The sequence below is a fragment of the Diospyros lotus genome, chromosome 15, assembly GCF_014633365.1.
Source record: "Diospyros lotus cultivar Yz01 chromosome 15, ASM1463336v1, whole genome shotgun sequence".
In the NCBI taxonomy this organism is placed as follows: Eukaryota; Viridiplantae; Streptophyta; class Magnoliopsida; order Ericales; family Ebenaceae; genus Diospyros; species Diospyros lotus.
Genome location: NC_068352.1, coordinates 19,880,030 through 19,944,795, shown reverse-complemented (window position 1 = coordinate 19,944,795; position 64,766 = coordinate 19,880,030). Strand labels below are relative to the sequence as shown.

Genomic DNA, 64,766 nt, shown 5'->3' with positions numbered 1-64,766 from the left:
TTTTTTTCCCACATATGATAATGTTTCCCTTAAATTTGGCCTCTTAATCAACACTCAAAATATTTCTAACATTTAATTTATAAAGGCAAAAATTAAAATGCCCTCAAAATATGACATACAAAATAAATTTTTTAATAAATACTCTAAACTCACTAACGGGTCATTACAAGAATAGTGGATCTGATGCACTAATTGGGACGCAGATTGCTTTTGCTTCTTAAAGCATCTGTTATTGTGCTTGCAACACAAAAAATAGATCATATCCTGCAAAATGAAACGATTAGCAATTTGTCATTGCCCATAATATTCTCGTCTCCATTAACACTAATGTCACCCAAATTTCTTCGAACGAAAAAAAAAAAAAAAACAGCACTTGACGGGAATAGGAATAGTCAAAGAAAAGATGATTGTGACACTCCACTGCCTCCATGCAAAGAAAAATTCATTTGAAAAAAGAAAAAAAAGATTAATATGATCAAAAATAGATAATTGATCCCTAACGCTAACCAAAAAGTAAACATATGAGTAGGAATACCATTTGTATGCCATACCAAATGATGCCAGGGGATAAGCGGGCGTTGCATTAGAAGACCCTACAAAGCAAAGTGTACAAAAAACACCCCATTCGAGACTAATAACTATCTCAACTCATCCCAATGCTTAACCCAATGAGGGCCAAGCATCTAGTCTTGAATAATGTCCAAATATGGCATGAAGCCATCTCTGGCCATACCTAAGAACCATCGACAATGATTTCTGAGACATGAGTAATGATAGAGACCCCTGGTAGTGAGACAATTGTTGAGTGAATCTATCTACAAGCATCACAAGAGAATGCCACTGGTCATGCCACATACAAACTTTTATACCATATCCAATTCTCCAGGTAAAATTATGCCTCACCACATTGTGAACTGACAATAATTTCATCTAATACCAAGGACATGAGAAAAACACTGGAAGTAACTAAAAACACATATCTTCCATTCGATAAGTATGGACCCATTTAACCCAAAGAGACTCATTGTCGTCCAAGAGCAATTGCCAAATTAATTTTGCAATGAGGGCTTGGTTCAAAACATATAATAGTTTGATACCCAAGCCCCACGGCTCTTTTGAGGATACCCATCCCTCCAAGCAACATTTACCTTGTGGTAATCAGCCTTATTGCCACTCTAAAGGAGTTGCGCACTATTTGTTTGAGCTCTTTAATTACTTGTTTTGGTAAAATGAAGACCGAGGCCCAATACAAATATATAATGGTAAGAACCAAGTGTGCTAACTGGAGTAGACCTCCAAATGATAACAATCTACAGTGCCACGAGCACATTTTATTCCTCACCTTACCTATAATAGGCTTACAATCCCTATATGATGACTTAGTGGACAAAAGAAGAATCCCCAAGTATCTAATGGGCAATGAACCCCTCTTGAAACTTTCTTCAAGGTCTCATCCCTACATGATACAAAATAGTCACTTTTCGAGGGATTAGTACAAAGACTTGATAAAGAAAAGAATCTCTCCAAGAATGACTTCAAAATAGCAGAGGAAGAGTCCCCATGAGAGAATAATAACAAATCATCTGCAAACATAAGCATCGCCATACGCATTTGCTCATATTTCCAATGAACTAGAAATTAGTAGACTAAGTGTACTACTCACAATGCCTTGCAGGACCTGCATGACAAAAAAAAAAAAAGGTTGGGAAACAAAAAAATAAAGAATCCATGTAACTGCCTGTTAATCTTAACGAAATAACGGGGAGTCATAATGTACTCATTTATCCAATCACAAAACTAATGAGGAAAATTCATTAAACAGAGAACCATAAGAAGAGAATCCCACTCCATAAGAATCATAGGCTTTTACGAGGTCAACCTTTATAGCACAAGGAGGGGGGCCCTTATAAAGGTGATACTGATAGACCAACTCCTAAGCTAGTAAAACATTATCCTCAATAACTCTGCCTGACACAAAAGTGATATTTTACTCTTGTGTTTAGTTTTTGATGACGAAAAATATCAAATGGTTTTATACTCTAAATCAAAGTATATGATTTAAAAACAAGAATCAATTTCAAGTACTTTGTTAAATTGAAAATGAAAACCAAATGAATTTTAATTTTCTTTATTCTTATTCATGAAGATTTGCACAAATAAGTATTAAGATTTGAATGAATATTTAAATAATTTTTACAAAATATTTTTCAAACTGTTGGTAAAATGGAGCAAAAATTTTCTAACCAGATGGAATCTGTCGACTAGTGTGGCACTTTTTATTCTAACTATCAACCCAATATATGTTATTGATAAAATTGATGTTTTTGCCTTTTATTGTGATTTAGATTGTATTTTAAAATTATTTTTGATGATTATCTCAGTGCTTCAAATTATTTTTATATGATGTATTACGTACCAAAATAAAAATTAATTTTATCGTGCAATTAAATGTTAAAATCTTGTTATGAAATTTCTTGATGACATTTGAAGTATTATGTTTCTATTTGATCAAAATTGTTGAATGAAAAGTAAATCCAATGTCAAAATATCTCGTGATAATTTTTTAATAGCATTTGGAATATTATGTTTTTAATTAATTAAAAATATGCTAAATGAAAATTAATTTTAGCAATCTAATCTTATGAAAAATCTTCTATAGCATTTGGAACATCATATTTTTATTTTCTTAAAAATGCTATATAAAAATTACTTTTCAAAGAGCTTAAAAATAAATTAAATAACAAAAGCAATTAAAAAAATATTAATTCAAGTGGTAGGCTGGTAGCCCCAAGGAATCGATCTCACGTTCTAGCCTTAACAAAAACTTAAGTTTGTGCATGGAGTCATTCCAACTAAGCATTTCCTTGTTTCTCTAGGCACACAAACTTATATATATTATAACAAAAGAAAATTAACTTTAATTCGCGAGCTGCCACATCCAAGACTTGAACGTGCGCCTCCAGCCTCCCTAAGTCTTATCCAAAAAGGCATTGCTCCAGTTGAAAGCACTTTGGTATATTAGTGCCCACGGACATATATTTATAATAAATCAAATTTTCTACTTTCATCCGTCGACTAACACTATTGTATATGTTGACCAATGCCTTTCATCTGTCAACTAATGCCTTCAATCTGTCAATTAAGAAAATCTTTAAAATCAATCTATCGGCCAATTTTCCTCATCTATTGATCAAATTCATCGTTAAAAGCCTCAAATGGCTAGTTTTTCAATTTTCAACGACTATAAACGACGTTTTGATTTGAAACTCTTGGGATGCCTATAAATACAAGTCAATGATGATCTTAGAGAGACTAATGGATGGGAATGAAGTGAAGTGAGCTTACAAATTATTTACATCTTCTCAAATTATATTTGTGCTTTCATAATTTTCGCTCAAACGCTTTAATATTCATTTGTATTTAATTGTTTCAAGCCTTGTATCTTATTTTGAGAGATATTATAACTAAGAGTGTATACTCTTAGAACCTCTTTATTAAACATTTCTTGTATTTCCTATCTTGTGTAGCTAGAGTGCCTATGTGTATAAGTAGGAGTTTGTATTTCCTAGTCTTGGACTACAGGGCTTACTTGGGTTCAAGTAGGAGGTTATAGTGGATTGGTTGGCAAAATTCTTTGTAAGGAGCTAAGATAATGGATTAGGGTTGGTTTAAGCCGAACCACTATAAATTTTTGTGTTCATCTCTTGCTTATGCTTTTTTGTTTCATTTATTGTTCCAAGTATTTCAATAATCCTCATTTGCATTGAATTTTTATTTTTTATCAAAATAATTTCAAGTTTCAAACTAAATTTTAAATTACCCAATTCACCATCTTCTTGGATGTGTGTCATAACATTTCAAATCTATCAAAAAATAGTTTGGGACTCATCCACCAACCCTACTAGTACAACTTTAAGCCTATTCGCCAATATCTTGGTAATGACCTTATAAAGGACATTACAACAAGAAATTAGTCTAAACTAGCTAAGCATTTCCAGGTGAGGAACCTTTGGAATGAGGCTAATGATGGTAGAATTAAGCTTCCCTAAAGTCGGCATGTGGCAAAAAAACTCCTAATAGTTTCTTCCACATCAGAGATTACCACGTCCTAGGCTTGCTTAAAGAATTTGGCAATAAACCTATCAGGCTTAGGTGTTTTATCATCAGTCATACCAAACAATGACTGCTTGACTTCTTTAAGGCTCATCATAGCAGTAAGCCCTATCCACTGGTCTTGTGTTAGCTGCCTATCCACAAAGGGAGCAACTTCCATAGGATGCAAACATTCCAAGTGAGTACTACTTCCCAAGAGTTGTTAACAGTAGGATAAAATGATGTCCACTACCTCTTCCTTAGATTATGCAATTGAGCCATTAGACCTTTAGAGGTTGAAAACATGATGATTATTTTGCCAAGCCATCATAGTTTGGAAAAAAAAGCAGGAGCATCGATCCCCCATTTGTAGAGCACTTAACTTGCGCTCGAAGACAAAAAAATTCTAATTCATGAGATAAAACAGCCATATAGTCCCTGCTTAACTCCAACTTTCATTGATGAAGGACAAAATCTTGAGGGTTATTTAGAATACCTTGTTGCACAATAGCCAATCTACCCTAAAGATCCATGACTTTTTTAGAAACATGACCTTTGGTGCTATTAAGTTGTTTTATGACACCTTTTACCATCTTGAGCTCTTGCACTAGCTAGAACATGGGGGACCCCTTCACCCGCATATTCCAACTCTTGGTCACTCTAACCAAAAATAGATGATAATAAGCCAAGTGTTATTCCTAAGGCCATCAAGCAAGTTAACCACCACAGGATTATGAAATTTCATTTCATTATGTCATTTGTACTATGAAATTTGAAATTCCAATTTTGTTTGTTTGGATAATTGTTGGAACCATTGGAATTTAAGACCAAATTCACTAGGTATTCCCATAAAAAAATCATTCTTGTTCTAAAGTCAAAGAATAAAATAATATGAAATTTTAAATGAAAGAGTTTAAATTTAAAAGGATATATTGCACTTAGATTCTACCTCATTTGGGTTATTCTATAAAGATTTTAAGGGTATTTATGGTTTTAATTTTTTTGCTTAGATACTTTCTTAATTACTAATTCAATTAATTAAACCTTAATTAAGTTAATTAAATGATAATTAAGTAAATTAAAATTAAATTTAATCAAACAAAATTAAAAAAACAAAAATTGAAAGAAACCTATAATGTCGGTTGTTCTAGTAGGTTCTAGAACATTGGTGGGACAAAGAACACACAAGAGTGGGATGAATTGGGTGCATTGAATATTTTTACAATGTTAAAAAATATGCATCAAGGCTGATTTGAAAAGATATATTTCATAATATAAAACGAGATGCAACAGTACAATATAAATTTATATGCATTAATATATTTTTCATAAAAATTATCCTAGACATGTTTCAGACATAGAATATATATAAAAATGTGATTGTATTTGAAAAGAGGAATAAGGAAACTCTTATACTAACAGCAATAATATTTTGTCTACTCTTTTATATTTTAACCTTCAAATGTCACAGAAAAATATGCATTCAAGAAGTATGCATGAAAGTAGTGATGTTAAAAAATCTTTTATGCTCGTAATGAAAATTGAAACTATTATACTTGAAACTAATGAGCTAAGTTCAAATATGTAAACACTGCATGGTAGGTGAAAAACTACACCATTAAAACATAAGAAGTAATTCACAAGACACAACAAATTATTGTGGTTCAGCTAATAAGCCTAGTCCATTACCTCATCTCCTCATTAAGAATTTAAAATATCCACTAAGAGATTAGCTTTTAAGGAATCAATTACAACCCATACACAATTTTTTACTAGTTTAACTGAAACCTCCATTTTTCATAAATTAAGTAAGAATCCCAACTTTTATAAGAGCAGTTGTAACCTCTATTTTTGCAAGTTAAGCAGCAACCTCTGCTTTTAAGGACAAAGCAACACAAATACATACATTTTACGGGTAGAGGTAGAACCTTTACAAACACTTGTTGGAAGATGAAATAAAAGTCAAGTTCACAACAAGAATTACCCTCAAAGAATAAGAAATATAGCACAGGAGAGAATAAACAAGAGAAGTGAAAATAATATAAATGGTCAAGCACTCCACTCTCATGTTCTTAATTTTTTATTCAAGAAGATCTTATGAGATTCGACTAGATAATGGCTTGAGGTGAAGGAATATGAGCATAAAAGACTATCACTCAAACAACATAGTTTGGCTTGAAAATAGATTTAGCTTGGTTGTGTCTATGTTTAGGTTAGCTCGACATTATCTTATAATCATAAGACAATGGCCTTTTGATCTCGTGCAACACTTGGCCTTGTTTTGAAACTTGAATTTAGCACATGTTATCTGCACATATTCACAGTTTCTTTTAATTTGACTAATAATAGTCAAATTAACTAAGAAAAATATGCATGTTATTAAGATAAAACATTTTGCACACAATAGATAAGCATATTTATCATTCTATTATAAGATAACATAATCATATCTCATAAAATGATGAAATAAAGGTCAAACGGTCGAAATTGTTCTCTCTGATATCTCTAAGTAACGGTTATAAAATTCAAAATATGCCAAACATTACTTGAGTACAAATTGTTGTTTAATCAACTAAGTTGCATCCTTACTCGAGTATTAATGTTTTGTAATAGACTATTTTTCATACTTACTTGATTACAAATTGCTTTTACATGATTAAAATATAATTTTGAGACAAAATTATAAAGCTTACTCGATTGAAAAGCTTTATTTACTTGAGTATATTAAAACTTTTACTCGATTGATATTTCAAGTACTCAATTACACTAAGGGTTTTGAGACTTGACGCGTTTTTGAAAGATACATACTTAATTACAAAATTTGTTTACTTGAGTACACTTAGATGATTACTCGATTATAAAGTTAAAATACTTGATTAATTTTGTTCAAATAGAAACTTGCATTGACTACTCAAGTACAAAACTTATTTAGTCGAGTATATATAATCTTTATCTGAATATACTATGATTTGTAATTGATTAAATCATAGTACAACTTATTTAGAACAACTTATTTGATTAAATCATAAGTACAAAACTTATTTAGAACAACTTTTGCTTACTCGATTGCAAATAATATTTATTTGATTAACATGATATACCCTATTTGATATTATTTTAAGATTTATCTAAAGAGAACACTATTCGAGTATAAAAGATTTTTACTCGAATAAAAGATTTAGTTTAGAAGATTACTTAATTACACATAACTTATACTCGATTATAGAAACCAACTTTCTAGCATAATATGAGTGATCACTATATTACTCAAGGAACAAGGATTTGTACTTGATTAAGAAAGTTGATTTACTCAATTGATATATATACATCACTCAATTACTTTCACTAATATATTTTCATTTTTAACACATTGCTTCGATCATCATCATTAACAGATATTATCCTAGATTCTTATCAATTCAAAACTTATCAGATTACTCAATAATGGTTTTGGGTAACCCACTGACGGTGAAGGTTCCAAAACCTACTGATGGTGAAATTGGAGAATGAACCAAAATTACAAAAACACAAAAAAAAAGGGAGGACTCGCTATTATTGTATCTTCTTTTTTATTGCTAGCATCATTCGTCTATTTTTTTTTATTGCCAAAGTTGTTAGACTTCTTTTTCATTGGACAATGAAGTTGCAAGTGAATGATGACAATTTTTTTGTCTTTTTCACCTATTCATTATTTTTTTTTTTGCTGATTTTTTTCTTCCTCTAGTTGATAAGTCTCCATCTTCTTGATCGATTCTTCCTTTTATTTTCAATGATTTCCCCTCCAAGCCTGACATTGCTTAATGGGTGATGGGCTCTCTCTAGAACTTATACCAATGATGGATTTCAAAAATAACTAATTCGCGATCGCTTGCATAGACGACATTGTTGGAGAACATGGATAAAAAGTAACACAATTGACGATATCTAGATATAAAATTTTTGACCCAATGACCATCTCTCTTTCTTTCTTCTCATGTTTTTCTTCTTCTAGTTGCCATAGGGCCATTGTCAGTAACCTTCGGTGTTAACTTTTTTTAATATTTTGTTTTCAATTTTATTTGGTTAAATTTAGTTTTAATTTTACTTAATTATTATTTAAATAACTTAATTTTACTTAATTAGACTTTAAATAACATAATTAGTAACAGAAAGGGTGCTTGAGTAAAAAATTTAAATCATGGGACCTATAAAGCTATTTTTAAAGTATAGGAGACATAGATCATAAAAAGATCCGCACAATTTACCCTCTTAAAAATCTTTATCCGAACAGAATTTGAAAAGGTTTTGAAAATAATATGTTTAATCTTCTTGTGTCAGTTTATGTGCTGCATTTGTTGGGAAAAAAATAATGATATTTAATTTTAAATTGGTAATGTCCATTTACAATAATTATTAAAATCAATACAAAATTATATTAAGTATTTTATGCAGTAAAATTACTAATTTGAATTTATTTTATGGACCAAATATCATTTAAGATCGAAATACGTTTGAGTCCCCAAGAAGATTAATGAACGTTTGAACAGGGCAATTGATCACTGTCCAGAAAGTGAGAAGGCTTCGCCGGAGACTGGAGATCTTGTAAAACTGCATGAGAAAGGCAGCTTCCGGCTCTGTACTGCCCTTCAAGTTCCACAAAATCTTCTCTTCTTCCAAGCTACATCTCTTCTCGGTTCCTCTTTACCATTTCCATTCTCATGTCGCCGTGCCTCTCCAACCGGCCAATGGAGAACTCAATCAGCAAAGGCTTGTTCAGCTACTCCAAGAGGGCTCAGGATCAGGAATCCGATCGTTGGAAGCAGTCAAGTCTGTCCACGCGCTCTCCATTACAATGGCGTCGGTTTTCCGACAACCTATCTTTCTTAACAACAATATCATCACGGCATATGCGACATCGGGTGACTTATTGGCTGCCCGTAAGCTGTTCGACGAAATGCTTCAACGGAACGTAGTGTCTTACAATGCGATGATTGGTGCTTATGCTCGTTACGGGAATGCAGAGGAAGCTTGGAAGTTATTTTCTGAGATGAGGGCTTGTGGGTTTGAGGCTAGCCAGCACACATTCGGGGGGCTTTTGTCGTGTGCTTCTTTGGATCTTTGCCAAGGGCTATACTTGCAGGCACTGACTATAAAAAGTGGGTTGCTTTACACAGATGCTTTTGCTGGAACTTCATTGTTGGGTCTGTTCGGGAGGCATGGGTTCTTAGATGAGGCCATTAAAGTTTTTGAAGAAATGCCTCACAAGAACTTGGTCACTTGGAACTCGATGCTTTCTTTGTTTGGCCATCATGGGCTTGCTGAAGAGTCTTTTTTTATGCTCCGTGAACTCATGAGGAGGGATGTGGCTTTGTCTGAATATTCTTACGTGGGTGTTTTATTAGCATTTGCTTCAGATCAGGATCTTGATTTTGCAGAACAAATACATGGTGTATTGATTAAAAATGGGTTGAATTGCGAAGTTTTAGTTGGAAATGCTCTGATAAGTATGTATGTGAAGTCCTGTGGGCCTCATGCAGCTGAGAAAATGTTTGGGGATGTTGTAGTTCGGGATACTGTGTCATGGAATACAATTATTGGAGCATTTGCAAAAAATGATAGGCCAGACAAAGCCTTGGATCTTTTCTTGAGAATGCATGGAGATGAAGTGTGGCCTAACCAGGCAACATTTGTTAATGTAGTTAACTCCTGTACCAGCTCGCATATTCTGATGTATGGAAAATTTGTCCATGCTAAAATAATCAAATACATGTTTGAATCTGATGTGTTTGTTGGCAGTGCATTGGTTGATTTGTACGCTAAACACGATGAGTTAGAAGATGCATATCATTGTTTCGGTGATATAGAGGAGAAGAATGTGGTTTCTTGGAATGCTTTGATTTTTGGTTACTCAAATAAATGCTGCCCATCCTCTGTTTCACTGCTACGAGAAATGATTCAGTCTGATTGTTGGCCAAATGAGTTTACATTTTCTTCTGCACTTAAATCCTCTTTCGTCATAGAGTTGCAGCAGCTTCATTCTTTAATCACAAAAATGGGTTACCACCAAAATGAGTATGTGTCATGCTCCCTCATCACATCATATGCCAAAAACGGCTTGGTATCTGATGCCCTAACCTTGGTTCCTGTTTCTGACACACCATTTTCTGTTGTCCCTACCAATGTAATTGCTGGAATTTACAATAGGACAGGTCAATATGATAGAGCACAGGACTTATTCTCTCTACTTGAGGAACCTGATCTTATATCTTGGAATATCTTGATTGCAGCTTGTTCTCGTAATGGTGATTACAAGGAGGTTTTCGAACTGTTTGGACATATGCAGGTAGCTTCCATTTATCCTGACAACTATACATATGTTAGCCTTCTGAGTGTTTGCACGAAACTTTGCAACTTCGCTTTGGGTAGTTCGCTACATGGCTATATCATAAAAACTCATTTTGAACGCTGTGACACATTTGTTTACAATGTGATGATAGACATGTATGGAAAATGTGGGAGCCTTGAGGGTTCATTGAAAATTTTCAATGAAATGACAGATAGAAACATTATCTCCTGGACTGCTATAATTTCATCACTTGGACTTCATGGTCATGCAGCCAAGGCATTACAGAGGTTTAGAGAAATGGAGGTGGTTGGGTTGAGGCCAGATGGAATGGCTTTTAAAGCTGTGCTTTCAGCATGCAGGCATGGTGGTCTGGTTGATGCAGGAAAAGTTCTTTTTATGCAAATGAGAACAAATTGGGGGATTGAACCAGACATGGATCACTATATTGTTATGGTGGACTTATTGACCAGACATGGACATCTGAAGGAAGCAGAACAACTAATTGCTAGCATGCCTTTCCTTCCAAATTCCCTGATATGGCGTAGTTTCCTGGAAGGTTGTAATAGAAAAAAACACAGTGCACAGACTCTGGCACTGGAACATGTACACTTGGAATCCAGTGTATGAACTCATGGAAGTATTTATGATACTCTTCAAGGCTGATGACATGGCATTTTCATGCATTCTCTGATCTTCTGGCTTTAGTTCAAAAAGGTAAAGTTGAGATTTGTTCTGTAAAGGGAGTCTCGGGAGTCTCCAGTGCAGGAGGCTTCCTACTTTGTGGGGAATGAAATAGGGTCATCTTCATGCAGCCTTACCCTTGCTTTGTAAGTTCATCTTCTTAATTCTTGGAGTTCTTCTTTCTTTATTTGTGAGAAAACAACTTGTAGATAACTTAAACCAAACAACTTAAAAAGATTTCTTTACTCTATTCTCAAATGTGGGAATTTTTTCTGAAAATCAGATTCTTTGTTTTCCATCTCTTGTTTAATCATCTTTTAAATCTCACACTCTAAATTCTTCAAGTGAGGTTGATCCAGATTTTGAGCATAATTTCATTGAATTTCCATAAATAAATCATGCACTTCAATGGGTTAAATAAGGTCTGTCTGCCCATAATCTTTGTTACTCAAAAGGTGCATAATCTTCATCAATTGGCCTGTGAAGTTACAATTTTTTGGTTTTCTCTAAGAATACTATTCTAGTTTCCACAAAAAGTAATGCGAAATATGATTTATATTTTACTGAAAGCAGACTTATGTAGAAGTCAAAGCAACAACATGCCACCAAGTAACATGTCAGTCGGTCTGCCTTCCTGTGGTGCTAGTCCTTGCCAAGGTCTTTCCAACACCAAATTGGGTTTTCTGACTTTTTCAATTGAACAAAAGTAATCACAAGCCTTAATCTCACTTTTTCAATGAACACTTGAAAATCTAAGACCTGATAATACTCTGTCCTTCTCCGATGTTAGATGCATCTCAATATGTCCTTTCCATATCATGTTAGATAGGAAAGTCACCAAGTCCTAGTAGTGGTTTGTTAGTCCAAGTGAATGTAAGCCATTGCCATCGGGGGGAGTTATAAATTGTTAGATCTTTGATCTGACACTGAATTTTCACTGATCAGATGTGATCCGAGAAAATTCTATAAGGGAATGGAAAGAAACAGAGAGGGAAATGAAGAGAGATAGGGAGAGAGAGAGAGAGAATTGGTGAGGGAGAATGCAGATCAATTTCAATTGAATTTCTAGATGTCTCTAGGTGGCTAGGATCAGTCCTTTATATACTGATTCCCTACACCTCAAATCCCACCAAAACTGAAAAGAGTACAATTGCATATAACCTTTTCTAGGTATAAGTCACATCATCTATAACTACCCTCACATGTAAGTCACCCAAGCTGTTAGAACATGACAAATTCCCCCTTGCTTGAAAAATTTCTTGCCCTCAAGAAATGTTTAGTTGGCTAGCTGCTTGCGGAAACTATCAAAGTAGATCAGGCAAATATTCCTAGGTATTTTAATCATGGTGAAGGTTGGACATACTTGTATGATAGAGGCTCCCTGCTTGTATATAACCCTCCGGTCCAATATAGCACTCGGCTCTGTAGTAACATTAGCTTCCTTATTGATTTGGGGTAAAGTAGGGTTTACTTGCTGTGTTCTTACTGATCTCTTGAGTAAAGAGACATGGAAAACGGGATGGATTCATGAATCTTCTGGTAACTGAAGTTTATAAGCCATATTTCCCTCCTTAGCTAGTATAGGAAATGGCCCATAGTACCATGGGCTCAACTTGGTCACCTGGCCTTGTGCGGCAACCTTAAGATGAGCAGGCCTGAGTTTTAGGTAGACTTCCTCCCCTATTGTGAACTCCCTTTCACTTCTTTGATCCGCAAATTGCTTCATGCGATTGTGTCCCGTGGCCAACTCTTTCTTTGGTTGCTATAGGACTTGTTGCCTCTGCTCCAAATAGGACTTAACTGTAGCTATTGTAGTATGCTCCCCCACTACAGGAAGTAGTAGTGGTTTATAGTCAAATAAAGCTTCAAACAGGGACCTTTTGAGCAAGTTATGGTGGCTGGAATTATACCACCACTGTGCAAGTGATATCCACTTGTGCCAGCTCTTGGGATGAATGAAGCATAGGCAACGTAGGTAAGTCTTTACACATTAATTCACCTCACCCTCTCTGTCTGCCCATTCGTTTGAGGGTGGTAGGTTGTAGACATTTTGAGTTAACTCCCAATGATTGCATCAACTATTTCCAGAGCAAGCTAGTAAATATCTTATCTCTATCAGAAATTATGGATTAGGCAATCTCATGTAACGTCACCACTTGATCCAAAAAAGTCCTTGCCACTTCCTGTGCTATATAGGGGTGAGTGAGGCTCAAGAAATGTGTAAATTTTGTGAATCGATCTACCATGACCATGATACCATCCTTGCCCTTAGATTTAGGTAACTCTTCTATAAAATCCATTGTCGCACTATCCCATGCTTGTGTAGGTATAACTAGGGTTGTAACAAGCCCAGATAGGCCACAGTCTCATATTTGCACCTCCTACATGTGTCACAAGCCATTACAAAATCTGTCACAAAATTTGTAACAAGCCCAGAAAAGCTATTTCACCTTATAGTATGTGTTTTGGATTCCCGAGTGTCCCCCCAAGGGGAATTCATGGAGTGAGTGTAGTATTTTCTTCTGAAGTGGCTCATAGTTCCCAATCATTAGCCTCCTATGATATCGAATCACCCCTTTGGTGAGTGTGTACCTTGGCCTTCCATTGGGATCCAATATTAGTTGTTCCAACAACTCCTTAATTTTCTCATCTCCTTCATAATTGGTCATCACCACCTGATACCAATTAGGGGTTATGACTGTAATGGTTGTTGAGGATCCTTCCTCGTGGCATCTAGACAGAGTATCAATGGCCATATTCTTGCTTCCTTTCTTATATTGTATGATATAGTCTAAGCCCATCAGTTTAGCTATTCCATTCTTTTGTAAGTGCGTATGAAGCCTCTATTGTAGCACAACTTTAGACTCTCATAATCCATTTTAATTATGAATTGACTCCCTTCTAGGTAGTGCCTCCATTTCTCTGTAGCCATTAAGCCAACCAATAGCTCTTTCTCATTGATACTGTAATCCCAGTCTTTGGCCTCACACAATCAATCTCTCAATCCACAAGAACAGTAGGAAACACTCCACACACGAAAGAGAAAACACATAATATAGAAAAGAACAAACACACACAAAAAGTCAAGATTTTATCCTGGTTCAGTTCTCCAAATGAAGAACCTACGTCCAGAATTCTTTTGGCCTTTCTTCCACTATCTTGAAAACACAGTAGATGATTACATGCATTGCTCATAGTTCTCTCATAGCCCTATACACGCAGGCTATACAGAATTTTGAGATTACAAAGCCAAACTACTTTTCTCTCACACACAAGACATACTCAATCTCTTCCCGCTTAAGATAGAAAAATCAATGTCTCGAATAAGACCCCCTATTTATAATACATAAGGAGTGGACATTACAAGGTAACAAATTGGCTGTTATAATAGCCGTTACAATACTAACCAATCTTTTAGAAACTAAACCTTGAAATACAAAATACATCCCTGGCCAATATCCTCCTGAGACTTTTAACTAATCTAAGACAAATGATTTAACAAATTCTCCACCCATTTGAGTTAGATTAGGCTTCCTCAGGATTGCTACTTGCACCTTCCCATACTGCCATGCTCTTCTTTACTCAACATCTTGAATTACTTGCAGTATCTTCATGCAATGCTTTAGCTTTGCGATAGGTACAACTTTTGTAAACATGTCAGCTACATTCTCTTCACCTAAAACTTTGGTTAATATAACATCTTGTTTTTCAAATATTTCCCTAATGAAGTAGAGCCTAATGTCTATATGCTTAGTCTTTTCGTGGTGAGCTTGGTTCTTTGACAATTGTATGGCACTTTTAATATCACACATCAAAGTGGCTTTCACATCAGACCCTAGGAGCTTGCTAACTAGACCCTTAAGCCACATAGCTTCTTTTATAGCTTTCGATACAGCTATGTATTCAGCTTTGGTTGTAGATAAAGTCATCACATGTTGGAGGCTTGATTTCCAACTGATTGTTGAGTTCCACAACTTAAATACATACTCGGTTGTGGATCTCCTTTTGTTTAAATCAGCAGCATAGTCTGCATTCGAGAACTTGATGATGCTAGCTAGTTCTCCTATGTTTACTCCACCATAAGACAAAACAATGTTATATGAGCCCTTTGGATACCTAAATGCCCATTTTACGGCATTCCAGTGGGTTTTACCTGGGTTTGCCATAGACCGACTTACAACACTCATTGCATGAGCTAAGTCAAGCCGAGTACACACCATACTATACATTAAGCTTCCCATAGCACTTGAGAATGGGAAATTTTCCATTTCCTTCATACTCTCTTCATCCTTGGGAGATTGATTCGAGGACAACTTAAAATGAGAGGCAAATGGCACATTCACTGCCTTAGCATTTGCCATTGCAAACCTAGATATCAACTTTTCTAGATAGGATTTTTGAGATAGATAAATTTTCCTTTGTTGTTTGCTTCTAGAGATTCCTATCGCTAGAATTTTCTTTGCTTCACCTAGTTCTTTCATCTCAAATTCAGATTTTAATCTTAGTTTTAGTTGTTGAATCTCTTGGTCGGATTGACTTGCTATGAGCATGTCATCAACATAGAGAAGCAAGTAGATTGAGATTTTAGGTGAGATATTGAAATATATTCCTTGAACTTGAGTAAAACCCTTAAACCAACCTAGCCTTATACCTAGGTTTAAGGTTATCTTAGCACCTTTCTTTATTTTGTAAAGCCATTTACAACCCACTATACGCTGTCCTTTTGGCTTATCAACCAGATCCCCAGTCTAGTTCTTCCTTAAGGATGCAATTTTTGACATCATGGCTTCTATCCACTTTTTTTATTCTTTAGAGGCCATTGCCTCTTCTTAGGTCAGGGGTTCATCTCCTACACTTTTTGATGCACTTGATAGTGTATATGCCACCAAGTTTGAGAAGCCATATCGCTGGGGAGGCCTTCAGGTCCTTTGCTGCCTGTCCTTAGCCACATTGTATCTAGATGTGTCTGGTTGATCTCCTAGGTAGAGTCTGCATCACTACCTTCTTCACTCTCCTCATATTGAGTTGAGTTCTAGTCTTGATTCTCTTCCTGGACCTGATCATCTAGATCCTAATCGTTTTTAGATGCTTCTTGGGTGTTTTCAGACACTACTCCTTTAATTTCCACATCTATGGACTTAGCATTTTCCCCTAAGATTGGTTGGCTTTCCTTATTTCTTGTTTTCATGGTAGAACCTTCATCAAATGTCACTTCTCTTGTGATTATTGCTCTTGGCCGTTCTGGTTCAAAGTTCCATAATTTGTAGCCTTTTACACCAGTGGAGTATCCTGTGAATAAGCATTTCTTGGCCCTAGGTTCTAGCTTGCCTTGCTTCACATGAGCATAGGTTTAGCATCCAAATACCCTAAGGTGACTTAGAGTTGGCTTATGCCTTGTCCATCTTTCATAGGGGATTTGAAATTCAATGGCACCTGATGGTGACCTGTTTATCACATGGGTTGCAGTTGAAACTACCACTCCCCATAATGACTTAGGCATATTTGCATGGAAGCACATGCATCTTACCCTTTCCAATAGGGTCCTGTTCATTCTTTCGGCCAACCCATTTTGTTTAGGGTTACCTGAGGCAGTCAAGTGTCTAACAATCCCACTATCCTTGCACATTTGGTTGAACTCCCTATTGCAAAATTCAAGCCCATTATCAGTTCTTATAGTTTTGATAGACCCACCCTTTTGGTTCTCTACCATCTTTTTCCATGTCCTAAATGCCTCAAAGGTATGATCCTTTGTTTTTAAGACATAAACCCATAACATTCTAGAGTAGTCATCAATGATTGATAGGAAATACTAAGAGCCACCATGGGTTAGGGTTTGAGCTGGCCCCCACAAATCCAAGTGAATATAATCTAGGGGTGATTTAGATGAATGAATGGCTGTCTTGCTAAACTTTACTTTGATAGCTTTGCCATAGATACATGACTCACATTTACTTAGTCCAGTAACTTAACCATGCCCTAAAATACCTTGCTTGGCAAGTTCCTTGAGCCCTTGCTTAGTTATGTGTGACATCCGTAGATGCCATTGCCTTGCCTGTTTTTGGCATAGTTCTGAAAGGCGAGAGGCGCAGCGAGACGCAAAGGGTCTTGGAGCCTGAGGCGCGAGGCGCACGAGGCGAGGCATACCTTTTAGAAAAAAAACAATAGTATAAACTATAAAGAGAGAGCAGCAACCAGCAAGAGAAATTAAGCAAGAATGCAAGAAATAATCAAATAAAAAACAAGTAAATAACTCACAAGATAGGAGGCAAACTCACAAGAAGAGGGGAGGTTGGAATGGAACCGAGATTGGCAGCTACTGCTTAACAACTTGGACTTGAAGAGCAGCAGACTACTTAACAACTTGAGAGGAAATTAATAAGATAGGAGGCTGGCCGAGCTGGAGAGGAAATTAACAAGATAGGAGGTGGGCTTGGCTGGGGAGGAGAGGAAGAGAGGAGGCAGGCGCGGTTGGAGAGGAAAGGAAGAGGAAGATCAGGCCGAACTGGAGAGGAGAGGAGGGGGTTGTAGCTGGAGAGGAGAGGAAGAAGAAGATTAGGCCGAGCTGGAGAGGAGAGGAAGAGAGGAGGGGGTCGCGGCTGGAGAGGAGAGGAAGAAGAAGATCGGGCCGAGCTGGAGAGGAGGAAGAGATGAGGGGGTCGCGGTTGGAGAGGAAGAAGAAGATCGGAGACGCTGGAGAGGAGGAAGAGAGGAGGGGGTGGCGGTTGGAGAGGAAGAAGAAGATCGGAGAGGCTGGGGAGGAGGAAGAAAGGAGGGGGTCGCGGCTGGAGAGAAAGAAGAAGATCGGAGAGGCCGGAGAGGATGCGGGCGAGGAAGAAGAAGATCGGGAGAGGCTGGAGAGGATGCATGTGAGGAAGAAGAAGATCGGGAGAGGCTGGAGAGGATGCATGTGAGGAAGAAGAAGATCGGGAGAGGCTGGAGAGGATGCAGGCGCTGCTGGATGCTGGAGTCGGGAGAGGCTGGACCAATTGGGCTGCTAATTTTAATTAAAAGACCTAAGTTTCATGTGGCGCGCAAGGCTAGGGCCTCGCCAAAACCGCCTCGCCTCGACCCAGGTGAGGCGCCAAATTGGCGCCTTGCGCGCCTTTGATAACTATGGTTTTTGGACATTGCTGCTTGCTATTGCAGCTTCACCACTCAAGGTGGTTGCTTGCAAAGGTATATGCCATTCTGTAGCACTGCCTTCATGCATACTAGGGATCCCTTTGATATTTTCTTATAACATCCCGCATCGAGCGATAGGAAGGACCGGAATAACTTACCCTGATGGGGCTACGCGAACTTCTCAGGGGGTCACCCATCATTGAACTTTCCCAGCTCAAGCACGCTTAACCCTGGAGTTTCTTGCCTACATTCAGCCCAAAATGTATCCAGCTGGTGTTGTTTCCTTCCTTACTTATTTTCGATATATACTATCATTCTCTGGGCTCTTGGGGTATTACATTTTTAATACTACACCCGCACCCTTAAATTTAAGGCCATTCCTATCCAACTCACCAAGAGAAATTAAGTTTCTGTTGAGTTCTAGAATGTGCCTCACTACAGTGAGGGTTTTATATGATTCATCATGCATTTTCAGCATTATATCACCAATCCCTAATACTTTACACTCATGGTCATTGCCTAGTAAGACCTTTCCCCCATTTATTTCTTGATAATTAAGTAGCCAATGCTTCTTAGGGGTCATGTGGTAAGAGTAGCCGGAGTCCATAACCCAATCATTAGACTCGGCTCTTTTTGAAATTGCCAGTGCATCAACACTGTCATACTCAAATTCACACACATTTACACCCCCATCAGCATTCTCCTTATCGAGAAAGTCCTTTTTCTTGGGGTAATGTCTCTTAATGTGGCATTTTTCATGACAATGGTAACATCTTATAGGATTCTTTCTTGTCCTAGACCTCTACCTAAATTTTCCCCTACCTCTATGGTCTCTCTTAAAGCTTCTAGATCTTATGGTCAAGACATCCCCTGTGGAGGATTTTCCCTCCACCTCGCTCCTTAAATCCTTAGAATTTAAGGCACTTATCACATCCTCTAGTGTTAAGGTGTCTCTTCTGTGTTTCAAGATGTCAACAAAAGTCTCATAAGACTTAGGTAAAGAATGGAGCAGGACTAAAGCCTTGTTCTCATCATTGTATTTGACATCTATGTTTTCAAGATCTAAACAGAGTTTATTAAACTCATGTGATCTTGAAGTCTTTGATTATCATGCATTTTAAAAATAAAGAACATAGCCTTTAGGTAGAGACGGCTGGAAAGGGACTTTGTCATGTAGAGACTCCAGCTTGAGCCAAATCTCTGTTGCCGTCTTCATTTTGGACACCTCCCTTAAGACCTTATCATCGAGGCTTAGAATTACCATATTGTAGGCCTTCTTGAGGATATCCTTCTTCTGTTCTTTTGTATAGGTTTTGGGCATTTTAGATTCTCCTTCTAGTGCCTCTTCAAGGCCAATATTGCCAAGGAGAGTACTTATCTTCATCTTCCAGAGGGCAAAGTCGTTTTGCCCATCAAACTTCTCAATGTCGTGCCTTGAGACAAATGAAGAAGATGTTAGACTGGAAGGATTATGACACACACCAAGAGGGGGGGTGAATTGGTTATTTTAAAAACTTGATAGAACTTTAAATCCTTTTTATGGAAAATTCGATGCAAGTGAGGATTATTGAAATGCTTGAAATAATAAATGAAATAAAAACACAAGCAAGAGATGAATACAAGGATTTATAGTAGTTCGGTTTAACCTAAGCCTAATCCACTACCTTAGTTCATTACTAAGGATTTTCCAAACAGTCCACTAAAACCCTCTACTTAAACCAAGTAGGTTCTCTAGTCCAAGACTAGGAATTTACAATCTCCTACTGGTACAAGTTGGCCCTCTACCTACACAAGTTAGGAAAAACAAGAAATGTAGAATATGAGAGAATCTAAGAGATGAATCTCTTAGTTACAATGTCTCTCAAAATACAAACAAAGCTTAAATGAATGTATACAAATTAATATCAAAGCCTTGAAGAGAGAAAAATAAAGCACGATGCCATGATCAACTGCCCTTATCAATTCCCTTTTCGTGAGTTTCTTGATTTCTTGAAAGGCGCGACACCTGTTGTGATACTAGATTGTAATCCCAGTCTTCAGCCTCACATAATCAATCTCTCAATCCGTAAGAACAGTAGGAAACACTCCACGCACGAAAGAGAAAACACAGAATATAGAAAAGAACAAACACACACAAGAAGAAGGGATTTTATCCTGGTTCAATTCTCCAAATGAAGAACCTACGTCCAGACTGCTTTTGGCCTTTCTTTCACTATCTTGAAAACACAGCAGATGATTACATGCACTGCTCACAGTTCTCTCACAGCCCTATTTTGAGATTACAAAGCCGGACTACTTTTCTCTCACACATAGCACATACTCAATCTCTTCCTGCTCAAGATAGAAAAATCAATGTTTCAAATGAGACCCCCATCCCCCTCGACCCCCTATTTATAATACATAACGAGACATTACAAGGTAACAAACCGATCGTTATAATAGCCGTTACAATATTAACCAACCTTCTAGAAACTAACCCTTGAAATACCAAATACATCCCTAATCAATATCCTCCCAAGCCTTTTAACTAATCTAAGACAAATGATTTAACAAATACTTAGCCCCAAGAGCTTGGGGGATAAGGCTTGGTTGAGGAATGCCAAAGGCCTTCCCTCCTGTATCAAAACTGCCCCAACTCCAGTGTTGCAGGCATCAGTCTCCAGTGTGAATGGTTTGTCGAAATTCGATAATCCCATCATTGGTGCTTTGCTCATAGCCTCCTTCAACTATACAAAAGCTATTTTAGCTTCCAGACCCTTTTAAACCCATCATTCTTCAACAACTCCGTCAAAGGCCTACTTATGATTCCATAATGTTTCACAAATCTCCTGTAGTATCCTATAAGCCCTAGAAACCCTCTCAATGCCTTTATGTTAGTAGGTCTTAGCCATGTAACCATTGTTGCCACCTTCCTTGAGTTGGTGCTCGCCCCTGCCCCAGAAATAACATGCCCAAGGTACTCCACTTGCCCTTGATCGAAGGCACACTTCGACCTCTTAATATACAGTTGGTTAGACTTGAGAATCTCAAATGTAGTTCTTAGGTGATCTAGGTGCTGGCTAAAGGTTTGGCTGTATACGAGTATGTCATCAAAAAAGACCAAGATAAATTGGCATAAAAATGGCTCAAATACTCAGTTCATTAGGGATTGAAATGTAGCAGGGGCATTGGTGAGCCCGAATGGCATCACCAAGAACTCGTAATGGCTGTGATGGGTTTTGAAAGCTCTCTTGGGAATGTCATCTGGTTTCATTCAAATTTGGTGATAAATTGAACGTAGGTCTAGTTTGGAGAAAATAGTGGCATCCTTTAGCTCATCTAGCAAATCTTCAATAATTGGTATGGGAAACTTGTTTCTAATGGTTAGGGCGTTGAGTTGACGGTAGGCAACGCAAAAATGCCATGATTCGTTCTTTTTCTTGACAAGTAGGAGAGGGGATGCATAGGGTCTTTGACTTGGTCTAATTAAGGATTTGTGCAACATTAATTTCTTTAACCATCTTTTCGATCTCCGTCTTTTGGTTTGGGGGATTACGGTAAGATCTAATGTTGATAGTGTTATGACCCTAGGACCAATGGAAGGGCAAAATTATAATAGGATTATAATAGTTTGTTAGGAGATATTTTGTAATTTGTTAGGAGCCAGCTATGCCTATAAAAGGGCTACTGTAAGAGGATGGGATTATCTTGTGAAATGAAATTGAATTCCCATTCTTTCTAATTCTCTCTATTCCTCTCTCGGTTCTCTCTAATTTCTCCTTCTCTTTCTATTGATTTATGTCCCTCCTTTAATTCTATCATTTTGATTTCTCCCCCTAATTCTAATCAAAACCCTAGCTAACCCTAGAAATGTGATAGATAGGCTTAGCATTGGGTTTAAGGTTAATGGAATGGTCGAATAATTGCTTAGGTAGTAGGAAGTGAGGTTCTACAAAGGGATCCTCAAATTCAGCCAATATTATATTAAGTAGGTGTAATTGGTGTACCTCCAAGTTGTTTCGTGTCTGAGTGTTGATAGCTAGCTGTAACTCCCCTTCTTGCTCCATGCTCTCCTCTGTCACATCCATAGTCTGAATGGAAAATAGTTCGGCAACTTGGGCCAATTTGTTCTTGAACATCTTTTGAAGTTTCTTTCAAGTGATCATCTTACAAGTCCCTATCTCTTTGCTGCCAGTAAGTGTAAGCTTCTTACCTTTCTTCTCAAAGGTTAATCACATCCTGTTCAAATCAAAGCTTATTAGGCTCACTTGTTTCATCCAATCCAACCCCAACATTATATCACAATCCCCCAGTTTTAGAAGCCTTAGGTCAGCCTCAAACGATTCCCCTTGCATCTCCTAGCGAAAACCTGCACAAGTTGAATTACTCAACACCTTATTGCCATTAGCCACAATGACTGTCAATGGTTGGGCTCTCGTGAGTCGACAATTTAATCTTTTAGCTGTACTTTCATCCAAAAAATTGTGGGTACTCCCACTGTCAATCAAAATCATAAGGCTACAATCTTGTACCTTCCCTTCAACTTTGATGATCTTGTTGTTGGCTAACCCCTTAAGAGCATGTAGGAAGATCTCCCCATTATCCTCCCCTTCTAATTCATTTGGTTCTTCTATTTCCTCTTCCTTTACCATAATTCCATCCTCCCCTTTAAGCAAGAGAAGTTGCCTTTCTTGCATTGATGTCCAGGGAAGTACCTGTCCCCACATTTGAAACACAACCCTGCTTGCCTTCTCTGTTCGATCATCTTTCCACCTTGCATTCCTATAGGGTTAGCAGGGGTGGGGATCATCACCCCTTTTGATCCTTGGTTCACCTTGATCATTTCCTTACCATACCCCTTATTCGCTTATGACATAATACTAATGATCATTCCCCTCAACTGTTGTCTCTGTTTCTTTATTATTGCTTCCACCATTAACTCCTATAGCCTAGCACTCTCGGTTGCTTGTTCCACTGTTCCAAGTTGTAGCATCTTCACCATGGGCCTCAACCTGCTCACGAAGTTGAAAACAGGGTATGCTTTGGAGAGGTGTGGGTTGAGATTGAGCATTAGGGACTTCAACTCCTCAAATTGGAGTTGGTAGGATTGTACTCCTCCTTGCTTAAGTTTGTTAAATTCTTCTACTACATCCATCCTATTTCTATCCCCGAATCTCTCACACAACTTTTCTGCAAATTCATCCCATGTACACCATCCCCTTACCTTCGACCAGCCTTGATACCAAGCACCCTCAGCATCATTGAAATAAGTAGCTGCCAAAGCCACTAGGAGTCTTTCTGGCACATTATACCAATTGAACATCTGTTTACACCTCCTCACCCACCCATGTGGGTTAACCCCATCAAACATAGGGATCTCTAATTTAAGCATCAGAAACCTTGGCTAATTTAGAACAACTAGTCCCTCTTGCCATCGTTCTACCACATTCTCCTCTACTTTTGTCAAATCCACCTCTATTTCTAAGGGGCTGGCATTTGTATTACCCATTCCATGTTTGATTAAGATTGGTTATGTTCTTTTTCTAGGAGGAAAGTCGAAGGAGATTCTTACCTGGTTTTGTCGAGTAAACATCACCACGAAACTCTGGAGCTAATCCCGGATCTGGTTTCCCTCCTCATCTCTAATTTGTGAGATCGCTCTATCCAATCTCCTTTTCAGTCCTTCCATGGAATTATCCATTTTCCTATCCATCGCCACGATCGCCTCATGGTTCCTGGTCGATCCAATCTCCCACAATTCCACTTGAACTTGCAGATCCGAAACAGTTGAATTGAACTGTTGTAGTTGTGACTCCAAATTCTTCATTTGCATCCCCTCCGCCATGGAGACTCCTTTGAATTCCCATTGGCCCGGGTCGAGCTCTGATACCAAAATTGTCATATCTCTAATTTGACATTGAATTCTCATTGATCAGATGTGATTTGAGAGAATTTTGTAAGGGAATGGGAAGAAATAGAGAGGGAAATGAAGAGAGAGATATAGGGAGAGAGAGAAAGAGAAATGGTGAGGGAGAATGCAGATCAATTTCAATTGAATTTCCAGATGTCTCTAGGCAGCTAGGATCAGTCCTTTATATACTGAATCCCCACGCCTCAAATCCTGCCAAAACTGAAAAGAGTTCGGTTGCATATAGCCTTCTCTAGGTACAAGTCACATCATTTATAACTACCCTCACATGTAAGTCACCCAAGCCGTTAGAACATGACATAGTACATTCAAGATCCAAACCAGTCTAGGGAAATCAGCCAAATGCCCCAGCATTAGTTCAATGGCATAATTCTCATACTAGGGTGCATGCAGCTCATGGTTTTGGACCGTTACATAGTTAAGCTAAGAGAGTCTGTCTCCAACACCATTTTGTGCCATCTTTGTTTTTTGACAGTTAGAAGTCCTCTCAAGCCAAAACAAAATAAAAAATAAAAATAAAAAAATGTCCTCTTGAGTAGCTATGATTTCAACAGAACATGCTAACTTCTTTGATATATTCATGTCCATGCTCCTAGGACTTGACCTTCATGGTTCCTTGCCACTAGTCCCCAAAAATCTTTTCCTTTTGACACAGCTACATTTATATTAAGTTTGATTACTCCTGGGGCAGGAGGGATTCGAGATTGTTAGCTTATGGACTGATTGCCACATAGTAGACACTTGGCCTGGTAGTAAGCCTTCTATAGCTCCCCGGAGCATCATTTTAAGCCTGTTGTGTAGATTACACTTCCAGTCTGATCTCCTAAATGCAGGGATGGGAATTTTGAGGATCCATTGCACTGTTTGAGCTGAAAACAACTCCTTCAATTTCTCTAATTAATTAGCTCTTGTAGACTTACAGGCATCTCTACACCAGGAAGCTCCTCTGGGTTTCGGGGGGCGGGGGAGTTAGGCATTGGGGTTATCCATGGATCTTTCCAGACATCAATGGATCACCCATTGCGTTGCAGCTTAGAAACACTCTCTTAAGTTATAACTTGCTTTGCCTTGAGGGGAGTTCTTCACATTGGGAGCTAGACCGAGAGCTTCCTACTTCCAAAAAATGTTTATTCTTGCAATACTTCAAGATCATAACTTTACTCCATGGGTTCCTTGGATCTCCTCCTTATTAATAATTTTCCATCCCTACTTAGCTAAAAGTCACTATTCATCTGGTTTAGACTATTGAAACCCAGACCCCCTTCAACTTGGGCTTGCAAAAGACACTAGAGCCAACCCTTCCCCCAATGAAATTCTTCAAAACTAACTACTAAGATGGACAAAACAAGCAATAATTAAGCAATCAAAGCAAGCTACCTACAACCTTCTGAACCCGAGGCTATCTTACCACCATGAGCATCCTGCTTACAAATTAGGTTCATTTAACTGCAAGATCATATGTGATCAATCACCACTTCTACCCCAATGGATTTTGCCCAAGTTGCTAATATGAGCATCTTCATCGCTTTTTCTGGGAAGACCGGAAGTGGGCTTTGCTTATAGAGTGCCCTTGTTGCCGAATGTTGCCACCTGAAATCTTTTAGTGATAAGTAATTGGTTTCCATGTCAAGAATTAGGGTACTGATTGGAATTTGCTAATTAAATTTCATGTGGCGATATGTGTTTGAGAAAAACTTGATCCAGCGGATAATCCAACTGCAGCAGAACATTGGTGTTCCTTTTGGCTGTATCTGGACTTTGGTGAATTGCAGGCATCTGATTAGCTGCAAACAAGAATACAGAGCCACACTGTTCTGTGAAACCTATGTGATGAGAGCATATATATGCTGTTTGTCCTTGACATGGGGGCCAAAGTAGAGTGATATTTTTGTTTCTGAATGCATTTATATTCTTCATCCTTCTATTTCTCTGATATGTGTGATCAAATATGTGTGTGTGTGTGTGTTTGGTTGGTGGTGGGGGTTCAGTGCATGGGTAGCTTATAATTGATAGGCATTGATAAGAGGTTCCATTCTCTTATCTTCGAACTTTGTTGTGTTTCCGTTAGCAGATAGTTTTCTCTTATCTTCGAACTGAGTTATTTGTTTATTTTCAGGAAGGATAGATTCTCCTCATGTAACATGGAAGGCATTATTGTCTGTTGGGTAAGCCAAAGATTCCCATATACCTAGTAATTCTTTCTCTTTCTATGTTCTTGTCATAGACTGTCCTCAAGTGACCCTTCAAAATATCTACATCTGAATTGTCAATTATCTGTGGCGACTTGTGAAAAACTGCAGCTTGGTTTAATTAATGAAGCATCCCATGTTATGTTCTGTTAGTTTAAAGCTCATACTACCAGACATGCTCCTGGCTGGCTTTGTTTTTAGTTTAATACATCTTGTAGCTTCACACATTTACCTAAATTTCATTTTATGTCATAATTTAGTTGAACTTGCACTTGAACCCCGGTAATAAGATTTTTGCATCTAACATAATAGTATATACGATACTCTTTAAAAATGGCATTATAGTGCATAAAACTCTTTGTTACGCGGGCTGGAGAGTGCTTTTAGTGTGTGTGTTTTTTTAAGTAAAGATTCATAGAATACAGCAAAAACACTAGGGTACAACATAGCGAAGGCAAAAACTAGATCTCTTGCTACACAACCAGTTGATGACCTAGCAGAGGAATATCTAACGAAGTTGAGGGTGGGCCTATCCTTTGATCCTCTATACAGTGCTCTACAACTCTGCAAATGATGTTATTTGAACTTGCGTTGGGATAGGGATAGGGATATTTCAAATGATGTTATTTGAACTTTGCACTTTGAAATGCTCTCTCTTTTGTAATGACGCCCGTGTGAGCATCATTTGAAATTTCCTCTATATATAATTTTTTTCGGGTTCAAATTCGAGACGAATTTGTACTCAAATTCAAATGCTTTTAATAAAAATATATCTAAACAATGAATTTGAAATATCAAATGAGTTTCAACAATAAATCTGGGATGGGTTTGTCGTTTTTTCATTGTCGCCTTCATATCTTTCTTCTATGTATATATGTATATATATATATATATATCCTTCTCCTGAGATTGACAAGTGGGAAAGATTTATATTAGGTTGACAACAAAGAGCTGTTTAAAAGTGAAGTTTGGCTCTTGGGACCATGAGAAGTCCTCCATGTATAGAAGAAGAATAAATAAAGGTTGAATAACATGGAGGCAACTGTATAAGCTGAGTGAGACGTGTCATCGTTATCTCACCTTAGTTCCTTTTGGGGAGTGGCTGTCTGAATCTGAATATACCATGCATGTCCATGTGGGTCTGTCGAATATTTTTTTTATACGTGGCGATTCGTTTTGTTGTTGAACAAATTAAGAAGATTATCTCCATTGCACAAATCCTCTCCCCATTAAACAAATCCTTCACTTTCAGCGGCATTTGATTTCATTTGCTTGCTTTCCTTTCCTTTCCTTTCTTTTAAGTATGGCTTATAATTAGCACCGCCCAACCATTCACATGAAACGAAAAGAGTTGCAGACCAACAACAACGATCAGGATCAACCATATTTGACAAAGTAGAGAGTGATTCAAACAGGAATAGACACATAAGGGAAAGGATATTCAAGTGATAATACGTATATTACTACTTTGGATCGAAGGATTTTAAATGATATGATTTTAATTTTTTTATTTGAAATAATTGAATTTTAATTTTCCTTTTTTACTAATTTCTAATTTTGTCTTTTGAAATGACATCTGTACGTGCATGTAGATGTCATTTCAAGCCTTCCTATTTGTTGGGTTTAAATTTAGGATGGATTCAAGTGTGGCTAAACAATAGATTTCAAATTTCAAATGAGGAAAATAACCCAATTCAAATGCAATTTTAAGGAAAATGAGTACACCATTTTGTTTTTTAAAGTTTTAAAAAATATTCTAGTGAATTTTACATTTTTGGATTGGAGACTTAAAACTGACAATAAAAAACGATATAAAGTCACCATCACAAGAGAGATGAAATTTAGGATAGAAAAACTCTAAAGAATTGACAAGATCGCAAAGAATCGTATAATCCTACGAGAATAAATAAAAGAAAACCTATCACATGAACCTCTAGTCTAAAACATAAAACAAAATACATATGAACATTGGATGTGGGTACCATTGCTAGCAAAACCAACAAAAAGCAGTCAAAACTAAAGACGAGATCAAAAAACAACCAAAGAAAGAAGTTCGAGCTTCTTTCCGTCCAATCAACTTCCTCAAATCAAAGCATAATTAATGGTGACAAACTAAAATAGAGCACCTGCAATTAACAGGGTTTGATGCATGGGGCATTTGAGAGATCTACAACCACATCCATGAACTTAAATTGCGCCATGATAAAATCCTAAGATCGGGGTGGCGGCGAGGGGGTTGAAAAGGGGTTTCAAAAGATGTGAAAAAGGGGGTTTTAGTGAAGGGAAAAGGGAGGGCTCGACAAAGAAGTGGATGTTAGAGCTTAGAGGGTGAGGATATTAACGTGCGAAGAAGACAATAGTTGTTCCAACTGCAAGGCTCAATTGAGCGCGCATGCACCTAGGTATTAAGGTGTGCCTAATTAGTGTGTACCCCTTTTGTTCTTATGTATTTTTTTTTTTTTTGATAAAAACAAAAACAACAAAAGACGCATTATTTAGTTAAATAATATTAATTATTTGTTATTTATAATTTTGTAAATTTGTATTTAGTTAGGTATATGTTGAAAATAATGTATGATGTATAAATATATTTTTATTTCATTGCGCTCTTTGCATCCAAAAAACTCGTTGTCTTGTGCTTAGACTCCAAACAATTTGCGTCTTGGCTACTATAACAAAGATGACCACGGTGGCCGTAGGGCACAGAAAGGGAAAAGGAGAAAAAATGACAAAGAAATAGAAGAGAAATTGGAAGAGGAGCCATCTCAGAGAATACTTCAAACTCTTTAGGGTTTTTGGAGAGAGATTTTTTTTTTTTTTTTTTTAAATGAATGGATTCTACAGTTAAAAGGGTTAATTTGACTAATTGTTTTCTTTTTATATATATATATATATATAGGTAATATGATAGAAAAAATTTCATGACATAATGATGTACTTTTACATTATAACATAAGCTTACTAATGATATGATAAAATTCATCTATGCAATTATTAACTATCATGATGGGTATTTTTTAGAGCTTATAAGCTCGTATAATTTAAGCCAAATACCTTTTAAGAGGCGTAGGTGTTATTAGAGACAAATCAGAAAACTAGATTACAATTTGTGTTAGAGATAATTAGATTACAACTGGATTAGATTATTTAAAATTAAATGAGTAAGATTAAGTTAGATTTATCTCTTAAGTTTGATTATTTCTTGATAAGATTAATCTTTAAAGAGAATTACATTTTATTTTTATGTAGCATATAAATAAGCTCGTATATCAATCAAGTTAATTAGTCATTTAATTCCCAAGATATAGGTCGAGCGATCGGATGAGCAATATGTCGGTGTTAATCTGGTGAATTGCGAGTTTGATTCTTGTCTTACATAAGGGTCAAAGACTCAACTTGTGATTTATCTCTCCTGATATAATCGAGGGTGCAAATATCGAGAGCCATACAATGACGATAATTACAAATTAATTAGTCATTTAATTCAATATGAGTTTTTTTTTTATTGATTTGAATCCGGGAGTTCCAATGGTATCAAAATACCATGAAGCTAGAGATCTAATGAAGAATTTTAATATTATACCATGAATTTAAATCAAGGATCAAACTAGTACTTCTATTGGCATTAGGTGATTTTGGCATGATGCAATAAACTCAACGGGGAAGGGAAACTCAAAACACTAGAGCTACAATGGCAACATAAGTAATGGTGACGGGGGCAGAGTAGCCGCGGAGGTTGAACGTAGATTGTTAATATTTTGTGAAAATAAACACACAACCAATGATGAAAATACAAATATTCACATCTGAACAGAATTAAAGAAAGAAAAATATGAACACAACACACACAATACACAATGCAAACAAAAAATGAACACAATGTTTACGCGTTCAGATCAAAACGATTTTATTTACGGTAGGACTTTACCCTAATCAATCCACTAATAATAAACACAACACGAATTAGAACTATTTTACTGAATCAAGAAGACAAATCAAACAGAGTACAAAGCTCATGAAAACCGAAGCTATTCCCAGCACTCTCAAACTATCTTCTCCGCCTCTCTCACACACAACCTTGTGGATATCCCAGTGACAAAATCGATACTCAATTAGGGTTAGGGCTTTGATCATTTCTTTCTTGCACGCGTTTCTTCTGTTGTTCGTGTGCATTGAGTTCTTCTGTTTGTGTGTGCAAAAAAAGTGTATATTGAAATGTCAAGAGAAGAGTCTTATATACAAAAGGGTTTTTGACATGGGCCGTTGGATGTGCCCACAAACATATCAATGGCTCACAATATAACTGATCAAGTAATATACAAATAAAGTTAAAATGTCACATGCAAATGAAATACATCTTTGTCAATTTATTTAACATAAAAATATAATACCATATGTCACTTACATGAATTAATCAAATAACATATAATATATCAATTTATTTTGAATTATATATCAAAACATAGATAGATAGGAGATTGCACAACACCGGCGATCTGGACAGAAATGGATAAAGAAGATATGAACATGGCAATGTTTAGAGAATTTGATTGGGGGTTGGCATAAAATGAGTCTCATGAGGTTTTAGATTACGCTCGACTTTCAAATTTCATATAGCTTTTAGCAGACTTCACATTTCAATCCTTTGCTTCTAACCAAACTCAAGTTGTTCTCATGAAATAACTTGGAATTTGAGAGAATGTGTCAGAGATGAGTTGGAAGATTAGATTACAATTTGTGTTGGAGATACATTAGATTATAATTAGATTAGATTATTCAAAATTAAATTAAATGTGTTATAATAAGTTTATATTTATCTTCTGAATTTGATTATTTCTTGATATGATTTATCTTTAGATAAGGTTACATTTTATGTTCATGTTAAGTAACTTAAAAATAGATTTGTATATTAGTCAAATTAGTCTTTAATTCAATGATAATCTTTTATTAATTTGAATATCGCTTTCCATTAGAAAACAAACTTGAAATGTACGAATGAAGAGAATGATGTACCAGCTGATGTAATAATACACACCCACATATATATAATAAACATATTTGGATTAAAGGCCCCAAATCTATGCGATCTTGATCTTATGAATTTTAAAATTTCAAAGCTCTCCTCAAAAAGATTGCCACTCAGAGAGAGAGAGAGAGAGTTGCATCGGCCAAGAAATTAAAGATAGTGTTTGAAGATATTAAGAAATCAAATTAAGGTTAGAATGGGAGACATGATCCTGAAGCTGGAGTTGAATTATTGATCACGATGACAGAACACAAGATTAACCATGAGATAGACAAAAAGAAATGAGTCACAAGAAATTGTCGCATATTATAATATATATGTATCACTGTCATCTTAATTCGTTTCATTCAAAATTAAAGGCAACATGGTTGCTTACTTGCTTTGCCATAAAGAAACAACAAATACATGTTCCTGCTGGTGTTTCTCCCACTAATTAAGAATGGCCTGCCGGCCTTATATATACGTATGTATATATATATATATATGTTGCGCAAATAGAGAGTAAACCATACACATACGCACACTTTGAATCACTAAAAAACCTTTATACCATTTAACAGAGCCGAAATCGAAAAGACAAAAATACATAGTAGACAAACACAAATATAAAATGATGGAAAGCGAAATAACATGAGAGATATACTGTGGTTCACTAGAAAAGGGCTACGTCCACGTTGAGCTCCGATAAAGGAGAGCTCACTGCACTATCGGAGATAAAATAGGGTTTACAATACTCACTGAATACAAGCCTCACGATCACTCTTATTTACAGAAACTGGTTCACTACCAAAATCGCCTCAAAATCATAAAAAGAGGAAGATCAGAGGTTTACCCTATTCGAACCAGAGAGAAGACCGAGAAGGAGCCAGAGAGTTTGAAAACAACAAAATGAGAAAGAACCCTCAAGCCCCTAAGCGTCTACTCTCTCTCTCTCTCTCAATCTCTGCTTTTCCACATCTCGATGCACAGTAAATAAATAGGGGCGCACGATGCAATTGAAAGGCTTGGATTGCACCAAATAAAAGGCGGCATCGACGATCCAAATTGCACAAGGACGAGACAATTAGCACAATCGAGATAAAGAACACACGGGTGGTTGCCAAGCTGCCCTCCATTGCCATGTGGCAGTGGTTGCTGCTGACCCTCCTGCCCGGGTCCTTAAATGAAAAACAGTGTTGTTATGTGCTTCACACCCAACAATTTCCACCTTGAAGCATCAACGATACAAGCGGTCATACTCCAATAAGTGCAGCAAACTTCTATCCTCATATTCATTGCTCTGGTTGGTTTGGATTAACCAACTTCGACATGCAGTAAGCCCAAGCAGTGCTTGAACTTAGCTGTAGTCACTACCTTTGTCCCAATATCAGCTGAATTATCTTCTGTAGACACTTTGAGGATTACAACGGTTCCATCACTTACTAGATTTCTTACAAAATGATACTTTACATCAACATGTTTAGTTCTTTCATGATAAACAGGATTCTTACATAAATGAATCGCACTCTGGCTATCAGAAAATACCTTGAACTTACCTTATAGAAGTTTGATTTCCTGCAAGAGACCTTGAAGCCAGATAACTTCCTTGAAAGCATCAGTAACAACCACATACTCTGCTTCAGTGGAAGACAGAGCAACCAAAGGCTGCAGTTGAGACTTCTAGCTAAAGCAGTTGCCACCCAAGGTGAAGAAATATGCTGTGATGGACTTACAGGAGTCTCTATCTCCTACAAAATTCGAGTCTACATATCCCACTAGGTCAAGAGTATCATTTCTTCTCTCAAAGTTTAAACCAACATTTAGGGAACCATTAATGTATCTTAACAAATATTTTAAAGCTTCCTAGTGAATTTTTTCAGGGTTAGACATAAATCTACTAAGTAGGGATATTGAATATGCTAGATCTGGCTAGTGCTTATCATTGAATACATTATGGTCCCAATTACATTGGCATATGGTATGTTTTCCATTTTAAGAATTTCAGATTCAGATGATGGACACTGTGTTTTAGACAATATAAAATGTCCAGCTAAGGGAACATTAACAGTTTTACACTCAGCCACACCAAATTTTTGAACAGTTTTAAGTAGGTAATCATGCTAGTGTATTTTCAGTTTGCTTTTACTTATATTTCTTTCTACTATCATCCCTAAGATCTTCTTAGCTGGTCTTAAGTCTTTCATGTCGAGGTTAGTATTTAACAGAGACTTCAATTCACATATTTTTGACTTGGACTTGCTAATGATCAAGATATCGTCAACATACAATAAAAGATAAATAGGGACATCAGACAGTATAAAGTAAAAACAGCTATCATATTTACTTAAGTTAAAACCAATCTCAGCAGCAAAGTTATCGAACTTTTTATACCATTGTCTTGGAGATTGTTTTAATCCATACAATGATTTTTTAAGTAAGCAGACATGATCATGATGATTATTGTCAATGTATCCAGCAAGTTGTTCCATGTAAATTATCTCATCAATGTCTCCATGTAAAAAAGCAGTTTTGACATCCATTTGTTCAAGTTCTAGGTCAAATTGCACTACAACAACAAGCATCATACTGGAGAAAAGATTTCAGTGTAGTTTATTCATTCTCTTTGAGAAAAACCTTTAACTACAAGTCTTGCTTTAAATCTTAATGGATCAGATGGTGACATTCATTCTTTAAGTTTGAACAACCATTTACATTTAATTAGTTTTTGCTTATCAGGTCTTGGAACTAATTTTCACATTTCATTGATCTTCAAAGAGGTCATTTCATCATCCATTGCTTGTTTCCACTTAATGCTGTCATGGGAGTTGATAGCCTCCTCATAGCAGGTAGGCTCACTGCTCCTCATTTCCATTCTAACAACTAAGGCACAAAATACCAAGTCTGAGTATGCGTATCTAATAGGAGGCCTGATAAACCTCCTCACTTAGTCTCGGGTGAGTTGATAATTGCTGAGCTCTTGATGAGGAGAGTCATACTCCTCAACCTCAGGGTCATCAAGTTGAGCCTTATGATCATTGTCCTGATCAGAGGTTTCTTCTTGGGTTAAGGGTTCATCAAAGGTGTGGGGGTAATGTGAGGTTGAAGTAGCAGGAGGATCCTGTTACTCCACCTCAATTTGAGTACTGCCACCTAATATAAGGTCACTAGGGTTGCTAGGCATTGAGTTATCTTCATTATTGTCAGTTTTGCATGGAAAGATTAATTCATTAAATTTCACATCTCTACTAATAATGATTTTAACTCCACCTGAAGATCTGTCCCATAGCCTATAACCCTTGGTTCCCTCTTGATATCTAACAAAAACACATTTAATAGCCCTGGGATCTAATTTTCCTTCTGATTGATGGGCATAGGCCTCACAACCAAACTCTTAGATAATCTAAGTTTAACTTTCTGCCAATCCATTTCTCTTCGGGACACTTAAGATTGATTGCAGTAGAAGGGCTCCTATTTACTAGGTGAGCTCCTGTAGATAGCGCTTCTCCCCAGAAATTTTTAGGCATTCCAGCAATAAACAAAAGGCATCTAACCTTCTCTAAGAGGGTTCTATTCATCTTCTCAGCAACCCCATTTTGCTGAGGGGTGTTCCTTATTGTTCTATGCCTAAGAATACCATGGGTTTTACATAATTCATCAAAATCCCTATTACAAAATTCCAATCCATTATCAGTTCTTAGAGTTTTGATCTTTCTATCAGTTTGATTTTCAATCAAAGTTTTCCATGATGTAAATTTTTCTAGAGTTTGATCCTTAGATTTCATTAAAAATGTCCATAACTTTTTAGAAAAATCATCAATTATGAACAAGAAATACCTATTACCGCCGTGTGAGGGAACTTAGGAGGGACCCCAAAGGTCTGCATGCAAATACTCTAGGCATGCCTTCGCCAGGTAGGGGTGTTCATGGTGCGGTTTGAACCATTTTCAGCAAGCCAAACCGCTAGTGCGATTTTCTAATCAAACCAAACCCTGGTTTGGGTGCGGCCAAACCGCACAGCATTTGCGGTTTGGTTTGATGCGGTTTACCGCGGTTTGAAAATAACTATTGACAATATATAATATATTATAAAAATATTGGAAAGAATAATTATATATTATTATAAACTATTATAATCTTTGACAATTATAATAGTTATGTATTATTATAAACTTGTTATATATTATTATAAAAATATAAGGTGATTTTTATAATAATAAGGGTTGTAGGGGTGATTTTTATAATAATATATTTTTTATATTTTCTTGGGCGGTTTGGTTTTAAACCAAACTGCCAACCATACAAACCGTAAACTGTGCGGTTTGTACAACCACCAAACCGTTTTGGACCGCAAAAAAAAAAAAAAAAAAAATCGACCGGTTCAGTTTGCTTTGGTTTGGCCGGTTTCCGCGGTGCACCGATTTTTTTGAACACCCCTATCGCCAAGTGAGTTCCCTTTGGGAAACTTAGCCTGTGTTGCTTGCCTAGTGTACATGGCTCACAGAAGCCTAAGGTATCTGCAGGCATTGGACCAAGGTACCCTTGGTTGGACAGTGCTTGTAACCCTTTTTGGCTCATATGGCCAAGTCTCAAGTGCCACAGATCTATTCTATCAGATTTAACTATGCATGCAGATGGAATATGACAATAACCATTCAACATATATAAATCATGTTTCTTTGTACCAGAGAGAATAAGGTCATTATTCTTAAACACATGCAGAAAACCATTTTCAGCTTTATATGAAAACTCTAATTCATCTAAGGCGCCAAGAGAAATCAAATTTCGTTTTAATCCAGGTACATATCTCACATCAGTTAACATTCTAATCTTGTTATCATGTAGTTTCAGAGAGATGTCACCTATGCCTTTGATTTTACATGAATGATTATTTCACATAAAAACAATACCAGTTTCCTTTGTGCTAAAGTTTTGAAACCAGTCTATATTTGGACACATGTGAAAAGAGCATCCTGAATCCATAATCCATTGATTTATAGTTGATGTACAAGAGACATTTAAAACTTCAGCTAACGAGTTTGAATTACTGGCAGCTACTATCACATTTCCACCCTGTTTCTGTTTTTTAATAAAATCATAGCAGTATTTCTTAATGTGGCTCTCTTTCCCACAGTGGTAGCATTTCCATTTTGATTGTTTTTGTTTTCCCTTCTTTCCATTATATTTTCCCTTCTGTCTAGTACCCCCATTCTGATTGTTATTAAGACTATTCTGACCATTTTCAAATTTATCCTTAACAAACAAATTGTTACCAGGTTTCTTAGAAGTGTGAAGTTCTAATTCCCTAGCCTTGATACTAGAAATTACAAGTTCTAAAGTAGGCACAATACCAGTATACTGTAAAGCATGTTTAACTACATTGTAATCATCAGGTAATGAATTCAATAGTATCATTGCCTCAGTAGTATCACCTAAGGCTTGGTCAGTTCCTCTTAACATTAATGTAAGTTTGGTAAATTCATTTATATTATCATCCATAGATTTCGATGCATTCATTTTAAAATTGAATAGCATACCTTTTAGATAAACTAAGTTAGGAGCATAAACAACAACATACAAAGATTCAAGCCTATTCGATAAATCAAGGGGGTTAGTCATATCGTCTACCTTTCTGATAACAGTATCCCCCAAATGGAGAAATATCAGGTTGAATACCTCATCCCTTATCTCATTGGTCCTGGCTGATTGCTCAGTGGACCATTTTCTGTCATCCGGTTCAAGTGCAATGAGCACTTTGTGATGAGAGAGTAATACTCTCATCTTCATTTTCCAACTTTCGAAATCCCCCTTTCCATCAAATGTTCCGATTTCAAATCGGGTTGTTGTCATTTTCGCCTTGCACGAAGGTATCCTAATGAAACCCTAGACACTGACAAAGACACACAGAAAACACCCACTGACCGTGACTCTTCAAAAATCCCTAGAGGCTCAAAAATAGGACTAACCAAGCGACGACAACCCTAAACCGACTCTGAGTGGAATAAAATAATCTGGAACTCACACAATGCGTATCAAAGAAATGGCTCTGATACCACTTGTTCCACAAACAGAGAGCAAACCATACACATAAACACACTTTGAATCACTGAAAAACCTTTATATCATTCAATAGAGCCGAAATCGAAAAGACAAAAATACACAGCAGACAAACAAAAATATAAAATGATGGAAAGTGAAATAACACGAGAGATTTACCGTGGTTCACCCGAAAGGGCTACGTCCACGTTGAGCTCTGGCAAAGGAGAGCTCACTGCAGTATCGGAGATAAAAATAGGGTCTACAATACTCACTGAATACAAGCCTCGCGATCACTCTTATTTACAGAAACTGGTTCACTACCAAAATCGCCCCAAAACCATAAAAAGAGAAAGATCAGAGGCTTACCCTATTCGAACCAGATAGAAGACCGAGAAGGAGCCAGAGAGTTTGGAAACAACAAAATGAGAAAGAACCCCCAAGCCCCTAAGCGTCTACTCACACACACTCTTTCTCAATCTCTGCTTTTCCATATCCGATGCATAGTAAATAAATAGGGGGTGCACGATGCAATTGAAAGGCTTGGATTGCACCAGATAAAAGGCAGCATTGACAATCCAAATTGCATAAGGATGAGACAATTAGCACAATCGAGATAAAGGATGCCCGGGCGGTTGCCAAGCTGCCCTCCACTGCCACGTGGAAGTGGTTGCTGCTGACCCTCCTGTCCGGGTCCTTAAATGAAAAACGGTGTCGTTGTGTGCTTCACAACCAACAATATATATATGTAGATGAATGTTTGTGAACAATTGGATGATGATATATTATTTGTACATGAAATCAATTCAGCATTGCAGAACCATAACAAACTCTTGAAATTATATAAATTATTAGTATAAAATTATTTGTATAAGAGCAAATCATAAAATTATTTGAAATTAACCAATTCAGTATTGCAGAATCACAAAATTATTTGTACAAAATTATTAGTAGTTACCATACCAAATGGAGTAGCAGGCAGTAGCGAGCGAGACGAGAGGAGGGCAGCGAGTGAGCAAGAGCCACCGAGAGGCGAGAGTGAGGACGAGCGAGAGGCAGGGCAGTGACAGAGAGAAGGGCGACTGGGCGAGAGAGATAGAGACTAAGCGAGGGCGAGGGCTAGAGTGAGCGAGGGTGTGAGCGATTAAGGGCGAGAGAGATAGAGACTAAGAGAGGCAGTCAGGCAGCGAGGGCGAGAGCGACTGAGAGTGAGCGAGCAAAGGCGAGGGAGGCAGCAACTCAACGATGAGAAGGAGTGATAGAGACACAACGAGGTGCTAGCAAGAGAGGGTTAGGGTTTGTAGAGGGGGATTTTGGAAGAGAAGGGGGTGAGAGGAAGATTTGAGCAGGGGCGGGGGAATGTGTTATATAAATCATATCCCCGGCGGTTTCAAAAATCGCTGGGGATGGGTCAACATCACCGATAGTTTATAAAAACTGCCAAAGATGTGTAGCCATAGCCGGCGGTTTACAAAACCGCTGAGGATTGTGGTGTTTTCCCGATAGTTGTTCAAATCATCGGGAAAAGTTCTCGGCAATACCCCTTCTTCTTGTAGTGTCGTATCCCTTCTACATGGCACAATTATTTCCACCGGAATCTCTATCTGAACCTGAACCTGAAGCCTTCCATAAGGATTAAGGACCTTTCTTTCAATCTGCAAGGCTTGTAAGTTGGAACACTTCAAAAGTTCACATTTAAGGATTTGTTTATGGTCATGATTTCTACATTTTAAGGACCCTCGTGTCTATGTTCACAACTCAACGATAGGAAAGGAATTTTTGGGTAAGGGAATTGAATTATATAGTATTTTCAAATACGAATTATTTTGTGCCTAATAATAGAGTTGACCATATAAGGTGAACATAAAGACTCACGTTATGTACCATGGTGGAGCTAGAGTGATAAGCTTACCTTCACAGATAGTAGTAATGGCTCAAACAAGACATTTTCTAGCGAAAGATGGCTTTTGTAGTCATGCTTGGAGGTGATTGTTCCCAGGGGGGATTCAAAAATTTATATAGGAGGAGGCTAATTTTTTTTTTGAGGTATAAAATTACACATTACAAATTTTGGGGTGAGTTGTAATTTTTTTTATTGAATTATTATTAAAAATTATTATTTTTTACATTAAAAAATATTTTTATATTAAAAAATATTTTTTTAATACTAAAAAAATTAATTTTAATTGTGAGTTTCCTGGGCTCTGATGCATGCATGGATCTTCCCCTAATTGCTCCACTAATTATGCTACCTATCCTTTCTATTTAGCGAAAAGAAAAACATTCTGCATTTAAGGACCTTTCTTTCAACTATGATAACAAACTATGATCATATTGAACTTTTAAGTTTGTTATAATTTTAAAATATTTTTTTAATTCACTGTAACCAAATTTTTAGACTCATTACAATTTTGCAATGAACATTTACTGTTTGCAATTTACTAATTGAAATTATACATTTATTATAATTATAGAACATTGTTAAGAACTATTAGTTTTTTTCCCTCGAATGACGACTTGACGGATGAGGTGGAAAAATAAAAATATGACGAGGATAGTGATATGATTTTTTTTTCTATAATTTTTTTTTGAATATTAGAATTATATTGCAAATATGACATGATAATTAAAAATCACATTAGTGCTTATATATGTCATGCTTTTCTTTACCTAACTCATCTGTCAAAGCATTATTTCTCGATAAAGACTAACAATTTTTAATGACATTCTATGATGGTAATTGATACACAATAATACAAAAAGACTAAATAAAAAAAATAATTAAAAAAAGTCAACCCAAGACAAATGGGTAGAATCAGAACAAAAGGGATAGTTGCGGAGAGGCACTTCCCAAAGTAACTTGAATAGCATAAGGGAAGCCCGCAGCCTTAAGAGGCATGCGAAGTCCCTACAACCCCAAGGGGCACGTAGAGACCTTACGACCCCAAAAAGGCTCATGACCCTTTTGTCCCTTAAGACCCGTGGGAAAATCCGATGACACCTCATCCCCTAAAAACAGCGACGCCATCGCCAAAGCATTTTCCTAAAAATGGGGGGAGGGGCACATAATGCGTAAATTAGATAATTTCGATATTAGAAAATCCTTCTAAGAAAAGGATAAACAATCATCCCAAAGGAATTCTACTCCGAAAGGATAAGATAAACATCATCTATAAAAATCATAATCCCATCCAGATTAGGAAAAATCAAGATAAACATTATCTATGAGAATCCTAATTCTGGACTATTTCGAATTATTCCATGCTTCTCTATAAATATATAGACACTCATTCTTAAAAATGTATGTCTCTAATACTGATGTAAATACTAATCTCGGGCTTTCATCATCCTTAGTGTCTGACTTAAGCATCGAAGTGTTTGCACGGGGAACCTCCAGTGCTCTCTGACTATTTTCTTTCCTTGCAGACTTAGGTGGCTTAACGATGACATTTCTCGTCAAATAAATTTATTGTTATATCTTGCTAACAACAAATGGCATTATCTATGAGAACTTGTACAAAAAGCCAATAAATTAGTTTGCAATTGCCCAAACCAGGAATACCACCAATTAATAGCAACAAGATGGAATAGAAGTTCAGTCAAAGGAACCCTAGGGGACTCCTCCCTAAAGCCAGCTGGGGGAGCACCCCCAAGGCCCGTCGGAGGCTCCTCCCCAGGGGCAGTTGTGTAATACCTGAGAATGATTTGAGGCTATAAATAGTATTTGATGAAGGGTACAAGTGGAACTTTCGAAAGAAATAGGCTATAAGGTACACTATCGTTGTTTTAAGAGACCGAATCAATTGAAGGGAGTATCCCAGACCCTATATTTTTAAGGGAAATAGAATAGTATTGTCAAGTGATTCGAGTTATGATTTTAGGTGATAAAAGAAATGGGATTGGGAACAGTTTTCAGTATAGCTATCGACCGGGCTGAGAAAATTGAATCGACGTAGGGATCATCTGAAAAGTCAATGGAGCGTGTTAAGGACCAATATTTTATGTGTAGAACAACCCTTAAGCGATTTTGAGTTGAAACGAATGGATTTAGGGTCGAAACGAACAATCGGGCCAAAGTACAATTTTCTAATTTTGCCCGAGAGAGGTCAAAAAGATAGTTTTTCAGAAATTTCAAAGATGAAATGAATGATACAAATCTTGTGGGCCTTAATGGTGGTATTGGATAGTTCAGGGGTGTATGGGAAAGGCCAAAATGAGATTAGAAGAAACTATGGGGGTCAAAGTGTAATAAATGAAAATCAGCAGTGTGAACACAAAGGGAAAATGGCCGTCGCAAATCCACCACACGTGGAGGTCGATCTCAGCGATGGGATGGCCGGGGAGGAGCTGGGGGAGGTTTTATACGGAGTGGGCTGGCTTAGGGGCCAGGCTATGGCAGCTGATTGGTCAGAATTTGGCTATAAAAAGGCAAGGGTTTTGGCTGAGAATTTACATTCAAATTGCTCGCGTTTTGGTGTGAATCGAAGAGAATGGTTAAGGGGCTTTAGATCCTTGCAACAAGGAGAGAAATTCTGGAGAATTTGGAACGGGTTGGAACATGTTTGAAGGCTGTTCAAGCCTTGCCGGAAAAAGCAAGGCGGATCACCTACTGTCGCCTGCAACTGGCTTTTCGGTGGCCTTTTCGGTGGTGTTTCGGCCTGAAACCGGTGGGATCATGATCAACTTTGAGTGGGCTTCAAGGGGGTACTCTTTTTGTGGCCATCGGAGCATCTGTCGATAGCCGAAAAAATGAGGGAAACGGTGGCGCGTGGCTGCACGCGCCATCTTTCACGCACAACCACGCACAAGGTGTGTGGATAGGGGTATTTTGGTAATTTTTTTTTAGAATTTTATTGATTTATTTTAGGATTTATCATGTTGAAATATTTGGAAAAATGTTTGAAGAGATAATTATTTTGGAATTATGGAAGTGAAAATTAGGAGAAAAATAGAGAAAATTATGAAAAATTGAGAAAAATGGATTTTAATGCTTCCTTAATTATATATGGTGTTTAGGGAATATTGTGGCTCAAAGTTGAGTATAAATACAAATGTTTGTGATTTAGCATGCAAATCGAGATAGTGCATAAGGATCGAGGCGATCCGAATTCATTCGAGGTGAGTTTTCTCCCCCAAAACTTAACTTATTGTGAGTGCTCTACCTGGAAACTTGGTTTTAAGTTGTGAGTTGTTTGCTACCAAAACTTAATTTACTGTGGGTGTCTCGACCTTAAAAGCTTGGTGTTTGTTCTATTTGAACGTGTTGAGAATTCATGCAAAATGGGTTTGTGCATGCAAACGGTTTAACTTGAGACGGTTGGTTTTATAAAGGAGGTTTGTCCCTAAATGTTTCGTACTTGTGCATTGCATTTTATAAATTGTTGTTTATATGATGCATTGAATTGTGAAATGTGGCATTGTCTTGTGTTTTGTGTGTTCGTATGGAATGTCAATCTAAGATCTTGCCTGGATAGTGTAGCCATAATTCTCCAAGGGCGTGACGAAATAATAGGGGTATCTGATGCTGGTGTGCATGTCAGGATAGCTCCCTTGGTTTCCAGGCCAGACCATTTGGTCAGGGAAGTTGCACTAGGATGACTAGGTGGTTCATATTGTGTTATTCTTGTGGGATGTCAGCCTAGGATGTTGTCTGGATAGTGTAGCCATAATTCTCCAAGGGCATGACGGAATAATAGGGGTATCTTGTGCTGGTGAGTATGCTGGGATAGTTGCCTTGGTTTCCATGCCAGGTCATTTGGCCAGGGAAGTTGCACTAGGATGACTAGGTGGTCCATGTGAAATTTTAGAGTTGGGATTGTATGGTGATTCCTGGATGCTTAGAGTGGGAACGTAATCTTTGACATAAATGTGGTGAGCCAGGTTCCTGCGTTGATGTGACACTCCTAGGCCGGGAGTTGGTAACGATTGTTCCCGAGATGTTGGAGAGATGCGTTGACTTGCCCCTCTTAAGCTAGAATCACGTCGTGTCGATGTGTCAGTATGGTGGCATAGCTTTTAGAGAGATTGCTCTTTTCCCATGGAAGGGTTAAGCACTTGGGATTCTCTTGGACTAGGGCTTACTGGGTGTATTGGTTTATTTCATGTCTTGCATTCATTCATAAAAAATGTGTTTTTGGACTCTCACTTAGATGATTCATCATCTAATATGGACTATGTCCCTAGAATATTCAAACATTCCAGGTGAAGGCAGTAGTGTGAAAGGGAAAGGGATCACCAAGGAGTGACGACGATTAGTGGATAATTTACTTTATTTCGTTTTCAATTATGTTGTTAATTTTGATGAAGTCATGTAAACGTTAGTTCGACTTTATATTATGAATAAAGTGGTTTCTATTGTCTATTGAGGTTTCGATCTAGCTTCCACATTTGAGATGATGTACCTATCTTAGTTTATTGATGATTCATAGTTGATATACTAAGAAGGTGTAACAGGATCTTCGAGGATCGATTTTGTGTTGAGTTTCCCTTGATTGGAAAAAAATATCCCTAGAATCTTACGTTACCTAACGCCCTTGGGAGAGCGGGGTGTTACAAGCTGGGGGCTCTTTCTTAAGGCCAACCAGGAGCTCACTCCCATGGTTTGTTGGGAGCTCTTCCCTAAAAGTAGTTAACAACTCCATCCCAAGGCCAACTAGGAACTCACCTATACAACTCGTTGGGAGCACAAGGCCCGTTAGGGGCTTGTCCCTAGGGGCAGCTGGGGGCTCTTCCCCAAAGCCAGCCAAGTATTTACCTTTAGGGCCAGTTGGAGGTTCCCCCCTAGATTCAACTGGGGATATTGTCAGGCAGCCGACCTAGTTTCCATCCCCAAGGCTTGTCTGGGGTTCATCCCCAAGGGGCAGTATGGTGCGTAGCCTCAAGGTCATCTAGGATTTTCCTCCCAAGGCCAATTGAGAATTTACTTCTAGAACCAACAAGATGCCTGTCCCACATAATTCATAGATCCTTCGGGGCATACCTTCTCCATGGTACCATGAGCAGAATATGAAGCCTTACAACGCCAACACGAGGAAGAGATGTGAGTGTTGCGAGATGTTACTGATCTATTGAAAAGTATAACCCCACAAACTGCTCTACCATCAACCCTTAGGAAATTTGCGGCCGGTTCGAGCCATCCCCTATAAGCACAAGAAAAAAGTTTAGAGACTACACTTGATCAATCTCATCACACCACTTCTCGAAGAACTCATGCACGAGAGCCTTCTCATTCCCAAATATGTGATAGGGAAGGGGAATGAATACCGAAAAGATACAAGGGTACCCAAAGAAACTCTCAAGAGAGAAAATACATGGAGAGTGTCGAAAGTACATCCACAGACGAAGAATGACTACCCCCTAGAGGTTTGGTACAAAAAATTAACAAAATTGAGGAACCATCAGCGTTTAGTGTTCGTGAAACCTTAAACATGGAAAAAATGATCGAGGGTCCTAGAACGAAAGAAATTGTTGCCCACACCGAATGACGAGTCTAGGAAAAGAGTCCTCTTAATGCCAGCTATCATGAATAAGCCTTTACTAAGAAAATTTAAGATGCCTCAAGTAAGTATGTACTAAGGAAAGGGTGATCCTCATGGTTACATCCAAAATTATGAGTCCCCAATCATACTACAAGGATGGGGAGTTGAAATCATGTGCCGAGCATTCCCCTTAACTCTAACAGAGCATGCTGAAGCTTGGTATAACTGTCTACCAGAACATTCTATATCCACTTTTGAGTAGTCAAAATTCGAGTTCACAAAAGCCTTCATCATTAACAGCCAACGAAAGACGAATGCCACATATTTTCTTAGTATTAAGCAAAGTAGTAGAGAAACTTTATGCCAATACATTAACAGATTTTGAAATGCAATATTAAAGGTGTGAGATTTGCAAGTAAGGGTAGCTATGGTGACTTTGTTGCATGGAACCTGGTCTACATCACTACAAAAATCCTTAGCTCAACACCAATTTCTCTGGAAAATTTGTTTGTAAGGGCAAACAAATATATTTTGCAATCAGAATTCATGAGGACTGTGGGAACAAATGAAGAAAAAGACTGAAAATGGAATGGACAAGACTCTAAAGATTGTGAAAACAGAAGAGAAGACAGTGCGAGAAGAAATGATGGCACTCCAAAGTTACAATATAAGACCTACACTCCACTCTTTGAATCCTGTTCTCATATCTTGGCAGCCATTGAAATGGTTGATCAACTGAAATTTCCTAAAAGATTACACAAGAGGGGGGCTGAATTCGGTGTTTTGACTATTTTACAGAAATAATGAAATTATATTCTAAATTTATGATGTAGTAAAGTTATTTGAAGAATACATTTTTATTAAACTACAAACAAATACAGTAGCGGATGGAACAAACATGAATGAGTATGTAACATACAAGATCTTTTATAAAATTGGTTTGATAAAACTTTATGCATTTGAAAAGTTTATATATGAAAATATTAATATGAAGATGTATGCATTTTAGAGAAATGTTTTAGGAAACATTTTTTAATAAAGAAGAATATAAAAGACATTTTGGGATGATAGAAATCAATTTGAAATACATGAGTTGAATGCATTGGAAGGTTAAACGAGTAGTTAATAAAGATTTTTGTATATGCAATGAAACAATGTCTAAGAAGACTATCATGCATAAAAGATATGTTTTTTGAAAAATGAATGCCATTTAGAGAAGAATGTATGCCAATGAAAAGAAACTCTTTATGCATATATGAAGTTGACATTGAAAAGACTTTAAGGTGATTCCAAATAAGAAACACGCTTAAACGATTGATATGAAAGCAATGCAATTTTCGATTTTATGAATGAGGAAAAGTGCATAATAGATAGAGATTAATGATGTTAAAATGAAGATGGTAAAAAGGAAGCAACTTGAACACAACAATTTAGAGTGGTTCAGCTAACTGCTTAGTCCACTATCTTAATTCCTCACTAAGGATTTGAAAAACATCTACTAAGGATAGTAGTTTTTATAGGTTCAACTATAACCTCCACTTTTAAAAGGTTAAGTAGGAGCCCCCGCTTTTTCAGGCTAAACAGTAACCTCCACTTTTACAGACTAAGTTGGAATCTTCACTTTTACAGGTTAAGTAAGAACCCTTACATGAGGCTTTTTCATAAGAGTTTTAGCCACAACCAATACATTGCATTTCAAACTGCAAGCATAACCTTTACAAGTTTACACAGAAGACGTGTAAGGATTTCTTAACAGAAAAATACAAGATGTACAAAGATATCACTTGTCTCTTAGATAAAAGAGAGTTCGAAAGAATGAATGAATAAAGCACTCAATTCTCTTAACAAATATAGTCTAAAAATATATACAAGTAATCTCACCAAATATTAGTTTGGAAGTTAAAAGGTTTAAGAATGAAGAACGCTCACTTCAAGCGTCAGCTCGAAAAAAAATAAGCTAGCTGAGTTTGAAACAACACCAGTAACTTGCAATGATTCTTCAACGGCCATGGCATCAGCATTTGCTTCTTTGAAGCATTTTTCCTTTTATAGAAGCTTAACGGTTGGATTCAACATTGAGTCCTATGCAACTTACAACTTTTTTTATTTGACCATTAACAATCAAATTAGTTAGAAATATATACATAATATATATGGGAAGCATTAAGCACACCTGCATAAATATATTCTAACATTCTTTTATAAGAGAGCACAGTTAGATGCAAAGGAATAAGCAAATAAACCTTAACAGTTAAAACTATTTCCTTTTTGTTTTCTAAGTAACGGCTATAAAATTTGAAATCAGATGCCAGTTACTCAACCAACTCCTTGAGATACTTAACTAATTAATGAAGCACATACTCTATTGGACATTTCTCGTAATCAATTACAAATAAGCCTTACTTGATTAAGATAAAGTCATTACTTAACTCACAAGCCATAGAGACTTTGCATTAAGCACTTGACTACTTAGCTAGGCTCACTCTACTAACAGAAGCATACACTCGAGTACAGATAATTGATACTCGATTAAGATTAAGCTCATAGACGTAGCCATATTCTATCCAATCTTTACTCAATTAAAAACATATAGATAATTGATTATAAAAATACATTAGTCAATTGAAAGAAAGATATACTTGACTTAAGGAGATATTTAGACTTTTTGAAAACAGAAAGATACTTGATTAAAAACATCCTTACTCGATTGATTTTTGAAATACAGAGAGTTTGCATAAAATACTCGAGTAGAAAACCTTAGTAATAGTCGATTGAAAAAAGGATTTGTTAAAGCATTTAATCAACTGATTTGAAACACAAAAAGGAATACCCGACTAAAAATATTCTCAAATTTTACAAGCTACAAAAGTACTTAATTATACCATACTCGATTATAGTTTTGAAGATATAGATTTTATATAACACATACTTAAGTAGCTTATTATAAAACTTGATTGAATACTTGAATATATTGAAAAATATACTGAGCAATATTTGATTGTTAAAAATAGTATTTGATCGAAGGCAAGTGAAGAAGGTTTAAATACTTTGCCTTCAAAAGTTTCAAATATATATATACTAAGTTTATCAAAAGGGCTTTTATACTTAGTTAAACTTTCGAAATGTTTTCTCAAACATTTGTTTTGAAAAACATCCATAAATATATGAGTATGAAAGTTTTCAATAGATGAATATATATATATATATATGTATAAGAATTTATAAAATGTTTTAGAAATCATCACTAGGCAAAGTTTATTGGAAAACCATTTTCCAAGATTATTTTCTCCATAAATCAAAATACAAATTTCTCAACATTTCCCAAGAAAATAAATTGACCTATTGGAAAGATAGAGACGCCTATCGCAAGTTTCATAAGATGTATGGGCACAACACTGACTGTTGTCAATATTTGACGAACTAAATCAAATCTCTAATCAAGAATGGGCAATTGCAAGGGTAACGAATGGAGGAAATAGATTGGAGAAGGCGTGAAGATGAAGTGGGTAGAAGGGACCGATGGGTAGATGAAAGGAAATAAGATGATCAGGGAATAAAGGAAAGAGGAAATCCCCTAATGAACAACCAACCGACCAATCAAGCAATCCATATGATATTGGGTGCAAGAAACTATGGTTGGCCATACCTCATCTTCTGGGATGGCATATGCATGATGTAACATCCCGTATCGAGCGAAACGAAGGACCAGATCAACTTACCCTGATAAGCCTACGCAAACTTCCCAAGGGTCACCCATCCTTGAGCTACCCTACCTCAAACACGCTTAATCCGGGAGTTCTTTATCTATATTTAGCCCAAAAGGTATCCAGCTAGTGTTGTTTCTTTCTTTACTATACTCGATATATATACTAGCTTCTCTAGAGTCCCTTCTTGGACTTGACATTGGGCTCTTGGGGTACTAAGTTAATTCGGTAATGCCAATACAAGCCAATGATGAAGCCATAATCTTCACAACTGCTGATTAAGAGGAGGCCATAATACCCCACGACAACCCTTTAGTCATTTCAACAGTAATAGCTAAGCACCCGATCAAAAGAATATTGGTGGACCACGATAGCTCGATCAATCTAATATATTGGAATTGTTTTGAAAAGATGAATATTTGTAGGGATCGCCTAAATCCAGTACAGTCCCACCTGTTCAGCTTTATGGGAGAATCAGTCCCCATAATTGGAGAAATACAACTTACAACCCTAGGGATGGAACCCCTGAGCACTACCAAAATGGCTATTTTCATGGTTGTTAACACACCTTTATTAGCATGCCATGTTATATTAGGGCATCCACTCCTCAATGACATGAGGGCAATGATATCTTTCGGATTTTTGTTAATGAAGTTCCCAATGGCTCATGAAATAGGGCAAGTTCAAGAGCATCGGTCTAGGACTAGAACTCAGGCCAAAAGAGATAGGAAAAAGATGCTTGATAATGGTGAGCAAAGGAAGGGGCCTATGAGTACGGATCCAACCCCCCCCCCCCCAAGAGTGTCAATGATGCAGATAGTCTCCTAGAATGTCAGGGGTCTAAACCAAGCCACTAAGTAGTGGGAGGTTCGGTCCTTTATCTCTCAATAGAAGTTGTCTCTTATTGCTCTTCTAGGGACCAGAGTCTAGGAAAGACAAGCTATGGACGTTTCTCTTAACATAATGCCTTCTTAGAATTGGGATTTCAATTATGATATGTGTAATGGGGGTTTCATCTGGATTGGTTTTGATCCGATCGCCCTCAATGTGCAAACGTTGTCGAAGTCAGACCAATTTATCCATATCAAAGTGATGGGATTTGAGATCCCAAATCCTTTAACTCTGCCATGCATTTATGCTAGGAATGATGAGGTGGGATAAGCCAGATTATGGGACTCCCTCAACAGATTTGTGGGGTTAGCAGCGTCTGATCCTTGACTCTTATTAGGGGATTTTAATGTGTGCCGCAACTGCTCTGAGATGAAGGGTGGCAACACCTCTTTCTCTCTAGGTATGCATAGGTCCAATGATTTCCTTTCCTCTGCTTCACTTTAGGATTTAGCGTATAGTGGCCCCAAATTAACTTGGAGCAATAAAAGATTTAGTGAAGATTGTATTTTTCAAAAGCTGGATAAAGCCCTGGTTAATGATCGATGGCTAGCTTGGCCATTATTCTGAAAGCAAGGCTTCCTTCCTTCAGCCCAGGATCTCTAACCATAGCCCCGTTGTGGTGTCTTTATCTACCGAGTACTAGCATAATGAGAGCCTTTTTAGATTCCTTAACCATCTTGTTGATCACCCCCTCTTCTTGGATAGGGTGGCAGATAGTTAGGATAGGTGGATTCCTGGTGTTCGCATGTTTCGGGTTGTCCAAAAGCTCAGAGCTGTTAAGGATGCTATGAAGATCCTTAATAGGTCTAGAGGCCATGTCTTTGACCCGGTTGTGTCCCTTAGAACTAATTTAAGTTGCATCCAACATATGAGATAGGATAACCCCCATGACCTGTCCTTCACCAAAGAGAGCTTAATTAAGTTGAATAGGGATTACTTAGTGGCTCTTGAGAAAGAGTCATACCACTATCGCCTCTATGCTTAGATCAGGTGGTCGGCAAGAGGGACCGGTGCTCCCGATTCTTCTTTCAATCTATGCTCGCTAGGCATAATAACCACCGCATTATGAACCTCTTGAGAGATGATGACACCTTTACAAAGTCTAAAGATGAGGTGGTGGATGTCATGGTCGCTTACTTCCAAAACCTTTATGGTCAAAGATCTCATCATGCTCCCCTTAACCTTCTTGATGTGGCCCCCTTTATTGATAAATGCCTGGAGCAGGACCAATGGGCTGGTCTTGTTGCTGAGGTCTCAGCTGAAGAGGTTAAGTTAGCCCTTTTCAATATGGGCGATGATAAAGCCCCAGGCCTGATGGGTTTACGACTAAGTTTTTTAAAAAATCTTGGGAGATCGTGGGCCCGGATGTGGTGAAGGCAGTCCAAAGCTTTTTCTCTTTCGATTGCCTTTTGGGGCAGGTTAATGTAACCATTATTAGCTTTATTCCCAAAGTGCCTCACTTTGAATCTCCGTCCCAATTCAGGCCAATCTCTTGCTATAATGTCTTGTATAAAGTCATTACCAAGATATTGGAGAACAGGATTAAGCCGATGCTCTCAGGATTGGTGGATGTGTCTTAAGCTGCATTTGTGCTTGGCTGTTCAATTGGGGATAATGTTATGCTCAGGAGTTGGTTTTCCAATACCATCTTCATAAAGGACCTCCTCGTTGTGCTATGAAAGTCGATATAGCTAAGGCTTATGATACGATGGAGTGAAATTTTCTCATGATGGTTCTTCAATTGATGAACTTTCCTCCCTAATTTTGCGGCTGGATTCGAGAGTGTATCATGACTCCTTGCTATTCGGTTAAGATCAACGACCAGTTAAATGGTTTTTTTCCTAGGAGAAGGGGTTGAGGCAGGGAGATCCTTTATCCCCATACCTCTTTGTTATCGTGATGCAAATCCTTTAAGGCATTGTTAAGCATCACTTGTAGTTCTCGGACTTTCAATTCCATTAGAAATGTGAGCAGCCTCGGTTAGTGAAGCTCATGCTCGCTAATGATTTACTCTTGTTCTCTCATGGCGACCCTAACTCAGTTAGAATCTTGAAGTCTTACTTGGAGCTCTTTTCTTCGTTGTTTGGCCTAACGACCAACTCGTTGAAGAGTGATTACTTCGTCTTGTGTAAGGATGCTTCTCTTCATAAGGCTATCTACAATGCCTCAGGGTTTAGAAGAGGGACTTTACCTATGTGGTATTTGGGAGTTCCGTTGCTCTCTCCTAAGCTCTCTTATAGGGACTGTCAGACTATTATTGATTAAGTTAGGAATATAATTTGTACTTGGCCCAACAGGGCACTCTCATTTGGGGGCCGCTTACAATTAGCTCAGTTAGTTATGTCCACGATCTATGTGTACTAGGTCTCGATCTTCATCTTTCCGAAGAAGGTGATTCATGAGATTGAGCAGCTTATTCGTAACTTCCTTCGAAGTTGCAACAAGACGAACACCCATAAAGCGAAAGTTGCCTGGAGTGACATTTGTTGCCCGAAAAAGTAAGGTGGCCTGGGCCTTAGGCCTCTTTATGTTTGAAATAAAGCCTTGGTAGCTAAGCTTATGTGGCGTTTACTGGTTGGGGATAAGAAATCTCTATGGGTGTAGTGGGTGCACACCTATAGAGTTAAAAGAGAATGCTTTTAGCTCCTCAAGACTCCTTATGCTTGCCCGTGGTATTGGAAAAAGTTGCTCTCATTGCAGGGAATTCTGAAACCCCTTTTTGGGTGGAGGATTGGGGACAGATGAAGTATATACATTCTTTTGGTATGATCAGTGGCACCAGTTAGGTGTTCTTATTGATCGTTTCTCTCGCCAGTTACCTCAACAATCAGACATTCCTATTTTGGCAAAGATTTTTAATTTTATCGAGGATGGTTATTGTACTCGAATGGAGACTTTTCTTTCTCTATCCCCTGATCTTTTTTGGAACCATCTGCCCAGCCTACCTCGACCTGATCGCCATGATGAGCCTTGTTGGTTTCCAGCCTTGAATGGGATTTTCTCAGTAAGGGCTGCTTTCCAAGCGATTCAAGCCCAACGCCCCCAGGTTTTATGGTACCGTTTAGTATGGTCATTTGCTGGTATTCCCGCTTACCCATTTATTCTGTGGTTAGCAATTCGGGAACGTTTGTTTACCCTTGACCATATTAACCTATTCTTGTCTTTTCCGAATAGATGTTTCTTTGCAGGGCGGATGCTGAGAGACATGATCACCTATTCTTCCAATGTAGCTATTTTAGAGAGGTGTTCTTTTTCTTTCATAGATTGAAGAAATTCAGCTGGCCCTGGCATAGATGAGATATTGGTGTCCTTTGGGCAACGACTAGATGGAGCAGTAAGAGTCCCTAGCAGGTGACGAACAAATTGGTTCTTCAAGCCATGGTGTATTTCATTTGGAGGGAGCGTAATAATAGGTGTTTCTGTGATTAGGAAAGACCAGCTTCCCAGCTCGTGCACTTGATTCAGTGTGCAATGTGGGCCCGTCTGGCGACTATTCATTTTAGAGCTTCTCTTCAGAGTTATGCTCTTCGTTATGTCTGGGGGCTTCTGAGAGATCAGACCTCTTCCTTGCATTGAGACGATTTTGCTTTGGAGGTAGACCTTAATGGCCATGGAGTTTTATCTTTGGTGTCAGTTTCTCCGGCACTTTGCCTTGTCATATCTTCATGGGATTTCATACCTCTTCTGGCTAGTGTATTTCTCTTGTACATACTTTAGTTTTCTTTCTTTTCCTTTTTTTATATGCTTATTTTACTATCATCTTTTTTTTTCTTATATTTAGTTTTATCTTTTTTTTTAGCCCAGAGGGTGATCGTTGATGTGTTGCTCCCCTTAGTTTTTTGGTGGTCTAGGGTTTGCCCTGACCTTTTCTTGTAGCCTTTTTTTTTTTTGCGTGTTTTGTTCTATATATTTCTTATTTATAGAAAAAATAATTATTTTTTATTATCAAAACCATATTAAAGGCAAAACATCAATCTCCCCCCTTTTGATGATGACAAAACTACTATAAAAAACCCCCCCCAAAATCTCCCTCCTTTGTCATAAATCAAAAATAATTTTATCACTAGATAAGGTGAGAATTGGGCAAAACAACAACGCATTTGACAACATATTTGGGAAAGATAAAACGTTAATACTCCCTCTTATTAACATATATTAAAAATATATTCTCTCCCTTAATCAATGCACTCATCAAGGATTTTAAAATTATTTAGATACTATAACTCCCCTTTAATTTGAGAAATCAATATGATTGAAATTTTGAATACAAATTTTCATCAAAAACATAAAAGTAGAACTCATAAACATAAAAAGTTTAGGGATAAAAATGTACTATCAAGATTTTCATTCATAAAATCTTTCTTACTCTTGGATGCCAATTCATCATTTGCAGTTGAATCTCTTCTTCATTCCTCTTTCATTCATGTTTGATTCATCTACAAAGATTTCAATTTGACTTCCATTTGGATGTTAAGCAAATTTGCAAAAATATATCATACACAAGCTTTTGGTGCCCAAACCACTTTGGGTTCACCATTGTTAGCATAGAGCTCCTCCATAGGAATTTAAATTTTCTTAAACCTATGTGGATTGTTTCTTACAAAACATTTGTTTATAGAATGCACACATTGACCACAATAATGACAAATGATTTTAGAATGTGAGGCAAAATTTTGTTTTCTTTTCACAAAGCCACCTTGTTCTTTTGTTCTTTTATTAAAATCCTTTCTTTGAGTCTCAAATGCATTTTTCAATTCCTCTTTTTCTTTGTTGGGTTTTTTGAAGAGATGATTTTAAACATTGGTTTTCTCTTGAAGTTTATTATTTTGATCTTTCAATTTTTTTTTCTCATTATTCCAATAATATTTTTCTTCTTTTAATGAACTCACTTCTTCATCTAAAGATTTTAATTTCTTCTTTAAAATATTTTTTTCAAACTAACTTTTTCAAATTCACTTATAACATCATTAAATGCATCAAGAGCAAAAATTGAAATTGAAAGAGAGTTGAGTGAAAAGTTACATCATATTCTTCCTTGGCCATGAGGCATAGATTGACCACTTCTTCTACTTGGGATTCATCACTTAAAGATAAATCATCTTCTTTTTTCTTGAACTGCTTCTCATATTTCTCATTCTTCTTAAGTAATGGACATTCGGGTTTGATATGTCCAAATTTTTTACATTCATAACATATGATATTACTTCTATATTTCTTCCAGACTTATCCTTCTTCTTTCTTAAATTTTTTCTTTCAAATTCTTTCAACATTTTCTTTTAATGAATCTTTTAAGTTTCCTAGTGAGTATTTTAAAATCAGTATTTTCTTCTTCTTCCTCACTAGTAGATTGTGAAACTTTGAAAAGAAGTTTCTTATCTCTTTTTTTCTCATTATTTTCTCTATTCATCATGATCTCATGAGTCATGAGAGATCCAATTAAATCATCAACAGATAAGCTATCTAGATCCTTAGTCTCTTGAATGGCTATTACTTTTGGATCCCATTCTTTGGGAAGACTCCTAAGAATTTTTCTAACTTTTTCCCAATTTGAATTTTTTTTTCCTAGAGCCTCTAAACGAGTGACAATATAGTTAAACCTAAAAAACATATCCTTAAATGGCTCCCAAGATTTCGTAGAAAAAAATTCATACTCATGAATTAGTATATTTACTTTTGTTTCCTTGACTTGACTAGTACTTTCATCAGTGAGTTCCAATTTGTCCCAAATCTTTTTGGCCATTGAGCATGTGGATATATGGTTGAACTCCTCGAGGCATAGAGCACATAATAAAATATTCATGGCTCTTGCATTTATCTCCACATTTCGCTTGTCCTCTTTCGTCCAAGCCTTCATTTTCTCCATGTCCGAAAGCTTAACTTCATTCTTGATGGACTACAAAATGATTGTGTTTTGTATAAGAAAAACAAGACATACATTTCTTCCAATAACCATAGTTAGAACCATCAAAGAAAGATGGATGAGTAGTGCTTTGACCCTCGGATTGGGATGAACAAAAAATGTGTGCCATTTATGGATCTTTATCCCTAGGTTGTTAGATCTTTGAAAAATTTGGGAACTTGGCTTTGATACCAATTGTTAGGTTTATAAAGCAATTGCGCTATAACCCAAAAGGAGGGTGAATTGGGTGTTTGAGAAATTTAAAACTTTTTGGGAGATTTTGAAAACTAAACAAGAAAACAATGAAGCACAATCAAAATAAAATGCAAGAGGGACACAAGCGATATTTAGTGGTTTGGCTAAAATAATCCTAATCCACTACCTTAATTTCTTACTAAGGATTTTCAAATCAATCCACTAAACCTCTTACCAAACCCGGTAGGCCTTCTAACATAAACTGCTAACTAGGAAATACGAACTTCTTACTTATACATAAGTAGGTCCTCTAGTTTAAATCGCCAGGAATTACAACCTTCTATCAATACTTGATAGGCCCTCTAACTTACAAGTTAAGAAATATAATAAATGTATAAAGAATAGAGTCTAAGAGATGAATCTCTTAGTTACAATATCTCTTAATAATAAACACAAGACTTAAACAAAATGATACAAATGATAATCAATTTTTTTTTGGAAAAAATGAAAGCACAGGTATAATGGAAAAGTAAAAATACAAATAAATTTATTCTTGCTTCTTGATGGTCTTAAGAGCATCATTGAATAGTATTTATAGGCATCCCAAGAGGTTTAAAAGAAACTAGCCATTTTTATAGCCATTACTGTTCACAACGATCGGATTACTGTTCACAAAGGTCTAATTATTATTCACAACAGTCAGATCATTGTTCACAATGGTCCAATTATTGTTCATTGTTCATTGTTCACTAGTCACTATTCATTGTAATAACGGTAAAAAATATTTTAAATAACTTTTTGCACATTTTAATCAAATAAAACAATATATTTCAAATGCCATAAAAAAATTATTACAAGATTTTTCGCATGAGATTGCATGATGAAATTGATTTTCATTTTGATACTTAATAGAACATATAAAAGTAATTTGGAGCACCAAGTTAATAACCATTAACAAAATAATTTTATCATCAAAATACAATTATTTTTCATCATTAAAATCATATCAAGGGCAAAAGGTCAATTTCAACAGTTTCTTAGTTGACACAAATGCTTTGTGTGGTGGGCGTATGAACCTAGCAGGAGTAACCATTCTACTCCATCCTAGTCTTTTCTTATGGCCTAAGGGTTTACTATTCATGCGGCTACTTTCGTAGCAATGACCTCTCAGTGAGAGTGCATTGGACTAGAAGTTTTGAGAAGTTCTAGTTATCCGGAATAGCCCATCTCATAGAGTAAGATCCATGATTCTTAGACTGTCTTATCCAATCGATGGACTGCTTGTTGGAGTATAGTAGGTTATATCTTGTTGGATCCTTACTCCTTTATCTGATTCTCGTATATTTGAAGTTATTTTTGTTGAAATGGATTTGATTTGTAAAGTTTAGCGCGTTCTTTATTGTTTGAATTTCTTTTAAGCTTTCTCCTCGGATGTGGGTGTGGTTGAAATTTATCCATATACAGTGTTTCTCACTTTGCATGCACTATACTAGAGTAAAGTTGACTTTTTTTTAAATTTTCTTATTTTTTCAGATCCTCTAATTTCCAGTCCCAGAAATCTTTAGATTGCAAAATGGGTAGCTGCTGTGTTTTTTCAGTAATTTTACTCTAAAAAAAAAAAAAAAAGTAGCTTCTGCAGGACAAATGCATGTATTAGGGTTCTCTCTGTCAGGGTAGTAAACATTAAGGTTTCACTTTCACCTTGTCAATATATAAAATTTGATGAAAAAATGAACTAAAATTTGACATGTTTATGTCCTAAACCCTAAACCTGTTATTGATTTTCAAACTTAGTTAGGGTTTATTAATAATTAATAATTAATATTTAGTATATATTGAATCAATCAAAAACTGAGCCATAACCATCACTTTATTGTATCTATGAACCTAATGAATCTGACAATCAAGTTGAGTATAATATTTAGAGCCGCCACCGCAGTATGGTTAGGTTTTCAATTATTTACTCTCTTGTAATTGCAAGTTTAGCAAAAGCTCCAGCGCAGGTGTGCCCTTTCCACGCGAAGATATATCCCCATTCCGATGCATATAGATTGGCTTCTCCCATAAACTACGTACTGTTGCCCCACCCCAAAAGATACAAATTATAATCAAATTAAAACAGTCAATTTGACCTTCACCACAGTTGTTAGGTAACCTATTGAATTGAAATTTGAAAAAAATGATTTTTTTTAGATAACATTTAATTTGATTAATATAAATAAATAATAGAGATGGGTATTGGAAACATATAAATATATAAAATCATAGCATGCAAATAGGCACTTCTAATTTAGTTGTTAATTGGCTGTAATAGAATTAATGAGATAATATAAGCAAATTATTATGGTTTTGTTATCAGAATATATGTGTAGTAGCCAAATAAGTAAATTCACTAGAGTCTGTGACTAGTTATCCGGAGTAGTAATGGGATAGTTTTTAATTTTCGCTCAAAACTCTATGGCAAGAGGATTTTGTAATTTGTTCACAAAAAACTATAAATTGAGTGGATTTATTTCATTGTTGTTTGATCGCAGTTACAGACATTGATGTCCAATCATAATAAATTGTCTGTCATCTTTTCTCTTAACTTTTGTTCGCGAAATGCAGAATGTGATAATCTGATCCTAATAACAATGGTAAGATCCCGCAAGAAGAGTTTGAGCACCTCCATATATGCCTAGAGTTTCTCTACTGCCATAGCTAGACTTCAAATTTTGTTTGGAAGTTGCCTTCCTCTTTCTCTCTCTCCCTCTTTAGGGTTTCTCCAGGGTAGGACGCGCCGCTGCCACCATGGCTCCCTCTTTAGGCTTTGGCCTCGGTTTTATTGTGATTTGGCCTCAGTCCGCGTCCAATTAATCTTCGTTGCTCCATCCGGCTGCCACCATGATTTCACCTCTGGTCAGGCATCGAGTCGCCCCTCTTGCACATTTCTCGTCAATATACGATTTGGCCTCAGTTCGATGGGGATTTGGCTTGGGGTCGAGATTTTCCCCTTCAATGGGGAAGCATGGGATCCTGAATAGATCTAATGATCTACCAGTCCGAACAGTGACATCTTCGAAATTGTGACAACTTCAGTGGAGGACATGCATGTACCTTGTAGACATTAATTTTGAGCCAGTACATATAACCTTGATCCTCCCCCGAGTCTCCTTTGTTCAATTCTGGTGACAGGCTTTGTCCCTATCTTCAATATTAAGGAATATTCTTAAGAAAAAAAGGAGCAAAATCATTCAAATTCAAAGGAATTGGCGAATTAAACGCGTACAACTCTACCCGCAGAATGATCATCATAACCCAGCTGCCAAAGGAACCGACCAACCAATGGCAGCAATTTCCATGATTATTTCTTTATTACTGGGTAGGTTGTGCTCCATTGGTTGCAAAAGCGAAGATGATATATCCTGGAGCTATTGTTTCAGGTTTTAACTTCATCTTTTGCAACTTAACACAAAAGCAGTAGAACTGATCCATTGGAGACTCTTCTCCAAATCACACAACAGATAGATAATTGAAAAAATTGATGAAAAAGTTGGTCAGAATTGTCAACTTTTGACGTGGATAGGATATATTATCAAGGGTTTTATATTGACAACTGCTATCTTGTTGAATAGATTCTCCTCTAACCAACAGAAGGTTTGATAAGCCAATGAAAATAAATCCAAATGTTGAAAGAAAAAAAGAAAGAAGAATGAGAATCCAAAAAATGAACTAGCACTTTCAGGATATCATTCTTTTAGATCTCTCTCCCTAAGGTCAAGACTTCTCCGGATCCGACACCCCATGAGGATAAAAACATCTAATCTTTTTAGGGTATTATTTTTTAAAATGAGAATTATTTTTATTTTTTACAAAATTATTGAATCTCCCCCATAGACCTGTTGATGGTATGTAGCATGGGCTATTCTTGTACAAATAATTTTTTTCCTCGATAAAAAGAAAGATCTTTGTGTACTAATGAGATGAGAGTTAACCCTTATTCTATACTTGTGATGTTAAACTTGGAAGGTCTCTAAGTAATAACAACCTAGTCCATTTGCACCTAAGGACCAACGATTCATGACGTCAACAAAACCTATTGTTAGATTTCAATATCAGCATCAATAGCCTTTTGTACCCAACTGATAATGTCAAAGGACTATATGTGACTTATGGAGTGTATATACAACTCACGAGTATCAAATTCCAGACCTTAATTAAGCTCATTAGTATATGTATATCTATAATTTGACTATCACTCCATAAAACAAATTTTTATGTAGAAATTTCGTATAAAATATTAAGTTGTTATAATCAAAGAGTGCCTCTCATAAAACATCGTTGATGTCTCGTTTTGTTTAGAATTTTTCTCGGAAATTGTACTGTTGTGAAATTTGCTTGTTCTTATGTTTGCGATTTAACACTTCCCTTCCATCAGCACAGCTATAAGCACGAGTAGCCCAGAGAGAGAAGCAGTGTACAAGAAGACATACAAAAAAAAAAAAAAAAGGAAAATTGGAACATTCTTTTAGGGAGAAGACAACAGTGTCCGAGTAGGAACCATTTTGTCTTTTTATTTTCTTATAGGTGTCCACTATCCTTTCTCTTCTCTATAATATCCCTATAAATAGGGAAACTTACTGTCAAGCAAGCGCTACAACCCTCTTGGTAACTCAAGCTACTATAGTAGTTAGTTTTCCTCCAAGCTGCTGCAACAACTCCTTGCCAAAACCATAATTTCCCTGCACTGCATGGCTAAATCAACTGCCCCATCTCTAGTGCCTCTCTTCTTGGGGGCCATCATGTTAGTTCATTTCATCTCTTCTGAGGCTCGGATTCTCGGCCATCTTCCATCAGTTCACGAGCACATTAACAGCCAGCGACTGCTTCGAGACCTCGGTTTGGACCCGCCGACCCTCGAATTCTATCGAAGGCTGTCAGTTCAGGTGAACTCTGATAGGGTTTCACCGGGAGGTCCAGATCCTCAGCATCACTCTTTACCACCGTCTAGCTAACAATAACAATTACAAGTCTTAATCCTGCTTATAGAATAAATTATTCTACATATAATTTGTGTATGCGTGGCTGGCGCTCCTGAGTGAAAATCCCGGTTGCTGGAATCTACAGGTAGTAGATTTCTGGGGGGCCGCACCAATTTTCTCTCGGAGTTGTAATTTTTCTTGTTGTGCAATAAAGTATTTTCATAACCTTCTAGCATGTTTATTTTATTTCCAGTAGTATCAAACTTTATCTAAAAGTTAAAGTTTTAAATCATACATTTATTTGTATGAGCAAATGTGCATTGCTAAAGTTTGTTAGTGATGCAGATCAGATTCATCAGAACCTGTTGTTTTGCAGCCCACGGATCTGATATAAATATATATATATATATAGATATATGTTGATCATCCAACACATTGATGAATTTGAGTAATTAGGACCTCTAGAGCTGAAAAAACCTTCCTTTTTTGTTTCTTTCTCGTCTTCTATTAAGCTTGAAATCATGTACAGCTATCCAGTGGAACTCCAGCATCATAACAATCAATTCGGGTTAGACATTCCCGTGATTGATCATCTTATTTTCTTATTAACTAGCTAGCTTGTTGATTTTATGGACAAAAACTTGTGTACACGAGGAGCGGAAACTGTAAAGGCCGGAACATTTGCTGTCATGAAAAGAAAGGGTGATAAAAGCTAGAGAGCTAAATCTCTCTGGCTTGGTAAAAGGGGCATACGGTTTAGATTTCCATTGGCCACTAATGTACAGAAGGAACGAGATCATCTACACCTTGCCCTACTCATTAGATTAGGCTTGGCAAGGACAGTTTTACTTATTATATATACTCCGGCTGCATTCAGGTTCCATCCATGGGACGGGCAATATCCCTCCGCTATACGTTAATGGTAGCATTATAAGCTCGGTACAATTTTCTTTTTATACAGTCTTAAACCGTCATGCGTGACACTATGCAGTAAGTTGGAGGAAAGCTAGAACTAACCTTGATGGTTAATTAATCCGTTTGTATCATATTTGAATTGACAACATGATTGATATATATATATATAAAAGATAGGTCACATGAACATGAACAATAAATAGTGGCATGCAAAAGTCACCAAAATAACGAGTCAGCGGAGTGTTGAGAATTCATCAAACACGGGTTATCATTGTTATGGATTCTAGAGAGATCCTTCAAAAATGACTCTTGTAACGTAATTCGAAAAAGGCCTCTGATACCTATGTCATTCTAGAAGAAAATGAAAGAGAGAGTATGTTATTAAAAAGAAGAAAAAATTGGAGAAAAAGGTTCTATATTATTTATTCTCCTATTTAAGTGAGTTGACAATTTGATGCATGTTAGGGTTTAAGCACTTATAGTGTACAAAAATATTTTCTTACCTGTGTTGGGTTTGTCTGATGCGGGCATACATACAGGGGTTCATGTCCTTTGATTTTGTCTGCATCAAGCAAATAGTATATTATTTGATACGACCAATATAACAAATTTCGTTATAATGTGAATATTTGCGCTAACATTTCATCTACAATCTATCATTGTAGCAAATTAAAGGTATTTCCCTTGTGCACAACTAAGATAATATTTCCCTGATTGTGGTTATGATTATTGTCATGTTTTGCCTTTGACTTAAAAGCCAGTGGAGGTTCCTTGTATGGTCAGCGTCGCGGTAGACTTACTCCACCATGTTAGCATATAAGAGGTATTTCTCTTGCTCATATGTCATTATTTTAGTAGTAGTAAATCCTACATTGTTCTTTTGACTTTATTTTTAATATATGATTTTTCCAAATTTATTAAAATATTATGTGAAACTTAATATCTATATATATATATATATACTCTATATATACACACACACACACACACAAAATAAATTACATTAGAGGAACTTACAATATTCTATCATTATATGATGAAAAAAATCAACATAAATAGATTTATTAAATGACATTTTGTTTTTTATTTTTTGTTTTTCAAACCTAGGATTCAATTTTTATTTTTTCTATTGAAATATAAATTGAACACAAACATTTAAAAACTTAAATTCAAAATAAATACATAAAAACTGAAAAGAGAATGTGAGAATGTATGAGGAAGGCCCTTTCTGGCGGTCCAAAACTTTTGTGTACAGTGGCCCAAACCCGAAAGACACCAAATCCAACCGTCCCCGCAATGCACCCTCCACCTCACAATTATATCTCATTTTTAATTCAGATCTTGTGAAAATTAAGCTCAAAGTAATCAAACTAGCATTAATAAAGAACCTAATGAAGCTGAATTTCATGCAATTTTTAAAGTTATGGAGTTTCCCATTTTATGTGATTGCACAAGTTTTCATTTCATAGACTCAGATTCTTATAATGTGGTGAGTTTTTTGAGAATCTTTTAGGGAAGGGGATTCTTCATGCAAATTTAATAAGATTCCATTTGAATAAAGGGATTTTGAATTATGTCGTTTAAAATGACCATCTTCTAAGTATGTAAGTGTCGTTTTAAATTATTCTATTATTTAGATTTTATAGACTTAAGTTCAAATATTTTGAGCAATGATGGATCAAAATACCAATTTTGGTAATTAATTATTTCTTGCGAGGTTAACAAGACTTATATATATTACCTTGTTGAGATGGCTTAAAGGAGGAGGTTTTAGGGCATAATAGGGTACGTAGTTGTGTTATAGATGTTATGCCTTAGCTATTTCTTGGTTTTTTTTTTTTTTTTCTTTTTTTGGAGGTTTTGATTTTATGTTTATGCTAAATCTATCTACAGTTTATATCTTGTGTAAGAAAAGGGGTTGTATTTCTTTCTTTTTTACAATAAAAAAAAACTTGATTTATCAAAAAAATAATAATGTATAAAACACATGCATGTCTGCCAACAAATTTAACCAATCATAAAACCAAAATCACAACCCATAGAAACCTTTTTAGGTGTATGGTTCCCATCAATTACAAAATCTAGTAATCATAATATATAAATTGGGGAGAACAAACAAACGAATAACTACAAAAAAAAAAAAAAAAAATTCACGATGAATAATTGAGTCACGCTTTGTATTTTCATACTGATGGAGATTCATGTCTCATAGGAGTTCATTTTTCCAATAATTCAAACTAACCATTCCCCATTTGATCGTATCATACATGTTAATTCCTTTTATCAGTCGTAAATTAAATTCATATTTTGAACTATTATTATTTTTTGTCTTTATAAAATAAACTTGACGCAGTCTGTAAAAGATAAGCCAAAAAGTTAAAAATAAAGTATAAGAGTTAAAATCTCAAGTCCTAGACCGCAATATTCAAATTCACAAGAGATTCAATATCTTTAAACTCCTTTGACCACTTGAATAAGGCTCCTAGGGACTTGAGAGGTTCTCCAAATCGTCGATCAAGCAAGAATCAAGATAAGTCTCCAAATTATTGGGGTCTAGATCATAGTTCGAAACATGTACCCTTCGAAGTGTAGAGCAACTTGTCAAAAGCTTTCCCAAGCTTCTTTGATTCAAAGAAAAAGCAAGTAAAATAAAAGTCATACTTGATAAAGCTACTTGCATATTTCTACTTCCTATTGCAACAATCTTGTCCTCAACTCTCGGGTGATCTTCCTCTAACCATCGCTCTTCATTCTTAAGTTTTTTTTTTTTTTGTTTGAAGCTCCTACTCATGAAGGGAGGCTAGAGGACAGCTCCTCGACATGTTGATCCTTCTCTTGAACAAGGGCAGAATAAGACTTCTTGACATCCTTGATGATTTTCTTTTGTTCCTTGTTCACTCTCTTTAGTTCCCGATCCTCATTCTGGAGTGCACTAACCTATGAGGCATATTCAGTGCTTACATCTGCCAATTGCTTGCGAAAAGTCGCATAGTCTCTCTCCAACCTACGGTAGAGACGACCTTGCTGCCTTTACGCCTCTTGGTCCCACCATTCTCTCTCCCTTTTCCAACCCGCAAGCTTCTCCTAGGTGCACTTATAGAAGGCTCGACATAGGGCATTGGCAACGACCATTCTCTGCACACCATAGATAAAATCCAAAGAGTAAAAGTCAGGAAAAAAAAAATACCCACCAAAAAAGGATGGTAAAAAGAAAAAAAATTATGAATTCCTTTCCCAGATGATTTCTCGATTAGGCTTGTCCAACACCTAAGGGAAATTACCCAAGCCTATCTGGTTATTCCGGTGAAGGACAGTTGAGTAGATTAAGTGGGCACCAATCCTTAAGTATCAATCACTCCAAGATAGAC

General features: G+C 36.7%; 2 protein-coding genes and 1 long non-coding RNA gene across 8 annotated transcripts in view; 1 reads left to right on the top strand and 2 right to left on the bottom strand.

Moving 5' to 3' along the window:
• Positions 1-8,679: 8,679 nt before the first annotated feature.
• LOC127792480 (pentatricopeptide repeat-containing protein At3g58590) lies at positions 8,680-26,608 on the top strand (the record flags this gene model as incomplete). Its single annotated transcript, XM_052322979.1, is given in 2 exon segments — positions 8,680-11,244; positions 26,245-26,608. A coding segment is annotated over 1 exon segment (2,361 nt). The 3' UTR covers positions 11,045-11,244; positions 26,245-26,608.
• On the bottom strand, positions 19,338-22,896 carry LOC127791622 (uncharacterized). The gene is made up of 4 exons (XM_052321604.1): positions 22,732-22,896; positions 22,207-22,290; positions 20,541-20,551; positions 19,338-19,653 (listed from the first exon to the last, which is right to left on the bottom strand). Exons 1-4 carry the CDS (start codon positions 22,894-22,896, stop codon positions 19,338-19,340), a joined length of 576 nt encoding a protein of 191 aa, XP_052177564.1.
• Positions 26,609-63,767: 37,159 nt separating the features above from the next.
• Positions 63,768-64,766, bottom strand: part of LOC127792263 (uncharacterized) — a 3,046-nt gene continuing 2,047 nt past the window's right edge. For 2 of the 6 annotated variants that reach the window (XR_008021104.1, XR_008021107.1), the window contains exon 4: positions 63,769-64,766. This exon is cut by the window's right edge and continues 536 nt beyond it. This is a non-coding gene — a long non-coding RNA (uncharacterized LOC127792263). The other 4 variants (XR_008021106.1, XR_008021105.1, XR_008021103.1 and 1 more) reach the window with 4 other exon arrangements.

Excerpts from the sequence above, each read along its gene's own strand:
- LOC127791622 (XM_052321604.1), bottom strand. The coding sequence starts at position 22,896 with ATGCAAGAAAGGCAACTTCTCTTGCTTAAAGGGGAGGATGGAATTATG. Across the intron at positions 22,291-22,731 it reads TCATCAAAGTTGAAGGGAAG|ACTATGGATGTGACAGAGGA; the intron begins GTACAAGATTGT and ends TTTTCCATTCAG.